The sequence below is a fragment of the Natator depressus genome, chromosome 2 (genome assembly GCF_965152275.1).
Source record: "Natator depressus isolate rNatDep1 chromosome 2, rNatDep2.hap1, whole genome shotgun sequence".
Lineage (NCBI taxonomy): Eukaryota > Metazoa > Chordata > Testudines > Cheloniidae > Natator > Natator depressus.
In genome coordinates, this window is record NC_134235.1 from 170,738,928 (window position 1) to 170,789,672 (window position 50,745).

At 43.2% G+C, this 50,745-nt stretch overlaps 1 protein-coding gene across 2 annotated transcripts; it reads left to right on the forward strand.

Moving 5' to 3' along the window:
- The first annotated feature begins 230 nt into the window (after positions 1 to 230).
- Positions 231 to 50,454, forward strand: LANCL2 (LanC like glutathione S-transferase 2). Of its 2 annotated transcripts, none has more exons than XM_074945281.1 (9): positions 231 to 1,536; positions 21,513 to 21,630; positions 25,197 to 25,404; positions 27,905 to 28,052; positions 29,880 to 30,026; positions 39,013 to 39,195; positions 41,210 to 41,386; positions 45,852 to 45,924; positions 49,750 to 50,454. In XM_074945281.1, exons 1-9 carry the CDS (start codon positions 1,318 to 1,320, stop codon positions 49,863 to 49,865), a joined length of 1,389 nt encoding a protein of 462 aa, XP_074801382.1. In that variant the 5' UTR covers positions 231 to 1,317; the 3' UTR covers positions 49,866 to 50,454. The 2 variants fall into 2 exon arrangements, with proteins under 2 accessions (XP_074801382.1, XP_074801384.1); XM_074945283.1 differs by lacking the exon at positions 231 to 1,536 and adding an exon at positions 4,577 to 4,755.
- Positions 50,455 to 50,745: the final 291 nt, after the last annotated feature.

Here is a 50,745-nt window from a genome sequence, read left to right on the forward strand (position 1 = left end):
CATCTGTTCATACATGTGTGAGTGTTTCACACATGTGTATATGTGTAGATGCTGTAGGTCCTTTTTTCCTTTTTGATTTGGGTGTGTGACAGCCTGGTGAAAGCTGGCAGCTCAACTGACCGTTAGAAATAGTTGAGTGTGCAGGCAGCCCTCCCCCCTGATCTTGTCATGCAAAATGTATTCCTCCTTCATCCAAGGCAAGGGGGACACACATTTCACAGGAAGAATAAACTGCAAGGAGGAAATTAGAAACTGAGGGGGAAGAAGATTAAAGGCTGCTTTTCCTCATCCCCCTCTGTCCAGGAGTTCTTTGTCATATTTATAAAATTGATTCCATAAGTGTGGATTTGTGACTATGGATTGGAGAAAGGCTGCTGCTGTCATCAGTTTGGTGGATGGGCTATGAATGAAAGCTGAATATCAATGCATTGAGTAAAGGAAGGGCAGAGCCTTTACCATTTATGTGCATGTTTTATGAGGGTCAGGGATTAGTTCTATAGGGTTTTTCTCATTCTCTCCGGATGGTTGCAGCAAGCTGGAGGGTTCGGATGACACTGATGAAGGAACTGATCATTTACTGCCTATACTTTGGATTTTCTTTCCCCTCGGTGGTTCTGATTATTATGTAAAATAATTTGGGAGAGGATTTCTCCCTATTGCAGAGAGACAGAGGCAGCAGGAAGGAGCTCAGTTTTGCAGTCTTGGGTGGTGTTCGCAGCAACAGCCTGATTTATTTTTCGGAAGGGTTGGGGAGCAGAGGGGGAGAAGATGAAGAACTCCGATGGGTTTTTTGGACGTGCGAGCAAGGCTCGGTGGATTTAAAGTGGCTCTCTCTCAGAAGAGCTTTCCTGGCAACGACTGATGGGCGGGAGGCTTTTTTACTGTGCCTGCCCTTGCTTCCTCTCGATCGTGCCGTCTTGTGCAAAAAGGGGAGGAAACTGTGCCCATCATGTCTTAATGTTCAGCGGGGCGGGGCGCGCCTCTTCTCCCAGCCCTGTTCTGTGGCAGGCGGCAGCAGCGGCAGCCTGCTTCCTTATTTTTAAAGTTGGTATTTTCTGCCTCTCAGAGGCGGGGGGCACAGCTACCCTGATACCTTCCCGCTGTGCCAGCAGCCGTGTTAAGTGCTAGGCAAGTCGCCCCCGCCCGCGCGTTATTATCAAGGCAAGGGCGCGTTTTCCCCGGCGCTAGTAGCGGCTTCTGCCCCAGCCCTTGGCGCGGCGCTGGCGCTGCAGCAGGGAGCGCGTTGCTGCTCTCGGGGCGGGCGCGCGTCCCCAGCGGCTCGCCGTGCAGCAGGGGGCGGGCCGGGGGCAGGCTGCCATGGGAGAGAGCATGTCCAAGCGACTCAAGCTGCAGCTGGGGGGCGAGGCGGAGATGGAGGAGCGGGCGTTCAGCAACCCCTACCCGGACTACCAGCTCCACGGAGCCGCCGCCGCCGCCGCCTCGAGCCCCAGCGAGGCCGCGGAGACCCAGCGGGGCCCCGCGCCGCCCCCAGTCGGGGAAGAGCCTGAGTCCCTCCCCTTCGGCCCGGACGGGAAGGTGAGCGAGCGAGCGCGCGCGCCCGTGCGCTGGGCCCGGGGGGGGCGCCTGCTTCCCTCCCTCCCAGCATTCGAGAACGCCCCGGCTGCCTTCCAGTGTTCTAGAACCCCGCCGGGCTCTGGAACGTTCAGCTGCCGCCCGCGCCTGGGGCCCGGCGGGGGGTGCTGCTGCTGGAGCTGCTCGTTGGCCCTGGTGGCCGGGCTGAGGGAGGGTGGGACGGGGCAGCGCCCGGAGGGGGCCGCGCTGGCAGGGAGGGAAGGCGCGTGGCCACGTGGGGAGGAGGGGGAGTTATTGACAAAGGTTCGTGTGGACCCCCCCCCCCCCGCCTACCAGCTACAGCGCTGGGCTTTCATCCGCCTGCCTTGCCAGGGCCTCCTCCCGCAGCGCTAGGGGCTCCCCTCCCTTTGGCTCCATTGCATGCCACTTCTGCGCCCCTCTGTACCCTGCACAACCGCACAGCCACCTGCCACCGTCCTCCAGCCCCACGCTTACCTCCTCTACCCCATCGTGCCTCCCTCCCGCCCTGCCACACTCACAGGGCACCAACTCCTCTCTCCGCCCCCACGCAGCACATTGCACCCGTCTGCTCCCTGCCCACTGGCATTGAGCTGTATTTCACAGCAGTGCCCGCAGCCCCCCATAGGCCCTCGCCCTTATACCCCCACCTTACCTGCATTAGCCATTTCCTACTAGGGTCGCCATTCACCCATCCCCAGAATACCGGACGTTCCAATACTTCCAGAAATGGTGCGAGCCCATCCCGCTGGTGTGACCCCACACGTATGTGCATGCGAGATCACACCGCACAGAGGATGCCATTTTTAAGAGAACGTTGCTCCGCTGCCCCCACCCCAACTGACAGACCTTGCGTGCGGCTCAGACTGGGGGTGGCGGGGCGGTGCATTTTTCAAAATGGTACCCTCTCCCTGTCCAGTGCTGGATAAAACCACATTCGCTTTTGTCTCAGTACCAGCCGGCGCACAAACCACCCAAAAGGAAGACTTTCAGGTTTCAAACTGGATGAATGACCTGCTTGTTTCTGACCACATGCCTTACACAGCGCTTCGCCCGACCTCACAGCCCATTCAGGCTATGTCAGTGCTTATAGTGGCATGTAGTGTGCATGTACTGCACCCCATCTAGCATAGCTACACATAGCAGTGTAGACAGTGAAGCACTGCTTAGGAGAGTAAAGATATATCAGAGCCTTAGGGTATATCCTACACTGCCCTCTACACAGCCAAGCAGTGTCTGCCCCATCTACACTGCTATTTTCAGCAGTGTAGTGTCCTGCTGCCTCCCCTGCTGCTGGATGCTTTCCGTGCCACAGGGAGCTGCCAGTTATTTTCTCCACCGCAGGAAAAGGCACTGCCAGAGCCTTTCCCCATTTCCTCCGCCATGCCGGAGCCTTTCCCTGCCATGTGTAGCTATACACCACAGTGTGGATGCAGTCTGCTTTTCACTGGCATTTCATGTACCCTATATCCCACCGCTAGTGTGGACAAAGCCTTGGATTCTAGTTTAAACCCACAAAAATAAGAATTTCACTGAAGAAAAAAAGGTGTACTCTTAACTCAAGGTAGGAACATACTTTTATTTGCAGTGAAGGCAAGGCCTCAGAGTAAGACTGAAAACACTAGCCTTATCTGCAACCCTCAATGTATGTACAGTAGAAGCTGTTTTATCTGGCACTTCACCATCTGGAAAGCTTTATAAACCGGCATTTCTGATCTTCGTTGAAATTCCGGTTTATAGTCCGGTCGGTGTGGGGCCAGTGGGGAGTTAGGTCGCAGGAGGGGGTGCGGAGCGCAGGCTCTGGGAACGAGTTTGGGTGCGGGAGGGGACTTGGGGTAGAGGTTGGGGTGCGGGAGGTGGTGCGGGGTACAAGATCTGGGGAGCGCTCACCTCGGGCAGCTCCCCGCAAGCAGCGACCTGTCCTGGCTTCTCCGAGGTGGAGGTGCAGCAGGCGGCTCTGTGCGCTGTCCCCGCCCCGAGCGCTAGCTCCACAGCTCCCATTGGCTGGGAAACACAGCCAGTGGGAGCTGTGGGGGCAGCACGTGCGGGTGGAGGCAGCGTGCAGAGCTGCCTGCCGTGACTCCGCCTAGGAGTAACCAGGGCAGGTCGCCGAGTGCGAGGAGCCGCCCAAGGTGAACACCCTGCAGATTGAGCACCCGGCATCCCCTTCCATGCCCCAATCCACTGCCCTGAGCCCCCTCCCTAAGCCCAAGCCCCGCACCCTTCCTGCACTCAAACTCCTTCTCTTGGTTAACCAGCATTTTTCACTTACCAGCACCCCCCATTTCCCCAACATGCTGGATAAAACAGCTTTTACTGTATATGTTACAGCTCAGAAATTATCAAAATTTCATTAATAAAGTTATGCAGAGAATGGAAGAGAGAGAGAGCCTCTGTTGGGTCACTTCCCTTCCAAATGCCCAGTTTTCCCCACAGTATTCTCAGGGCTTGTTTACATAGTGACTTACTATGCGGCAAGCTACAGTATGACTCTACAGTTCGCTAGCTTGCCGTGCAGTAACGTCCTCTATGAGCATTGCTATGGTGCAGTGGGACTTTCACTGTGCTGTGGCAGTGTCCCTGGTTTGCCGCACATTGACAGTGTAGCCAAGCCTTTAGTCTATGCTATTTTTAGAAAAGATGGATTTCTCTGTCTTTGATGGAGTTCGCACTCACTCTTTAGAAATTGCTGAGCCATTCCTTCCCCCTTTTAATCTATGGCTACTTCCATGTACACATGAAGGACAATTTCTTTTTGTAATTTTTTAATTGATTCTATGAGTCTCTTGCCTTGTGATTACATCAAATGATGCACTTTTGCCAAAATATTTAATCAGGAGAAGATCTCTAGGTACTGATATGGCCACCGTCACATTAGTATCTGAGCACCTCACAGTCTACTATGTATAAATCCCTCCAGCACCCCAGTGAGATAGGGAAGTACTAGTCTCATTTTTACAGAAGAAACAGAAAAGCTGAATGACTGTCCAGGATCACACAGGAAGTCTGTAGTGGGCAAAGAATTGAGCTTTTGAGGGAGTCCCAGGCTCCCACTCTAATCACTGAATACTTTCTTCTCAATACCACTGGATGGTTCTACCTCTGCTCTTACTGCGAATTACTGAATTTTAAAACTGGTAACAGCTCATGTAGGATGTAAGAGTAACAGCTTGCCGTTCTGAGAATCATGCAAGACCTGCGTGGGTGAGTAAAGGATAACATGGTGACTTACTCTGAATTTCTGTGATATTAAATAATCATCTTGACACTTTAATGTAGCTTTATTTTAAATATAGGATAGTGGTAGTGCTCCTATGGCTAGGATTCCTTCTTTAACCAAAAAAGAAACCTTTGGCATCAGAACACCTGCCAAAACAATTAAATGCTAATTGGCATCTGTGTTGGGCATCTTGTCAGCAATGAGAATGGACTCAGAGATTGGAGTACTCTCTTGTCTATAGAATAGTCCCTTCAGGTCGGGATTAAGACACAATGAAGACCTACTGAGAGGAAGTTTGCACTGTGGCTGCACATGCAGAATTTGTAGATAAATAGAACTCTCGATTCTTTAGTGTGTCATCTTTTTTTCAATCACTAGCACCAAAGTCAATTAGGTCCCGATTCTGCAAACTGCTCCTATATCACTGCATCCACAGTACCACTGTAGGGCTATGTGCATAGAGTGATTTGCAGGATCAGTGCCTTAACTTTAATGGCCAAATTCTGATCCTTCTCTGAGTCTCTACTGTGAGTGGAATTTGTGTGTGTATATTCAAAGGCATAATTTCTTCTTTGAAAAGAGAAGGAAAATGTGTCTTGGGGATGTAATGTTATTGAGATTAGAATTAAAACTGGATGTCCCCAGAGACTTTTGTAAATATAAATCAAAAATCTTCATAAAACCAGGGTTATAAATTCTAATTTATTTTATGAATTTTGCAGGTAGGACCACATACTAAATATATTCAATATGGGGGAGGGGGAAATTGGTTTATCTAAATATCTTTATTGCATTAGGGAAAACTTTCCAAGTGTTTCTGTGTTAAGTGGATCATCTGCAGGACAGGAGATCCATCTTTTCACACCAGCCCTACTTTAGATTCTACACATTCTGTCCAGGTTTTAGAGAAAATGTGCATTCATACCTGCTTATTCAGTTGAACAAGCTGAGAGCATCACAAAAGTGAGAACGTGACTTGGAAAATGTGATGAAGGAAGATTTTTGCTTCTGTTTTGTTTTAAAATAATTACATTTATAAAAAGAAAAGGAGTACTTGTGGCACCTTAGAGACTAACAAATTTATTTAAGCATAAGCTACAGCTCACTTCATCGGATCACTAAATTTGTTAGTCTCTAAGGTGCCACAAGTACTCCTTTTCTTTTTGCGAATACAGACTAACATGGCTGCTACTCTGAAACCTACATTTATAAAACGCATGTGGGAAGAAAATATTAACTGTATCATAGAACATTTCAAATTCTGATTCATTTGAGAATTTTATGAATCCTTAACTCAGTGAAATTCTCCCACTGCAGTTTCATGCTTCAGGAATTTCTAGCTCTAGATTTACGCTAGGAATTTGTTTCATTTTGCCAGTCTCGCTATAATGGAGCATGCTAAATTGCAGTGCCTGTGTATTTTTATCTGTCACACATGGCATTCACTGTTGATTAGCGAGACAGTTGGTAGCTAAGTGCGCAGCTTTATTTGTAAGTATTTTGAGTCACCTGTGTACCTTATTATTTACTACAAAGCAGGTGTTCCGTTTTTAAAGAATTAAAAGTCGAAAACTGTCTTATTTTCCTCCTTTGGAAAAAGACGGAGTCAGATTTGTAGTCCCATTAAATGGATTTAAGCTACTTTAAAGTCAATGGAGTTACTTTGCTTCCTCCCACCCCCCCACTCCCCGACTGTTTCTGTTTTTCATTCGTAAATTGGTTTTGTCAGAAGATTATGTGAGTATACTTTTCCTCATGAGATTTTGCTGTGTGTGTGTGAGTTTTAGGTTTTGGGGATGGAGGAAATCAATCTCTGACTTTATTGGGCCCTCCTGGAATATCATTTGGCCTCAGCATTATATCTGGGATCTCATGTCATTATTTTTGAGGGTGGAGGTAGTGATATAGGCATCTAGCCTGTAACATAGACAGACCCCACTTTGAAGACTGTGCGTCTTTAGAGAGGTTCAGGGGTCTGCTTATATAGAGTGACTTGCAGGATTACAGTAAAAATCAAAGGCTTGTAAAAAAATAAAAAAAACCAAGGCTTGTAAAAATCAAAATATATGAAGAAAACCTCAATGTTTTGCATGATCCCCATCTGTACAACACAAGTGGAATGGTGAGTAAGAACTTTGTGACTCACATAATGACAGCTGCAAATATATGGGGTACTTCAGTTGCCACAGAAGTCACTGTATTATCAAGCAATCCATTTGACTTCATAAATTGTCAAGTTAGCCATATAAAACTCATCCACTTTGGAGAAGGGCCAGCTCTTCAAACGGTCATGTTAAATGTGAGACAGTTAGGGCTAACTTCTGCATAAAAACTTTGTTTTATAAATCTACACATTGGTTAATTCTGAATTTGGGATGTGAAAACAAAGCTATTTCAAATTATCTGGTTAACTTAATCACTTAAACAGCTAACCTTTTCAAGGGTCATAGATTTATGCATCCGATGAAGTGAGCTGTAGCTCACGAAAGCTTATGCTCAAATAAATTTGTTAGTCTCTAAGGTGCCACAAGTACTCCTTTTCTTTTTATAGATTTATAGGTCAGTCATTTACATAGCTGAAGTGTTCTTTTTACATTGGAAGTGATTTGGATTTTAACTATATGTAAAAGTTTTAGAAAAGTGATGATAAACTTAATCTATGCTTGTATGGATTGTGGGGTGGAGAGTTAAGGTGGGTGTGTGTGTGTGATATATATATTAGAGCTGTCGAGCGATTAATAAAATTAATCGCACTGTTAAACGAATAGAATACCATTTGATTAAAATATTTTGGATATTGTCTACATTTTCAAGTATATTGATTTCAGTTACAACACAGAATACAAAGTGTACAGTGCTCACTTTATAGTTATTTTTTATTACAAATATTTGCACTGTAAAAAACAAAAGAAATAGTATATTTCAATTCACCTAATACAAGTACTGTAGTGCAATCTCTTTATAATGCAAGTTGAACTTACAAATGTAGACTTATGTACAAAAAATAACTGCATTCAAAAATAAAACAATGTAAAACTTTAGAACCTACAAGTCCACTCAGTCCTACTTCAGCCAATCGCTCAGACCAACAAGTTTGGTTACAATTTGCAGGAGATAATGCTGCCTGCGTCTTGTTTACAGTGTCACCTGAAAGTGAGAACATGCTTTTGCATGGCACTGGTGTAGCCGGCATCGCAAGATATTTATATGCCAAATACGCTAAAGATTCATATGTCCCTTCATGCTTTAACCACCATTCCAGAAGACGTGCGTCCATGCTGATGATGGGTTCTGCTCTATAACGGTCCAAAGCAGAGCGCATGTTCATTTTCATCATCTGAGTCAGATGCCACCAGCAGAAGGCTGATTTTCTTTTTTGGTGGTTCGGGTTCTGTAGTTTCTGCATCGGAGTGTTGCTCTTTTAAGACTTCTGAAAGCATGCTCCACACCTCGTCCCTCTCAGATTTTGGACAGCACTTCAGATTCTTAAACCTTGGGTCGAGTGCTGTACCTATCCTTAGAAATCTCACATCGGTACCAACTTTGCATTTTGTCAAATCTGCTTTGAAAGTATTCTTAAAATGAACATGTGCTGGGTCATCATCCGAGACTGCCATAACATGAAATATATGGCAGAATGCAGGTAAAACAGAACAGGAGACATACAATTCTCCCCCAAGGAGTTCAGTCACAAATTTAATTAACACATTATTTTTTTTAACGAGAATCATCAGCATGGAAGCATGTCCTTTGGAATGTGGCTGAAGCATGAAGGGGCATATGAATGTTTAGCATATCTGGCATGTAAATACCTTGCAATGCTGGCTACAAAAGTGCCATGTGAACGCCTGTTCTCACTTTCAGGTGACGTTGTAAATAAGAAGCAGTCAGCAGTATCTCCCGTAAATGTAAACAAACTGAAAAGTGCCAGTCTAGACAGCGCTTTACGGCTCCCGGCGATAAAGCTACCACCCCTCATTCGGGATGGTTATTTTTTATCACCGGGAGAGTTCTCCCCCAGCAATGAAGCGCGACTAACTGTCCACATCACAGCACTGCTTCCTTTGTTTAGTAAACCAGTTAGTTTTTAACTAACAGGTCGTCAAATCACTGCCATGTAATTATTGGAGGCAAAATAATTATTGTTAATTAGAAACCTGTTAGTTTTAAATGCAAAACTTGTTTTGATAAATTGTTTTTCTTGTGTACCCAGCACATGTATTTTTGTAGTAGTTTTATTTAATTAATACAAAAAAAAAATTAAATGCTGGGTTTTGTGCTTGTTTAATTGAATTTGAATTTCCATCCAAACAGAGCCTGGCCCAAACAGAAATAAAATTAATCTTCTAGTAAATAAGAAATACATCATTCACAATTTTCTAATAAAAATGTACGAACTAAGAATTTTAAGGCAGATTAAGCCATGTAATTGCTTGAACAAATAGAGATAGATATAGTGTATATCCTCCTGGTTAGCAAATAAAAGTACCAAATTTAGTCTGTAATGGCTATATTTGGTTGCAAACCAACATGCTTGAATGGCTACCAACAAATAAGAATCAACCTTTCTTTAACTAAAAGGTACATATGCAAAACTAGATTAAAACTGATTATTGTAAGTCAAGATTTCCTATTTGCTGACTTAAATCCATCCACCCTGCATAGGACTGGCTTAACATTCAAAGGAATTTACAGCTATTATTTCAACTATCAAAGGATCCAAAAATATTGGAAGTGGAAACCTGTTGGAAGTTACGAGGGGCACAGGGGAAGTGAATCAAAGGGCTACAGAGTCCAAACAAAGGGTCTTCTCTAATTCATAGCAAAATGCATCTGCTACTCCTGCTGGAATTCTGTGCCACTGTGCAATGCACAATTTGCACAGAATCAATGTTCCCTGCAGAATTTTATTTTTTTTCTTGCAGAATTTGTGACTTTCCCCCAGCACTCCTGCCTGCTGTCAGCCCTGGGCAGCTGGGTCTCACGGTGTCAGCAGGAGCCCTGGCCGCCAGGGCTATCAGGAGGAGCGTGACTATATTGTGGTGTTCTGACAAATAAAATATGCAGAATTTTGCAGAATTTTAAAATGTGCTCAGAATTCTTAATTTTTTGGTGCAGAATTCCCTCAGGAATAATCAGCCTGCAATATTTCAGAGACAAGGTGGGCAGGGTAATACATTTTATTGGACCAACTTCTTTTGGTGAGAGAGGAAAGCTTTCAGGCTTACACAGGGCTCTTCTTTAGTTCTGGGAAATGTCTAATAACCTGGGACCAACATGCAATATTCCATTCATTTAATTTTCATTCATTTCACTTAACTGTCTCTTTAGCAACAAAAGTGTTAGAAATTAAACTTGAAGGTTCCACATTTTTTTTTAGCTATAAATGTATATATATTTTTAGATTCACCTATTAACAGTTTTGCCTATATGTTAGTGATAGAAGAAGCACATTAAGACCTTGCCTCCATTTGCAGCAGTGTGTAGGGTAAACGTAGCTACATGCCACAGTGAAAGACTCTGGCAAAGAGAGGCAGTGGGGAAAGGCTACAGCAGCTCCCCACTTCCTGTGTCTTTCCCCGCTTCTGGAACCTTTCCCTGCTATCTCCCCTCTGACTGAGCCTTTCTCTGTGACAGGGAAAAGCTCTGGCAGCTCTCCCTCTCAAAGCCTTTCACTGCAGTGTGGAACAGCTGCCGCATTGGGGAGGTAGTGGGACACTACATGGGAAAAAATAGCAGTGTAGACTTGGAAGGCAATGCATGGGTGTGTAGGGAGCCACGTAGGGCTCATACATTGAGATTCAGATGTGTAGGGCACTCTATTCTGCGTGTCTAAGATGTGCCTCACGCTCTGCACTGCTGTTTATACCCATACTAGCAGGGCATGCACTGTCTGTACTCTGCATGCCACTAGACTTGTAGATCTACCCTATGGACAGAGTTCCAGTGCTCAGTGGTATCAATTCTTGTGCTCCGCTTCATCCTGCAATAAAATCCTTTTTTTAACTTCAGGTCATCACCATGTCTCCGTCCGCTCATGATTCCATGATGAAGTTTAAATAATATTGTGACAGTGCTGAACAAAAGTTATGACAAGTGACCAGTGAGCATATGCGGTAGCTGCTTTTTAAAATCCACTCAATAACTAAGAGTTGGTTTAGCTGATCTATGTCATTAGATTTAAAAATATCGTAATAAAATGTTGCATGTGTCCTCACAACCCATATACTAGACACCGTACTTAATTAGGATGACTTTTAAGTAGGACATTAATGATACTTAACTGCAAAGATTGCTGCTTAATGGGGATGTGACGTTTTAATGGGGACATCTTCATGTGATTTTTAGGGGCGTTTAGTTCCTTGGCTGTGTCTCTGTATAATGCTAGTTCTATTTGTTCCTTTAAATGGTTTTTCAATCCTTCCTTGACATGCAAAAAGTCTGTGAAGTGCATCACCATCATTGCCTGGCTGTTTACTCCTTCAGTGTCAGCTATGTTGGGCATCTCACAGCTCTGTCTTTTCGGGCAGCAGGCTCTGTCTTTTCCTAGGGCTCAATCCTACTCTCATTGAATCTAAATGGAATCTTACCACTGACTTCACTGGAGGCTCAGGCCTCTAGTGTACATGTGTGCGTCTTCCTAAATGTATGGGATGGTCCAGTGGTTTGATGGGATTGTAATAATATTGCTTAATCAGGACAAAAGGCCATTTCCTGGGCTGGCCTGGTTAAACATTTCTGTGATACTACATTCAAGCCCAGTGCTGCTTAATATAGTCAAGCAATGCAGAACATGTATTTGCTCCCTGTGGCTCTTCCAGATAATGTTAACTAAAAACAAAAAAATGTGACTAGAAAGCCCACTCAGGCTTAGAAAAACAACAGTTGTGTTCTTTTCTTCCTTGTCCATCATCACAAGTTAAGGCTTCCAATTCAGGAAAACATGTATGCATGTGTTTCCGTCTATCCTTATTCAGGAAAATATTTAAGCATATGGTTTGTCTCCTTTTTGGGACTTACACATGTGCTTAAAGACTGGCCCGCGTACCTGTCGTGGATGAAACCCTAAATTTTGATTTCAGAATGTTTTCTGGTAGTAATTGTTAAAGACAGAGCATGGCTTGATTTCTACCTGCTCTTCATCAGATCCCAGTTTGAATTCACAGAGCTGATAGTCAGAAAAATCTTGTTCTGACTGGTTGGTTAAACAAACTCAATTATATGAATTATTGGTGGTGAAAATAAATGGACTTCCAAGATGCAAGATATTTTGGGCTGTAAGAGAACTTTTTGGCTGTATGCATACTGTGTATATGTTTATGTTCACAGTGTTTGAAAAGAATTAGAGTGTAACCTCCAGTTATCTCAACCTCTGTTTTTAAAAACTTGGGGTTATGTCACCTAGAATCTAGTCATTACATTTATAATTCCCTCCATTATCTGTAAGCTTGAGTAAAAGTATTTGGATAATCTCGGTTTTATTCTAATAATACATGCCAACCAAAATATACTATGAGGCAAGTGGCCGTCTTGCATACCCAAGTACCTTAGATTTATTCTTCATACTCCAGTACTTCCTTTAGAAGTTGTTGGTGTTTTATACAGTTCTGAAAATATTGAGAATTTAAGTGAATAGTGACTTCTTGGTGCCCAACTTAAGGCACTTTAGAGGCCTGATTTACAGAAATTGCTGAGCACCCACTCTCTGAAAATCAGGTCCTTTTAAGGCATCTTGAGTTAGACACCCAAAGTAACTAAAAAAACAACAGGGAGTCCGGTGGCAGCTTAAAGACTAACAGATTATTTGAGCATCAGCTTTCTTGGGTAAAACCCCCACTTCTTCAGATGCATGGAGTGAAAATTACAGATGCAGACATAAATATACTGACACATGAAGAGAAGGGAGTTACCTCACAAGTGGAGAACCAGTGTTGACGGGGCCCTTTTTTTCTCCCCAAAGATAAGATTTATGAATGTAAGAACTTGTTCTAAAAATAGCATGTGGAGTTGTTTTTCTTATACCTATTGATGTTTACATAAGTTCTAACTATGCGGCTTGCATGAAAATGAATGTTAGATCAATGAAAACAGGATAAGGTGTTCTGTAGTCAGTGTTTCAGAATGTTCAATAAGGACTGCTTTTGCAGAACTGGAGTTTGTTTCCATAGGGATTGGAGTGAACTGCAGCAGGGTTGTTAGATCTCCCTTAAACTTCATTTGCTGTATGGTGACAATGCCAAATGTCTGTCTGCCCTTTTTTCTTCAGAAAAGCAGCTGTAGTCAAAGATGCAAAAATGAATAGTAAGTTAATACAAAAACAGAAAAAAGGGATTTTGCTAAATGATGAGTCACAGAGGTACCAGAACTCAGAAGAGATACATCACCTAGCTGGATTCCGCAGGTGCTGAGGCCTATTTGTGCTCTGAGGAAAGCGCTCCCTGCCTTCCAAGGCAGCGATGTGGCATGTATGGCCCTGTCTAGAGGAGAAAAACGAGGTGTGTTTACCAAATGTGTTAGCTGGTGTAACCCTTCTTCCAGGTGGTGTTGGCAGCAACAAAGGCCAGGTTCAGTGTCTGGGGAGGTTACTTTTAGCATTACAAAACAAAATGGCTCCAGCCCCACCCAGAAACCTGGGAAAACTGAATACAGCATGGGGCACCTCCAATAAGGCCGTATGCCCCCATTCGCAAGCACTGAGTTTGTGCATAACAAAAGGAGACTTTCGAGGGGAGAGGGAACTCCGCTTGATTTGGGGAAAAGGACAGCAACAGTGACTCAGAAGTATGGTAACAATAAGTAAAACACCCCACAATCTCTTGAGCAGTTTCTTTGCTGTAGTTTCCCAACGTGCAGTATGAAAATCCAAGGTCCATTTAACTCCCCCTTTCCCTCCACCACACCCCGCTTACAATTTCTTGTCTGAGGTCAGTCAATCCTGGGTGTCCAGAGGTTCGTTCATGTGGCTTACCTCCACTCACTGCGTGAGGGACAAATGATGCTACCACCACCACTGCTCTGCTGTGTCCTTAGTCTGATCCTACAGCACCATGACCAAAGTAATCACAATTCTAGGATTTGCTAGGTAGGGGGGTGACTTCGCTGCTGTTGCATCTCTTATCGCACAGCATTTAGCTGCAATTCCATTTAGTGTTTTCAGCTCTTAGTGATTGCTGCAAAGAAACAAGGACTCTCAATTGAGTTTTAATTAGCTCTCTCTGTAAACACTGGAGAGGGAGGGTCAAATGGCAGTTAGGACCTTGAAACAGGGTCATCATCCCCAGATAGAAACACCTATCCTCCCACCCCACCCTCTGTCCATCACTTGAATTTTGCTTGCTGTCCCATGCTTAGTGAATGAGAGTTACATTCACATTTAATATGCCCTGGATTAGGGCATATTAACTACAATTCTGCTGCCCTTTAATCATACAATAAGGATAACATTTCATTACGCCTGCATCCAAGGTTTAAGAGAATTTTAACCCAAAACTGGCAACGATTGCCTTGGCAAAGTAGGTCTGCTTCTGAGGCTTTTCCTCCAGTTAAAAACCTCTTGGCAACTATGATTGCGATCAACATTGCTAAGTGGTGTTATGCTAATTAGCACATGTTAGCAAACATCTCTCCCTTTCCTAGCCTAGACACTGCCTCATTCACAACTCACCTCTTCTCCATGTCCAGAAGCAGAGTTCAAGGGCTTATCCAAACACAAAAATTTCAAGGTGCTCAAACTGTGTGTAGACAAGCGCTCACTCTGCTCCACAAGTGTAGTGTTAGACATGGAAAGATTAGATTTTTTTGGGGGGGGGGGGGGGTAAGCATCAATTTCACTGTAGACATGCAAACCAATTTAAAAAAAATTTGCACCATTAATAATCAAAATTTACATATCGGCAAAGTAGGAAAAATGCTGTTTGAGAACTACAGTTTGCTAAGGATATTTACTTTATGTATTTTTAACATATGTAGTTGACAGTTTAACAGTAATAAAGCTTTATTTTTTGAATCTCAATGTCTACTATCATTAAATAATTATTGCCCTAAATGCAGATAACTTCCTGCAACTGTGAACTTGTAAAGTGATTAAAAATTGGAGAAAATATTAAAGATCAGCATCAATGTTCTCGGTCAAAATTATATTTAAAAAATACAATAAATTTGAATGCTGCCACGCCTGTATATTGTCTTCATTTAGACTGCTCACAGGAATGGAGATCCGCACAGACAGGGTAAACTAAGCAGACCTTTTATTTGAGGAGGTTTTTCCAGTACACACTCTACTATCAGCAGCACAGTTTAGTGCGCACACACACACAAAGCCTGTGTCTCAGGGTCACTTCCGGTGCCTGTCTTAAAGGGACAGCGTACCAGTTATCTAACTGTGCATGAATACAGTACAACAGGGATGCTGGGGGAGGCCGTGAGCATAGGACTTCTGTGAATGAGTGACTTATAACATGACTGTTGCAGCATAGTCCATTGAGACTGAACTTGGCTGACATTTCAAAACTGAAACTAATCCACCCAGGTGAGACAAGGGCCCACTGGGGCAAAGATATCGCCTTCTCTGCTGATTGCTGTGTTGGTATTGCAGGGAGCAGTGCTCCCCCTTAAGTCCTCCAGAACCCTTTGGGACCCTACTTCTGCTCCTGCAGGAGCTCCATGGAGGTGAGAAGAGGAGACTCCAAGAAGGCTGTATGGGGCTGAAAGAGGACCTGGGATCTCACGTGTTCAGATAACCATGGGGTCCTGAGCATAAAGTGTAAAATCCTGACCCCATAGAAGTCGGTGGCAAAACTCCCATTGACATCAGTGAGGCTAGAATTTCACCCAGAGTGTGTATGTTCTCTCTTCTTCCTTGCTAGCATTGCTCCCCTCCCATCCCCTCTCTTATTTTTCTACCCTTGCTTGCCTTTTGTCTCTAATCAGGTGCTTATTGGAAGTTCACTTTTCCAAAGTGGTCTGTTGCAGGATAGCCTGGCCCTAGCCATAGACAGTATGTGTGTTTAAAAAGAAGTCATCAACTTAAAAATCATACTTCTGACTGAAATCTTTTTATGTAAAATGACTGAGTGAGATGAGAAGGAAATACATGTTTCTGTTTGTTCACTTGACAGGACCTTGTGTATAGTCAGTTTCATTGTTTTCCCCTGTATAGTCAGTAAGTTTCTCCTTTTGTTTGTGAGGTTTTGCTTTTGTCACACATCATCAGGGGAGAGAAAAACCTGAAAGATGAAATGTGATTGTAAAACCACAAAACTTTGCAGAGAGCTTGAGGGGCTGATAATCCAAAGGAAAAGTGGTCCAGTGGTTAGAGAATTAGCTGGCAAATCTGGAGACCTGGGTTGAGTTCCCTGCTCTGCCTGTGTAACCTTGGGGAAGTCCATTTAGGGCCAAATATCTTTAGGTTAACAAAGATATTTAGGTGCCTAAACATGCAGATATACACCTAGTGGGGTTTTCAGAAGCACCTAGGCACTTGGTTTCTCAGTGGGAGTTAGGCGCCTAACAATGCAGATAGATGCCTAATGGGTTTTTCAAAAGCACCTAAATACCTTGCCCCTAGTCTCTCTCTGCCTCCATTTGCCATCTGTAAAATATAAAAATAAATAAATAGTACTTCACTTCCACAGAGGGTCATTGTCAAGATAAATATACTAAAGATTGAGGTGTTCACATGCTGTGGTGATGGGGCCAAATGAGCACCTTAAATAGACAGTGTGGCACATGAAGCTAACTTACTTGCTCCTTTAAATTTACTGGATTTTAAGTTGACAGTATTCCTTCAAACCATCAGACTTTCCAGTGGCTGTATTTATGACCTATGATATTTCAAGGAAAGGAGAAGTTGACTATTGCGTGATCCAGTCAGGTGGCTGGCTTGACATAAAAATCACAAATGCAAAATCAGCTACGGTTGCAATATGAGGATAATTCAGCAAGTATTGATCTATGTTACTGTAACCTCAGATAGCATAGCTGGACGTAGAATGCAGTGATGGATTAGCCCTCTTACTCTTGTATTGTTATACTAGATAATTTGCAATGGTTTGGGGGTTTTTTAAAACATAAAAAAAGCTGAAATTAATATGCAGGATTTGGTCCTGTACCAAGGAGTAAACTAATGAGTTGCCAGTAATATTGTACATAAAGTACAGGACGGAGCCAGTCCTACCTGTCGTTCAAAGAGTTTCCTGCTGTTTAGTTTGAATTCCATGAAATAACATCAAGCTCTTTTTTTCTTTTTCCTTTCTTTTATTTAAGCAAGAGGGAGACTCTTTCTTCCAGGCCATATGAAATTTTTAGACTCCAGCTCTACAAATATAAGAAAACTGAACAAATAATTGTATGACTGGTAACCTCCCATTCACTTTTTTTTTTAAACTGACCATACCTTAGTTTTTTTTTAATGAGATTTGTTGTTGAACTTGACCTTAGATTGACTTTGAAGTCTTTGGGCTAACAAAAGTAGGTGTGGAACATGTAGACATGAAAGGACATACAGGCTGTGGTTCTCATATATGCCAAAATTCAGTTAAATTGTATGTTGTTTACTGTCTACGGACCTGAGACTCACATTGACTTCAGAGAGTTTGGGTTAGGTCCTGTGTGCATGCACACTATACATTATTTATAGATACATACAAACGCGCAGACACAGGTCACCACCAGCAATGGAAAACTGATCAGGTTTATGAATCCATTGTGCAGCATTTAATCTGCAGAATTACGTATTTATGTTTCCTGGCCTTCTATTGTTTCAGGTTGAAAAGAGCTTTTTCAGTTCCCACATAATTGAAAGTAAAAATCACAGGTCATGGTGGATTTGAATTGTTTTTTCTATATATAGAGAACAGAGTAGCAGTTGGGAAGATAGATGGGTTTATTTCACCAGCAGCAGAGGAGGTGTAATACAGAAACTGTATTTCTGAAGAGAGCCGTTTCTGCTCTGATACTTTGCCATCCCCTTGTGCAGCACACTTCAGGGGAAACCAGGAATAAAGTTAATACCTTGCTATTAGAAGTTAGATTTCCCACCCCCCACTTGTGCATTCCATTACCAGAAATAGGCATGGTAGGAAGCCAGCATGAAAGGATGAACACCAGCTGGAATAATAGTCATAAAAATGAATATGTTGCTTATGCTATGTACAAAATAGTACACGTTCTTCTCAGCTGTAAATCTACCATGAGAATCTTTGGGGTTTTTTCACATTTTCTAAATGAAATGTATATAAAATCCATCTTTCCCCACACTTGCCCATCCCAGTATCTTTCATTAAGCGGATCAGTGCAAAAGTGAATGGGGTTAATCCAGCCACAGGTCTAGACCGCATGGCTCAGCTTGCAGGAGTGGCGCTTCTGAGTGTTTCTTCACGTTGGGTAGGTCTTTAAAGGCAGGCAAGTAAAACCGAGAATAGTTTTTTTTTTTTTTTTTTTTAAGCAGGATTGTTTCTAAACAAATTTAAATTTTTCTGCAGAAAATCCACGCACTTTTAAGTTCAGTAACATGCACCAAAATAAATGATTGGGATTGAAGGAATGGAATTCTTAAACGAATGTGTTCCTAAAACTTGGGGTAAAATATTATCAAACAAATAATGTACCTGCTCAGTTGTTAAACCTTCAGAGCAACCAAAAAAAGAAAAATGTAGTAAGTATTTGGGCAGGGCTTTGAATAGTACTAGCAGTTGATACTCATTCTGTTCTCACTTAGGCTGGTGTAAATCTGGAGTAGCTCCACGGGGGTCAATGGTGTAAACCCAGTTTAAGTGAAATCAGAGTAAAGCCCATAGTACCTTTCATCTTCGCTTCTCAAAGCATTTTATCAAGCTGTGTGGTAGGTATTATCCTCATTTTAGAGCCAGGGAAAATTTAAGCATAAAGAGGTTGAATTATTTACCCAGGTGAGAGGGTCCAGAACAGAACCTAGGTGTCCTTACTTCCTAGTCCCTCCTCTAAACAATTTGACCTCCATTGGAGGGACCTGCCATGCAAGACAGCATGATTTAGTAATATATGACTGGAATATTCTCATTTTTGTTGAAGTCATTGTGTTCCAGGGTATTAGAGAGACAAGGGAGCTCTGTGTAGCTTGAAGGCTTGTCTCTTTCATCAACAGAAGTTGGACCAATAAATGATATTACCTCACCCACCTTGTCTTGGAATGTGCTCAGTAATTTAAAGACCATTTAAATTCTCTTATTTTTATTTATTGTCCATTTAGCATTCAGTATTTTAATAGCCTTTGAGAGTGAAGTCCTCCATTTCACTCTGTTTATTCCACAGAAGAGGTATAGAGCATTGCATCAGTACCACCTTTCCTCGCTCTTCCCCCAGTATGCCTTGGTCCTTGGAGTGGCCACCTCAAGGGGAGAGAGAACAGTTTAGTCTCCTTATATCATTGTGAAAATGTTGGTTTTAATCCTTGCCCACCCTTTGTGTTGGGGCTGCACTACTGTTGTCTAATGGGAAATGGCTGTGACCACCAAACCTAGGTCACTGAACAGCTGTCAGTTGCGAATAGCTTTGGGTGACTACCAGCTTGGGCTGGTGGATTTGAACCCTCGCCCTGGAGATGTACATCTGAATGTCTAATAAGAAATTATTGGGGTCATCATATTTATCGTCAAAGGATTATCAGAAAAGAAAATGAAAGCCCCTTCTCAAATTTTTTTGAGTGACATACTGTCTGAACCATTGCAGTGAAGTACTGATCTACCAGATTGTCTGGTAAGAACCCAATAAAGACTTGTCGGTGAAATAAATTGTCCATAGTCAAAGATTGGAAGGATTATCAATTTCTTTCCCCCCCCTCGAAAGTGGACAATTGTACTTTATATTATTTAAAGATCCAAACCTATGTACTGTTTTTAACATTTGTGGGAGGGGGTTAATTTTCGATGATGAAAAAAATCGCCAAAAGAATTTGTATTATAAAAGTACATTTTTATAGGATGCTTAGTGTTCACCTTTTGAATGTGGAAACTATGAATAACTTTACTTACAGAAGTAGTCCCCATGGAAGTCAATAGGGCAGTACTTTATAGATAATTGATTATTCCATTAACTGTGAACTATTGCAGTACTCCATAATGTATCTTCTTGTATACCATTAGTGACAGAGTAAATGGTGGTGATAATGCAGGATCCCAGATTATACTGCATCACATCTGCACGTAGCTTCCCTAATCAAAAATAAAACCAGTCATGCACTAAGTGCCTGGAATGTTATGATAAAGCAATTGTAATGAACATACTACACAGGGATTCGTACAGAAGACTATACCCCTTGCAGGAAAACTACCACTCTACATGCTTTGTGCACACAAGATTTGGTCGTGCAAACATATGAGCAGCTGTACTCACCCGAGAAGTTGTATTACATTTAATGATTTGCAATCTGCCTAAAAATAAACTTCAGAAACCGAAAATCCTATCTATTGACCTTTCACTTAGCCATGATAGTGTAAGCTGAGTTGTAATGGCTGCTTTCACACAACTTCTTTGCTTTTTTTATTAATTTGTTTCAACCTTTTCATATTTTATTGAAGTTGCCTTTAACACCACCCTCATACATGATTGATATATATAAAATCAAATTTTGTTAAGGTAGGAGTGAAGAAAAATATGAATTGCATCTCCTACAGATTTCTCTTTCATGGAATAATCAGGATTTTAGACCAGGAGAGGAGGTTTTTTTAATTATTGTTGTGTGTGGGGTTTGTTATTAACAGGAATGGGAATGGGGACAATTTCTGAGCTATTTGAGCATTTCATTAAAATAGAACATTTAACTGAAGCCTTCACTCTCATCTCTTCCATTATGCACCTTTATTTTTCCCAGTCAACCATTTCTGGCACACTAGTTCAATCCATGAAGGCAGTATTAGCTAATGATTAGAGCAGGGACCTGGTAATCAGGGGTTCTGTTCATATCTGAGTTCACTCTGCTACACTAGCTGATGATGGGCACAGACCTGGAGCAGAGTACTGGCTTCTTGGGTGCTGGGGGCAAATTCTCTTAATCTCTGTTTGATTTTATTTACCCACTTTTAAATTGAATATACTTTTTACCTACCTCACAGGAGTAGTGTTAGGTTTGTTTAGTGCTTTAAGATCCTCAGGGCAGGTCTACGCTTAAAACACTGTAGCGGCACAGCCGCACCTCTTCAGTGAAGGTGCTACTATGCCAACAGCAGAGCTTCTCCTATTGGCATCGTTAATCCACCTCTGCGAGAGACCGTATCTATATGGATGAGAGAAACCCTCCTGTTGACATAGCGCTGTCTACACCAGGGGCTAGGTTGGTATAACTGCGTTGCTCAAGGGTGTGGCTTTTTCACACCCTGGAGCAATGTAGTTCTTCTGATGTAAGTTTATAGTGTAGACCTGGCCTCAGATGAAAGGCAGCATATAAGTTCATAGGGTTATTATTAAAAACAAATGCTATTAATACCATGGCATCCATATAATTCTTTACATTTACATGAAGGGCATCTGAAAGAACTTTATTTTAATATTTGTATGCAAGCGTGACTAGATAAAAATGTTTTTCCTCTTAGGCTAAGGCCTATAAACTGCATGAGGACACTAAGGACCAGCTCCCACTGCTTATGTGTTATGTACAGTCTAACTGGCTAAAGCATAAGAAAAATTTCGCCAGCAGCAGGCTTGATTTTTCCAAGTCAGTTTGAATTCTTTTCACCCCTCTCCTTAAATTTCTCTGTCCTGGTTTCAGATCCGTTCTCAGTTCACAAGACGGATCCAGAGTAAAATCAAAGACCTGCTGCAGCAAATGGAAGAGGGGCTAAAGACAGCAGACCCACATGACTGCTCTGCGTATACTGGCTGGACAGGTGAGAAGTCTGGGATCTGAATAGAACACTTCCAGTTAATTGACTTATTGGGGCCCCTGATGGTTTCCATTCCGGTGTGAGGGTTTTGTGTTCTGACAGAAATGACAATTGCATCATAATCTTATGGTAGGTCTGTGCAAGGCATATTCTATGAGGGTCTGGGTCCCGTGTCTGTCAATGTTAGTGGAAGGGTGCCCATTGAATTTAATGGCCGTTGGATCTGGCCCTAAGAGAAAAAATTGGTTTCTGTACTTGAAGAGTTTGACTGCAAACGCAGTGCATCTTCAAAGATGAGTTCACATTTTTTTGTTTTAAAAAACGTTTTACTGACACAGAATATTTTCACCTTCGTCCACTAAGTTGAATTGTGTTTCATGACTCAGCTAATGGCAAAACAACTCTAAAACCAGGAGGGTGAGAGAGTGGCGTGTTTTTGCACCCCGGACTCTGGAATTCTTGCTCTGTCTTCCACACTTTTCTGTGTGGAGCTGAACAAATGGCTGAATGAGTGTCATGGGGATTGATAAGTGAATGTTGTGAAGTGCTTTGAAAATGAAAAGTGCTATGCAAGTGCAAGGACCAAATGTGAATTAGCCAGCCTGATCCTCGTGGCAAAGAACGCAGTCATCAGGGTTGATTGTTCTAGTTAACCCAGATATAGCTCTTCTAGTTGCCAGAAGAGTTCTCCGTCTTGGCCTCTTTGGGTATGTCTGTATGGTGTTTTGGAGCGAGTGGGAGCAGGGCTCACGCTATTGCTCTAAAAATTGCCATGTAGACAGCTTTGAAGTCGCGGCTCAAGCTGGAGCTCAGGCTCTGCATTTACACCCCGCCCTAGGCTTCAGAGCCCCATCTCCAGCCTGAGCTGCAACTTCCAAGTGCTGTCTACGCAGCTAGTTTTAGAGCACTAGCGCAAGCCCTGCTAGCCCTCCCGTCGATCCCAGTTGGGAGGCTCAAGCCAAAATGCTGTGTAGACATACCCATAAGTGCAACCAGTTCTTTCTACAGTGGGATCACTCTTCGTGCCCTGCCCAGATCAATCTGCAGACAGTAATGCTTTTAGTACAGCATGTTTGCAGTTTTTCCTGTGAGGATTCATTCTGTTACCTTCATGTCATGTGGGTACATGAAAGGTTGGATTGGGAAAACCTCTCCAGTGGTAAATTTGGGAGAGGATTTGCCCGCATTCAGGACATGGAGGTGCAGCACTTTACTTTTCTTTCTTCCCTCTGGCGGTTCAATGACAAGACAGAACACAGCTTTTAGCAAGCAAGCAGGCTGGTCTCTGCTAACCGACTTCTGCCTGTCAGCTTTCCACCTTCCCCTTTATTCTCTCTCTCCCCCCGCGCATTACATTCTCCAACAGATAAAAGGAATACACTGGCTTTGTTTAACATTCTTATTTACCAATTTCTATCTACCGCATTCCTTGCTCTCGGGCCTTGAGCCCAGTCCTGAGAGGCTTCCCACGATACATATCATCTTGGCGAGATTCCAAGGTTGATGCCCTTGGATGGAGCAGTGTGTGCACTACTCCTACACAACACTCCAGGTGTGCCCTGAATGTTGCCAAGCGCATAAACCTTTATGAATCCTACACTTCCCGATGGTCCTAGGAGGGAAGCTGAATGTTCTGTACAGATGGTGCTGTGGGTGCATGTGTGGAGAAGTTGTAGACAACTGGCAGCTTGTATGAGTTTATTTTAAAGTCTAAAAATGGGAGTAATTTTGTGTCGCTTGAGTGAAAGCAGACAATTTTCACACTGACATTTTAAAAGAAATCTAGCAGAACAGTGTTCTGACATTCAGTGATTGACGAGAGAGGTGTTATGACTAAACAACTCAAGTGTAATAAAATGAGTCCTAGAATAAAAGAAACAAACTCCTCATGAGCTGGAATGACAAGATAGTTGGGTATTGCGATGTAATGGAAGGTATTTTTTGCCATTCTGAAAGGGCCTATCAACTGCGGTAACCCAAAATGTAGATTTAGTTATTTATTTATTTTAAGCTTTTACAAAATCTAATCTGAGAAGGAATGTATCCCATTACTTTGTTTTTAAATACTATAGCAAAAAGGATTTTTCCCAAACGTAACCATTTTCCTGCAGCATTGTGCCAGCGTATGAAAACCAGAAAGTGACACCAACACTGAAAATGACTATTCTGGTTTCTCTGCCCAAGCTGAGACAAGTGCCAAGAGTAAACAAATAGCATAAATGGTGAACAGTAAATGCACCTTGCAATATACTTCATAAAAGCTTGTTTAAAATCTTGTGATGAATAGGGTGTGATGTTGGTGCCTAATAACGAAGAGATGCAAGTAACATGAAACTCATGTAAGAGTTGGCAACGTATTAGGGCCAGATCCTGCACACCCTTGTTCCTGTGAGTTGTACTTAATTATTCACGTAATCTCAGTGAATCCATTGTAAGGGCTAATAAACAAGTAAGGGTTTGCAGACCTGGGACCTGTGATTTAAAATCCACTCCCTCTTCATAAAGCCCAAGTATTTGGGCTCTATGTATGAAGAGAAGAGTGGTTGATTGTAGAAATCCAATCAGTCCCCACAACACTGGGCCACAGTGCAGGGATGCAGTGCAGTGCCCCCCCACTCCCGATGCCACTATTCTAGCCCATGGACTGGGATTGTAGCCACAGGCCCTCTGCTCCAACTGCTTGGAGGTACTGGGGCCACTGAATCAGTGTAAATGTGGCTCTGAAGCCCACCCTCATTGTGGTCTTTTGTGCCAGCTTATTCAGGGATGTTACGGAGAACCTTTCCATGGTGGATAGGGGATGTGCAGGCACCCCTGCACAGCCATTCCACCGGTATCCCCCCAGTACAGCCTCTATATGGGGTTTAAGTGGGCCTTGCACTGAATTTCACCCATGGTCATATTTTTGCTCATATAAATGTTTTCTTTTCTAAGTTCAAACAGCAGTGCAGCCCAACAACGCCTTTATGTTGCTATTCCAGTAGAAGACTTCTTCGGAGCAGGATGAAAAAATCTGTAGTTACCTTTAAAGCACCTTAATGATAGTTCTTTTAATTTGTCTGACTGTGGAATATATGTAAGTCTTATACAGCATTGACAGCTGAACACTTGACATTTCATAACAGCCAAAGAGTGCATCAGAGGGCTCTCTTTAAAACAAATTACACATGCAGTGAAGGATTCATTTTATCATATAATGTGTGTACTGTATTTGTATATACACAGGTATATTGAGCCTAAATTCTTCAAAAGTGCTGATCATTCACTCTCTGGAAATTGGGTGACTAGTTGAGTTCTAGTCTTTTAAACAATAAATAAATTAATTTTAGGCCATTATAGTTATCCAAATTGAAACATCAGAACACCTTTTGCTCTCTCCCTGGGATCTGTAACAGATAATAGTGGTCAGAGCCTTGATTTTACATCTTGTTAACAGCACAGGTATCTGCTAGCATTTTGGGGAACTGATTCAGAGGGAAGGAGAAACAGGTAATTGAAAAATGCCATTTAAGTGGAAAGAAAAGGAAATATCTTCTTGTGCTGTTTTTGTTTGTCGATGGTTGTTCTAGGCATAGCCCTTTTATACCTACAACTATATCGCGTCACAAAAGACCAGAAGTTCTTGCAGCGATCCCTGGATTATGCGAAGAGAATACTTCGTAATCTGAATGGACGAAGGGTTACTTTTCTCTGTGGTGATGCTGGACCCTTGGCAGTCGGGGCAGTAGTGTACCACAAACTAAAGATTGACAGTGAGTCTAAGGAGTGCATCACAAAGTAAGTGTCTGGTGATAGTGGAAAAGGCTGTAAATTTACTAAGGATCCCTTTATATATGATCAAAGACCAGTATTTTAATAAGTGACTGCAAGAGGTTTCATATTTCAGTAGCGCCTTAAAATTTAAAAGGCTGGCTTGGGAAATGTGCTCTTGCTTTTCATCAAACAGATGTCTTACTTTTATACCTGTGTCCTGGGAAATTTTGATCCAGAGCCTTTTTGGAGGTTTTCCAATCTTTGATGTCCCACTGGGGATTATAAGAACCGGTGTGTGGTGCAATTTCCATTCTGCACCACAACTGCACCTGTTAGCATTCTGCCTGTATACCTTACTGTACTAGAGTTTGCAGATTAACTCTTGAGGACTGGCTCCACTTTGGTATTTCCAATACAGTTTTATATTTAGAAGTTTAATCCGTCTCTTTCTTATCCAGGATCCTAGCGAGATTAATCTCTGCTGCCACTTTGATATGAATATCCGTTTGCTTGTTTAAAACACAGCTCTTATGTTAGAGTAAATCTTATTGTCAGATACCCTTCTGGATGCAATTGTAGTAACGCTGTTTTCACAAAGCATGAAAATAAAGTCTCTGTGAAATAAGATTAAGAGCAGTAGCTTTTCTAATTAGCCTTTGCTTCAAAATTATCTTCAGGAGGAAACATGAAAATGTAATTAGTTTTAGGTGTTCCCTTTTTTTTAAGGGTGTGTGTTTATATACACTCAGATATCCAAGTGATTGGTATCGTATGAATAGTGCAACGATCTATGATTTTTGTTTTGCCTTTCATCTTCAGTTTTTTCCTTGCAGCTGGTCACGCGGTGGTGTGATATGAACACATTTTCATGCTCAAATTTAATATTTGCAATATTTCTTTTAAAAAGAAAACAGTTTAATATGAGTCTTAAGTCTGATATATCAATGATATGTCAAAGAGTGTTAATAATTAGCCCTTTTTTGCAAATGGATAGTTTGTAGTGTTCGTAGTGAGACCAAAGCAAGATCAAATCACTGGTTCACATCCAGCACAGGCTAATAGTTATCAAAGGTGGTTGTTGGCTATACGAATTGAGGTTTTGGTCTAAATCTGGGGACAGATGGTCCTATTCAAATTAAACACACGCACGCACAGTTTCAACTGAGCAATTCTACAGAGAAGACTGGATTGAGCTGGCACGGAAACTGATTGTCCCTCTCCCATTTCAGGGTTGAGGCATGGTGTGCTGCTGCTGTCTCCCCATCTTGTACCTTTTTTGTGGGTGGATTGAGGGTTTCGCTCCCCGGGGCTGTCAATCTGGCCCCATAAAAAAAAATCCCTCAAGTCAAACAAAGCACTTCCGTTAAATAGCAAGTCCTTGTCAAGCATTTGATGCTACATTTTTTTAACCTACAAATGATGGGCCAAATCCTGAGATTCTTATTCAGGCAAAATTCCCAGAGACTTTTTTTATTAGAATTTCACAGTTTGGGCCTTCAGTTGGTGGCTGTTTGAAATTTTAAGCAATCCTTTTGTAAATTATTTCAGTCATCAGGAACATTGAAGTTGGGATTTTAGAGTGTCAAAGGCCCAAGATGGTCTAGTTGTCTGATAACTGCAAATTTTATTCCCAACTCAGAGCCAGTAAAATCTCCTGGGTTGTATTCCGACCTCTGCCACTTATTTGCCATGTGACCTCTGGCAAGTTGCACTCAGAGCCTCAGTTTGCTATCTAGTACTTGCCTACCTCCCAAGGGTGCTGTAAGGTGAATTATTCTTTGTCAAGAGTTTCGAGATCCATTGCTGAAAGGGTTGTCGAAATGCAATGTTTTTGTACTGTATGAAACTTTTTAAAGTGCAGGTTTCAGAGTAACAGCCGTGTTAGTCTGTATTCGCAAAAAGAAAAGGAGTACTTGTGGCACCTTAGAGACTAACCAATTTATTTGAGCATGAGCTTTCGTGAGCCAAAGTATGTATCTGATGAAGTGAGCTGTAGCTCACGAAAGCTCATGCTCAAATAAATTGGTTAGTCTCTAAGGTGCCACAAGTACTCCTTTTCTTTTTTTAAAGTGCAGCAGCTCGGTAAACTGCAGATGATTTTAGGGGCCACCTAGGGCTAGTGCATTGAGCACAAAGCTGAAAGTCTGGAGATTTTGTGTTCTGTTTCTGAACCTGCCACTGTCTTGTGTTGTGACCTTGGGCAAGTCATTTAATGGTTCTGAGCCTCAGTTTCCCCATCTGAAATGGGGATATAATACTTCCCCCACCTTCAGTTTGGGACCTGCAGATGAAAAATGCTATGATTGCACAAAGCATTATTAAGTAATCAAAAACTACCATAGGAGAAAGGTTTAAAAAAACCTGATTACATTCCCTGAGCCAAAAACAAAATGTGTGAGGCATTTTTAGCAAGCTCTCATTACCTCTTGATTGGATTGGGTAGCATACTGTACACAGAAGGAGAACTCTAGTATATCATAAGGAGAAGGTACAGTTTTTCTTTTCTTTTTGTTTTTTGACCCAGGCTTTTGCAGCTCCAGAGAACGGTCATAAGCACAGACTCTGAACTTCCAGATGAGCTTCTTTATGGCAGAGCAGGTTACCTATATGCTTTGCTCTATTTGAATACAGAAATTGGTCCAGACACTGTACCTCAGTCTGTTATCAAAGAGGTAGGAAACTTCATATTGCCAGGTACTATGGTATCTTTGAGGCAGAATCATATCTGTGTCTTCACTTCAAATATAGGAAAAAAAATATGAAGTAAACTTCCACCTAACCTGCAAAATAGAGTTCACAGAGTAGTTTAGTGAGGAGAAACACTTGGGACCTGATTATAACTTCAGTAAAGTTACTCCTAACTTGTACCAACATGAGGTCAGAAACAGGTCCTCTCTGTTTAGCTCTTACCCAAGAAGGACTTCACTTGTCAGTCTAACTTGTTTCTTTAGTAATCCATGTAAACAGCAGTAAAACTAGATGCAATGAAAGGAAAGAGGATACAGAATTTGTGAATTCTTCTACAGCAAAAGCAATACTTAAGTATACAACTCAACTTTTAAAATTTTATACTTTTAAACGAAACCTTAATTGTAAGGTTAATTCTTTGAAAAGCTCTAGTGCTTCCATGCTTTGGAGCAGGGACTTGAAATTTGGCAGGTGGAGTGGCCTTTGTTTCAGGGATGTGCCTTTTGTAGTCCCTGTGAAAATTTGGGGCCCAGTATATGTTGGGGAGAGACTGAGATTGGGGAGGAGCTGGGACTGAGAACCAGTGGGAAAGAAAGGGCGGGTGGAGGGAAGACGTGCTGAGGAACTGGGGTGTGGGGGGAGAACTAGGACTAGCTGGCGATGACCTGGGTGGAGATGCTGAGACACTGAGATTGGGTGAAGAGCCCAGTGGGAGCAGGCGGGGGGACTAGAGGCCACAGTGAGGGGGAGAGACTGATCAGATAAGGAAACAGGAGGGGGGAACTGGGACTCACTGGCGAGAAATCTGGGACTGAATAAGGAGCCAGGGTGGGACTGGTTGGAGGGGACTGAGCAGAAGGGGACATGCTGGGGTCAGGGTGGGGAATTACCAGAAAAGTTTGTGCCTACTACAGAACATACCCCTCCAAAGTCTGGAATGGAACTGAGTATTCTTGAGTCTCCCCATTCCTTTGTTGTCAGGAAATGTGTCTGAAACCCACTGGCAAAAGAGTCTTATCCCTCACATCTGCTGCTGCTATCAGTTACTCCCTTCGCTCAAGTGGCGGAGGTCTATGTGTTGGCTCTAAAGATTCCAACCCTGTTGATGAACCACGTGGGTATCAGTATGATGCCACATGATGGAATCCCCTCCCTACCCCCAGTTTTATTTAAAAAACAAAAAAAGCCTAGGAAATTACACACGCAAAAGCTATGTTAAAAGAACATCATCGCGGTTTCAAATTCAGGCACTCAAAAGTTAGGAAATGCCAGAATTAAGGTTGTCTGTCTTAGTTAAGGGCTAGAAGACAATTCTTCAGGACTGCACTCAACTGTCTTAATCTTGAGCCCATCCTTTCTGATCCTGCATCCCCTGCCTCATTCACTACACACCTTCCAACTTCGGCAACCAGTGAGGCAGGTGACCTACACACAACAGCCTCCTTCATTACACAACCCTGTTGATCTCAGCGCAGGTTTGTCCTGTGCACCAAATGAGGCAGGGATCCTTTGGCAAAAATAGTATGTGACTGTGTAATTAAAGACTGTATTATAATACACATGCACAAGGGAGGGAGCGCAAATTAAGGTTAGAGCTTTTTATTGTACAGAAAAATTGCAGTTTTCCTGACCCTTAAGTCTTGATGGGATAAGGAAATAGGATATTTTGTAGTGCAGAGGTAGACCTGTATAATGCCTCATATTCTTGAATACATTTCTCTAGTGTTGTCTTACAATTCTTTGTAAAATACTCCTCTCTGTATAAATGAAAGCGATATTAATGGCAAGTGTGTGTTCTATTTCAACGTTAGGTGGTAGATGCCATTATTGAGTCGGGTAAAAACTTTTCAAAGGAGGAACGTAAGACTGAACGCTGCCCTCTGTTGTACCAATGGCACAGGAAGCAGTACATTGGAGCAGCCCATGGCGTGGCTGGGATCTATTACATGCTAATGCAGGTAGGTAAACTAGTGTTTCAAGGTAAGGTTCTTTTGTATGAAAAAAGTGGTTAGTTTCATTCACTTAACGTAATGGCCCCTAAAACTTAGTAAAGTCTGAACCTTATTGAGGGTTTCATTGTGCGTGTTAAAGGACCCTCTTGACCATCACTCTTCCAACTTGTCTCTTGGCTCTTAATCTTCAGTTATCATTTCTCTCACCTGCTTTCCTGTTCACAGCATTGATCTTGCCATCAGAAATGGCTCCGTTCCCCTTTCCCTGATCTCGCCTACACCAGCCACCACTTTGAGTGTATTTTCCACCATCTCCCAACTCCAGAAAACTACATTGTCTCAAGCACCTTCGTCCTGTTGATGTCTAGCCTGGTTTATTCTGATGTTCCCCACTCCCTTGGGTTGTTGCCCACAACTCTGCCCTGCCTGTTGTTCTTAACCAACTTGCAGTCCTCTGTACTTTCACCGCTTTCCTGCACCTCAAATGCCATCCCTCCCAGGTCCCACAGTGACTGTCAAAGGCGAAGCTGACATTTGAAGATAAGCAGCATATGCCTCATCTTCATATTAGTGATGAGATCTGGAAATAATTTCAGCAAATGTCATTGTACAACATTGTGGCTGTTGGGCTGCAAAGTCTAATGTATCCCCCACGTTCTACTTTCCAAAGGTGCTGGCAGTCTTTGTTCTGCCTCGGGTAATATCAAGTTTCTTATCTGCTCATGAAGAGCACCCTTTTCCCCGCCAAGTGCAAGGAATTTGCTGCCTTTCAGTCTGAGTGCCATAATTTACTGTGCCCTCTCCTTGACCTCCCACTTTTCCTCCTCGAGAATCCTCATCTTTTCTTGCTCCCCTTTTCTTCCCCTGTCCCCCATTGACCCTCCTGATAACATCCCCTCCCTTAGGAAAATCACTACCTCTTTCCAATCCTTTCCTCTTTCTTTGCTGTTTCAGGTGGCTAATTAACAGAAATAATTCTGTCAAATACTGCTGGTTATAAGTGGCAACCACTCTGATCATAAATCTAGGCAGAATTGTAATTCTTCCTCTGAAAGATTGCTGCTTTTGACAATGACCACAAAACTTACTTATACATTATTAGGTTTATGCCTTTTCATTGTCCACTAAACGTCGTGACTGACTCAGAGTTGAGTTATTTCCTGCAGCGGGAACAAGATATGTGGGCTTTTGCCAATACTAGGAAAACTTTTTGGCAAAGAACTTAGGAGTTTTTTATTTCTTTAATTATAATCCTACTTTGTACATACTGCCTGTGATCTGAAGATCTCTAGCCCTTACAAACTGTTCCTTGCAACACCACTGTGAGGTTAGTAAGTATTATTATACCTCCTTATAGCTGGATGAACCAAGGCACAGCAGTGTTAAGTAACAGTGAGCCGGGGCAGATCTGAGCCAGGAATCTCAAGGCCAAGTCTCCTCCTCTAATCATTTAAATAAACCTGTTTCTCTCCATCTAACAGTTCTTAGCTAATTTGTAAGTTTGTGTCTTTAATAACTACTCTATTTGTTATTTGTATTGACCCATTTTGCTTGGTCCTGTCCAAATACAGAACAAAAAGACAATCCCTCTACCAAAGAGCTTATGATCTCAGGCCGGGTCTATACTACAAAGTTCTGTCAGCATAGCTGTGTCGTTTAGAGGCCTGGAAAGACAATGCCCTGTAGCCAACATTGCTGTGCCAGTGAAGCCCCCAGTACAGACACAACTGTGCCAACAGAAGAGTGCTTCAGTTGGAATAGCAAATGTTGTTTGGTGAGGTGGTGTTACTATGCCAACAGGGAAACTCCTGTCGGCATATGTTGTGTGTACCATAGAGGGCTCTGCTGGTACATTTTTTAGTTCCTGCTGTATCTGTACTAAAGGACAGTAATTCTTTCCAGTTATTAGCTTGCTGCCGTTATTGTGGTCTGAGTGAAACAACATTCAATAGAAACACATGTCCCTATCACTGGCTCATAACTTTAAAAGAAAGGTCAACTTAAATTAAAGGACTTGATTTTGCACAGACCTAAATGGGAGCACAAGCAAGGAAAGAAAGGTGTAAAAAGTCTCACTCCGCAGGTGTATCCCTGTATGAGGACTGAATACAATTGCACTCAGGTGGCACAAGGACTACACACTGCTGGCACAATCAAAAGGTGGTCCAGTGGCTACACTCCTGTGCACAGCTTGAGACTGTGTGTCTAAGGCCATGTCTGTACTAGCAACTTACAGCCACTGCAGTAAGCACATCGCTTGTGCATGTGCATGGTTGGCTCCTTGTGTCAGCGTGCTGTGTACTCACCAAGAGAGCTTGTATCTATGCAGAGTGCAGTGCACCATGAGTATCCCAGTGTGTAACTCTTCACCATACAGTGCACTGTCTTTTGGGAAGCTTTCGCAATGCATGATTGGGCTGAAACAAGTTGTGCCAGGGTGACTGGGAGCATGGGGTCAACTTCCCAGTTTGCAACTGTCTCCATCCCATAACGTCATCTGTATCGCCATATTTTTCGCACTTTTTTTGTTTGTTTTTTTTTCCAAAATCCCACAAATCGGCATGGCTGTCCTCGATGTCCATCATCTCTGACAAAAACATGGAGCCTGCACAGCTCTGCAGTATTGTCATGAGCGTTGCAAGCACAGGGCGCACGATCCTGCAGTATTTGCAGAACCGTGGGGAACATGACGATTCCTTGGAGGACATATTGCTATGGGAAATGGCAAGAACCAATTCCAGGTTGTTGGTGGGATTCACGGTGGAACACCGCTTCTGGGCCTGAGAAACAAGCACTGGCTAGTGGAATCACATCATAATACAGGTTTGGGATGATGAGCAGAGACACAGAACTTTCGGATAAGCAAGGCCATATTCCTGGATGTGTGTACAGAGTTTGCCTCCCCCCGGCCCCTGCCCTCCAGCTCAGCAACACCAAAATGAGAGCTGCACTGAGAGTGGAGAAACGGGTGGTGATTGCACAGTGGAAACTTAGAACGCCAGATTGCTATTGGTCAGTTGGGAATCAATTTGGAGTTGGGAAATCCATCATGGAGGCCGTGGTCCTGCAGGTGTGCAGGGCTCTTAATTGTCTGCTGCTACTCAGGACTGTGACTCTTGGCAGTGTGCAGGACATAGTGGATGGATTTGCAGCGGTGGGGTTCTCGAACTGCGATAGAGCGATAAACAGAATACATATCACTATTTTGACACCAGACCACCTTGCCACAGAGTACATCAACAGAAAGGGCTACTTTTCTATTGTTATGCAATTGCTGGTGGGTCACCAGGGATGCTTCTCTGGCTGGTCAGGGAAGGTGCACAATGCTCGCAGTGTTAGGAATACAGCACTGTTCAGAAAGCTACCCCCCCCCCCCCCATGACAGCTGAATGTGCCTTTGGTTGTTTGAAGGGACACTGGCATTATTTACTCACAAGATGGAACCTCCAATGAGAAAAATATTCCAATGGTTACAGCTGCCTGCTGTGTCCTGCATCAGATCTGTGAAGGAAAGGGGGAAAGTTTCCACAGGGGTGGAGGGCAGAGGTGGAGCAGCTCTCTGCTGAATTTGAACAGCCAGATACAAGGGCTATTAGAAGAGCTCAATGTTGAGCTTATACGGCTCAGGGAGGCTTTGAAAGACCATTTTAATAGTGAGCCAGAGTGGTGTGTGTGGTGGTAGTGTGCTGTACCTGGCCCTGCTCTTTTTTGGCGCGGTATGTATTGTGTGGTGATAGTGTACATGTAGAGATATAACATTATCCGTGCACCTATTAGTTTTTGTGTGTGAATGATCTTATGCGTTAAGTGACACTGTGCAGTAACAGGTAACTGGTTGCTTTCAGAACTGATGAGCACCATCCAGCATATGTTGTGACCTAATAAAGATGAATTATGTTCTAAATAATAGAATTATTCTGTAACAAAATCAGTGCAAAAACATCCCAGGCAATTTAAAAACAAATATATTAAAAACATAGTAAAACTTAATAAATTTAGAGAACAGAACTTATGAAGGGGAAATAACATTCACATCCATTCCAGCTACACATATACCAACCATGGCTTTCTCAGGTCAGCGTATGTGAAGCTGTGATTCTTCTAATGTTCTCCAGGGTGGAGTGGTAAGGGTAGTGCTGAGACCTGTAAGGCCACATAGCATGTCGGGGGGTTTTAGGGAGGTCCTGATACTGAGTTCTCAATGGGCTGCAGAGGAGGCGAGCACGGGATTGTTGAACATGCAGATCCACCAGAGTTTACAGTAGTGGTCTCCAACCTTTTTACGCCCAAGGTCACTTTTTGAATTTAAGGGCAACCCAGGATCTATCCTGCCCCTTCCCCAAGGCTCCACCCCCCTCACTCCATCCCCCCCCCATCTCCATTGCTTGCTCACCCTCACTCACCAGGCTGGGGCAGGGGGTTGGGGTTCGGGATGGGGAGTGGGCTCTGGGTTGAGGCCCGAGGGGTTCACAGTGTGGGAGGGGGCTCTGGGCTGAGCCTGGGGCAGGGGATGCAAGCTCTGGGAGGGAGTTTGGGTGCAGGAGGGGGCTCCAGGCTGGGGCAGAGTGTTGGGGTGCAGGAGGGGGTATGGGGTGCTGGCTCTGGGAGGGGACTCAGGGCTGGGGCAGGGGCTTGGGTGTAGGAGGTGGTATGGGGGTGCTGGCTCCAGGAGGCTGCAGGTTGGGTGGTGGAAGAGAAATGCTGGGCCAGCATAACTGGGCCTGCTGTACTCATGCTATACCTGGCCTTAATGTTGCAGAGCCATTCAGAACCTGCCCACTGAAGGGGGTGGCACTTACCTCGGGCGGCCCCAGCCCCATGCCGCTCCTGGAAGGGACCAATGTGGCTCTGCGCGCTACACCTCTCTGCAGGCACCGTCCCCGCAGCTCCCATTGGCCACAGTTCCCTATTCCCGCCCAATAGGAGCTGTGGGGGCAGTGTTTGAAGGCAGGAGCAGTGCACGGAGACCCCTTCCTCCCCCTCTGGGGGGCTGTGCTGGCCGCTTCTGGGAGTGGCGTGGCGCCGGGGTAGGCAGAGAGTCTGCCTTAGCAGCAGCTTCGCTGCACCACCGGAGATCGTGATCAACGGGGAGAGTCTCCAGGATCGACCAGTTAATCGCGATCGACCGGTCGGTGACCACGGGTCTACAGCATCTGTATTTTGCTGCTTGAGATATCCCATTATTTCCTGGTGCATCTCCCTCTCCTTTTCCTGTGCCTTTCTCCTCTCTACCCTGTCCTCCTTGAGGCTGTCCGCAGTGTTCACCCTCCAGGCCCTGTGTTTGCTGTCTGATGTAACACTGGCCTGTGGAATCTCATTGAACATGCCACCTCGAGTCCTCTCCTTTCTCCCTTATCTGGCCCAGGCATTCTGTGGAGGGGGAGACCCTGAAAGGTCCAAAGATGTGTCCTGCTACTTTGGGGGTGCCCTCCCTGTAACTGAATATCTACACGCTTCCCAAGGTTCCTTCCTCTGCTTCGGGTCCATCCACGCTCGACTGGCTGGGCTGAGGTGAAGTCAAAAACAGGTCCTGGCTTGCTGCACAGCTGGATCCCCCCAGCTTGCCTGTCCCCCATACTCTCTCCTCCTCTTCTTCATCCGCCACCATCTCCTCTTCCTCGCTGTTCACAGCAGGGGCTTGTGACTCTGGCTCATTGGCGGTATCCACAGTGCTGTTGTGGGTGGTGGGGTCTCTGCTGAGTATGACCATGCAGCTCTTTGTAAATGCAGCAGATCTGTGAGTTGGCCTCAGATCGATGGTTGGTCTCCCTGGCCTTCTGGCATGCCTGCCACAGTTCTTTGGCTTTCATGCGGCACTGCTGCTGTTAGACCCCTTCTCCTGCATTCCCCCATGCAACCTGCTTGTAGATGTTGACATTTCTGCACCTGGTTTGGAACTGCCTGCACAGCCTCCTCACCCCACAGGCCCAGGAGATCCAGTATCTCCTGTCTGCTCCAGCCAGGTGTGTGTAGCCAGCATGGTCAGCTGGGCAGTTGCATATAACAACGGAGAGCTGCTAGGTGTGCTTGCCAAGCTGGGCAATCACAAAAAGGAATTTCAAAAATTCATAGGGCTTTAAAGGGGAAGGAATGCGTTTCCGTTCTCAGTGACCCCAACAGCAGACACACACTGGTGACCAGAGAGGGCAGTGTGGGGCATTGTGGGAAAGCTGTGGGAGGATAGTTAGGGTTGCCTTAAGTAAGTTGGTGTCTACACTCAGACTGTATTGACCTAAGTACATTGACTGTGGCTCTATGCTACTCAGGGAGATGGTGGTCTTAAGTTGGCGTGCAAGGGCACTTACATCCGTGGGAACCTAATTTAAGTGTAGACACAGGCACAGCTAGGTTGATGTAACCTGCCTTGCATCGATCTAACTGTGTAGTATAGACTGTGCCGAAGGCACACTAGCTACCAGAACTCCTGCCTTCTATCACAGGCACTGATTAGCCCTAAGATTCTTGACTGGAGAGTCATTTCTGTGACACTGCAGCACCATCTAGATCTAGGTGTGAATCACCACTCACTCTAAAGTTTCTTTTCTCTCCAGGAATTCATCATGGAATCCTGGTCATTTGAAGAGTTTAAAGAACAGGTTAGAGAGACATCTGTCAGGCATGATCTAGAGCATTGGTTCTTAACCGGTTTACCATTGTGGGCTGCATATGCAGGTCTCTGTGTTATGTGGGTTGCATCGACACAATATATATATATGTACACTACCTCTACAGCTACAAAAAATTAGGTTTAGTATTTGTTATCTGACAGCACTATGATTCAAATTGATACAGTGCCTTTCATTTCAACACTGGCAACTGTCTACTAAGAGCATTTTAAATTAGCAAAAGAAGTCAAAACATTAACTGTTAAAATTAATTAATGTACTGTAAGGTTGGCATGGCTGGGTGTATTGCCCCCCTCACTTCTGCGCTGCTGCTGAGCTGAGCACCCGGAGAGCACAGCTGTGGAACCTGCCTGTAAAGATGGGGAGCCTTGTGTGGTGTGGAGTGCCTCCCCAGTATCTAGACCCCCCCCAACAGCGTGCTGGCACACATGCCTGCTCTGCAGAGACCGGGTGCCCTGTTGGGGCAGAACAGCTTGTCTAGGGACTGTCTTCTCCAGCACCCAGCCCCGCACCCAGGGACTGCCTCCCATGCACCTAGCTCCCCACCTAGGACTATGCCTTACTATCTAGCCCCCCATCCAGGGACTTCCCCCAGCCACCAGTCCCCTATGCATCAGCTGCAACCCCCTCCTGCAGTCCTAGCCCCTGACCTCCCCCCACATGCCCACTACCTTACCTCCACTGCAGGAAGCTCAGCTGTGCTGCCCGCCCTGCCCACCTGCTGTTGTGGTCCGAGTGTGGGGCCCGTGTTTGCACCCCCTCGATGGCTTAGTGCCCGGGGTAGGTGCCCCTCACATCCGACCATAGTTACAGCCCTGAGGATATTGCAGGGGCCACAGCTGTGTGCTGATTAGGCCACAAGTTGAGATCCACTGGTCTAGAGATATTTAATCCTGCCTCAGTGCAGGGGGCTGGTCTAGATGACCTCTCGAGGTCCCTTCCAGCCCTACATTTCTGTGCTTGTATGGAGAGCTGATGGATTTATCCTGTGATTACCGGTGAAACAATAATGCCCCCCACTGATAGCATAGTAGCTGACTTTGGTACTTATAACTAACTAGGCCAGCAAAGTAAACATTCCTTGTCTGACATAAGAAAAAAACAAAGTAAATAGATATTGCAGTTTCAAGGTGAACATATTTGAAAGCTGTAGATGTTTAAAGTCTTCTCCTTTGGCTCTAGGAGTGTGAATTGCAGCAGGGTCCTATTAAATGCAGATCTGCAGAAGCACTGTAATAAAATTGAGCACAGTGGGCAATAATTTAAAAAGAATGATGAGGTCCCTGTCACTGACTCAATTACTGGGTCCCTGCTACTCCCAAGGCTTTCAGGAATTTCAGAGATCATGTGGGCTTGGAAAAGAGTGGAGCCTTATTGTGAAAAATCCCATAAAGCAGGTGGGAGGGGAGGGGAATGTTAATTAGGAACACCTGCAAACCCCACAATGTACTGTACTTACTAATTAAGTATAAAGGTACTGGTATCAGCACTTCACCTAGAAGTGGGCATTCAACTCAGTGGGTTTGTTCTCCTCTATGGCAAGAATGTAAATCCTATTAACATTAATGCAAAGTCATGGGGAGTATCTAGGGGAAGAATAGCATACTTCGGGCCAGATTTATCAAAGATATTTAGGTGCCTAAAGATTTGCAAATGCACCTACTAGGATTTTCAAAAGCACTTACCTGCAACGCTGGGCACCTAAATAAATATTGAAAATCTGGTCCTTGATGTCTGTTTTGTGGATGTGATTCTTCCCAACCGACTGTTGAGCTGACTGTGTTACATCCTGCCACTCAGTTTGTTTACTTTCTTCAGCTGTCCATAGGTTTAGGAAGCTTTATTTATGATGAAAATACTTCACCTTCATAAACATTTAGAAAGATAGGTCATTGGCCACAACAGTACTCTGACAGCTGCCTTATGAAGGACACCTCACCTCGGGGAAGCATGTATTGCATGTAGTTAGGCCATTGTTTTAAAATCACACTGGGCTTATATATCTTTTGTCTTTAAAGTGTGTGTGTTATAAATAACCAAACCGCCTTCCTCCTTAAGTGCTCTCTTTTGATGTTAAGGCATTGATAGAGGTCTAGGAGTCTTGAAACTTGTGTTCTATTCGAGTTCTGCCACAGTCATTCTGGGTCCCCTTGATGTAAGTCACCCAACGTGCCTCAATTCATCCATCTGTAGAAAGGGGATAATATTGCTTCTCGTAAGGGTATTGTGAGGGTGAATTAATGAAATGCTTATAAAAAGCTTTGAGATTTGTACATGGAAGTTTCTGCGTGTGAGTGTTTGTGTATGCAAAATCGAATGGACAGAGTAAAGAACTGCATTTTAATGAGTGATTATTTTGTTCTTAGCCAGTTTCAAACGTGGATCAGGAGACCCTGACGGAGCTGGTGAAACCGAGCATTGACTATGTACGTCATAAAAAATTCAGATCTGGGAACTATCCATCATCATTAAGCAATGAAACTGATAGACTAGTCCACTGGTGCCATGGTGCCCCGGGAGTCATCCATATGCTAATGCAAGCTTATAAGGTAAGTCTTTCTCTTATACATGTGTGCACACATCCTCACGCATCCGTATGTCTACAGAGGTGATTCTTGATCTTTAGGCTCCTAGTTTTGAAATCTTGGTCTGTAATCTTTGAGTCTTTATTCGGAATGTTAAAGGTGCCTTTGATTTTAAAAATCAATATCTCTAAACCAGCTTTTACTTTAGGATTGTAGTATTATTAAGATTATTAAGACATCAGCACTTACTGCTGATGTCAGATTACAAAGATCCCAGATGCCTGACAAATATAACACGTATCCTATCACATTAATTTAGCACTAGCATAGTCTTTGTTCCTATGTATCCTCACTGGTTCTGCTGTTGTTTTCAGGTTCCGGAGCTCTGAGTCACAGAACATTAGTAAGCGACCAGTTTAATTAAATTTATGCAAATTGATTCCTGTTTTTGACAAGCTGCCTTGGCAGGTTCTCTGCTTGGTCTCTGAGTGGGCTGATGAAAAGCATTCATGGTTATCTGTATAATTACATGCACTGCTACCTGAAATTTGAACTGTAAACCTCTTAAAGTGTTGCTGAATGCAACAGAAGCCACAGGAGCACATGCTCTGGAGTGTGAGAGGCACAATGACTGGACACTGCAGAAATCCATTTTTCCCTTCCCGATGTGATGCTTTCTCAGCCCAAAATGCTGTATATCTTGAGGAGATGAGAGGATCAGGAATGTTTTTGGTTGGCAGACACTTCTTTGGCCCTAACCTTGTCTTGTTCAGGTCACATAATCAGCTTCTTTTTACTTCTCAGTCTCCTTTCTTAAAGAGCAATATAAAAAGTAATTGAAGAGAGAGTCAACAGATCGTACTCCATACTGTAAAGTAAGAGGGATTTAGGTAATGGACAGTAGCTCCTTGGAAATTAGAACCAGTCACCCAACCTTCAAGTTAAGTCATGTATCTGGACTGTCCTTGTGTGGTAATAGAACAGCTGTTCAGATAGTGAGATGTTTTCTCTGCCTTGCTGGTCGTATTTTACAAAGCTCCCTGAAACTATTTAAAAAAAAAAAAACAACAAAAAACCAAACACCTCATATTGATGGTACTATGCACTTGCTTTATGACAGCCACTGACAGATCAAAGCTTTTTAAAACTCTAAGTGTGTCAACCATCCCTTTTTTGTGTTGCTGCTGATCTGAGTGAGACCAGATAGAGAAGGAGCAGAAACTGGCTGCTTAAGACTACAGGTCTCTGGTGTCTCAGTGAAAACCATCTGTTTCAATCCCTGCTTTCCTGATGGACTACATAACCTAACTTCAGGTGGAGTTTTGGGTGTGAGTAAAGTCTGCAAGGGTGGATTCTTGGTGTCTGAAACACAAGTGAAGGTCAGGCTGGGAGGACTGCTTGTATGGTCCCGAGCACAATGGGGCTAGTGCCTCGCAGAGCTACTACGGTGCAAACAGTAATCTCCAGTCAAGGCAATTTACTGCTCTTTGGTGTGCTTCTGGTAAAGAGGCAAATGCCATACTGGGTAATATGAAATGTAAAGCATTTCTTTGACCCAGTTTCAATGTAGAAACAGGGAGGACCTGCCCTTGGCCAGCAGTTCCCATGACACCAACCAGAAGGGTTGGGGCTGAAACCCCTTGTGCCCCCATCTGTTACACGAATCTAATTAGAATAACCCTTTTGTATTTCAAGTTTAAATCAAATGCAGTCACAACTTGAAGGGGGGGGGAGTAGTAAAAAAAAGAGAGTGAGAACTCTTGAGATGGTCCACATTCATCATCTATAGAGAGAATCTAGAACTGAAGATCCCGATCTTGTGTTTTCTGTTGGTCATGCTTTCAGATTCATAAAGTCCTCTTCATTTTCTTTTATCCTGCACAGGAGGGGAAGCAGTCTGGTAAGAGAGAGGAAAATTATTGCCGTGATGGGTGGATTATAAATAGCTAGAGAATGGATGAAACGTGCCCCATTCTCCACTCCCTTTCTCTGTTGGTGGGTAGGTTGGTTGAAATTGAGTGTTTTTCTTATTCCATAGACCTTTAAAGAGGATAAATATTTGAAGGATGCCATGGACTGCAGTGACGTCATCTGGCAGAGAGGTTTGCTGAGAAAAGGGTATGGAATCTGCCATGGGACCGCTGGCAATGGCTACTCCTTCTTATCTCTCTATCACCTAACTGAGGACAAAAAGTATCTCTACCGGGCTTGCAAGGTGGGATTTACTGCATCGCTGCTTCTCTGCTGGCTACAGTCATGTATGAATTTCTGTGTGATTAATTGCAAACGTCACATCCCCTAATAGAATAAAAAGGAATAATATTTCTGTGCTACCTGTAACTTTTATTTAATTCTCAAAATGTAGGGAGTGTTTAGAATCAGAAATAGGAGTGGCCTGAAAAGATGATACCTGCTCTAAATAAAGCTAACCAGTGTTCTATTGTGGTATTAAAAATATGCTATAGGTATTCCCTTGTGATATCCGCTACAGGAGACGTCTGATCTAGCAGTGACTGTTCAGTGGTCTGTAATGATTATACTTTGGTTCATTGACTTTCACACTAGTTGTTACCTTGGGGTTCTAGAACTCTGAATTGCGTGGATTAGATTTCAGTGTATATAAAACGAGTTGATTATTTTTTTGCTGGGTTTGAGAGCCCCATGGTGTAAATACTGCTCTGAGAGCTGCTGAGTTCTAATCCCTGCTCTGACATATTGCTTCCCTTTGTGATCTTGGGAAAGTCATCTGAGCTCTGTGCCTCTGTTTTCTTATCTCACAAGGATGTTATGAGCCTTAACTCACTGAAGTTAATTAGACAGTCTGAATCTGTTTAAAATACTTCAAGAGGAAACTTGAAAAATAGTCTCCCAACTGTCTTCAAATCAGCAGTGGCCATCTGTACAGAGGCTGTGTGTAGATTCCAATTAATTTCATTGTGGAACAGTTGGAAGTTTTAAAACTATTGGTGCTCTGTTTGCTTGTATCCTCTGATATTTACTGTAACGCCCAGCAAGCCAGAGGCCTAGCTGGTATCAGACCTCAGGATTTCCTGTCTTCCGGCTCTGGATTCGTCCCAGGAGGCAGCATGGTTTGAAGGGCAGTGGCATTAGAGATGTAGATCTAAACTATTTTATAAATCACTAGCAGTCACGTAGAATGTGTAATGTCTGTAGGTCAATCTGTCTTGACCAGAATGACCATATTGGGTCAGATCAATGGTCCATCTAGCCCAGTATCCTGATTTCCAGCCGTGGCCAGAGCCTGATGCTTCCGAGGGAGTGAACAGAACAGGGCAATTATTGAGTGATCCATTCCCCTGTCATCCAGTCCCAATTTCTGGCAGTCACTGGCTTAGAGACACTCAGAGCGTGGGGTTGCATCCCTGACCATCTAGGCTAATAGCCATTGGTGGACCCTATCCTCCATGAACTTACCTAATTCTTTTTTGAGCCCAGTTATAGTTTTGGCCTTCACAACATCCCCTGGCAATGAATTCCACAGGTTGATTGAGCATTGTGTAAAGAACTTCCTTATGTTTATTTTAAACCTGCTGCCTGTTGATTTCACTGGGTGACCTCTGGTTCTTGTGTTACATAAAGGGGTAAATAACGCTTCCTTATTCACTTTCTCTACACCAGTGGCCTTCAGCCTTTCCAGACTTCTATTACTGTACCCCTTTCAGTAGTCTGATTTGTCTTACGTACCCCCAAGCTTCACCTCACTTAAAATCTACTTTCTTACAAAATCAGACAGAAAAACACAAGTGTCACAGCACACTATTACTGAACAATTGCTTACTTTCTCATTTTTACGATATAATTATAAAATAAATCAATTGACTATATTGTACTTGCATTTCAGTGTATAGTATATAGAGCAGTATAAACAAGTCATTGTCTGTATGAAATGTTAGTTACTGACTTCTTTAGTGCTTTTTATGTTGCCTGTTGTAAAGCTAGGCAAATATCTAGATGAATTGTTGTACCCCCAGGAAGACCACTGCATGCCCCCAGGGGTACACGTACCCCTGGTTGAGAACCAGTGCTCTTCCTCATTCACGATTTTATAGATTTAAGATGAATAGTCCCAGTCTTTTTAATCTCTCCTCATATGCAAATTGTTCCATACCCTTAATCATTTGTGTTGCCCTTTTCTGTGCTGTTTTGAATTCTAATTTATCTTTATCCTCACAACACACCTGTGAGTTAGGGAAGTGCTATTAATCCCATGTTACAGATGGGGAACTGAGGCACAGGGACACTGACTTGCCAAAGGCTATACAAGATGTCAAACCCAAGTTCTTCCACTCCCAGGCTAGTGCCCTTACCCCTGGACCATCCTCCTCCTCTTCTAATCAGGTTAAGTTTTGTCGTATGCCCTTTGTGGGAGGACAGAAGGATTGTAATGTCTGGTAATATATTACAGCCACTTTGTGTCCTGGAGTCTCCAAGGATCTGCAGCAGTCTTAAACATTTAAGGGATAGACTTTCAAAAGTGCTAAGGCAGTTTGTAAAATCTCTCCTGTATGCAGCAGTGTGCAACAAGATGTCCAGTCACACTGGTTACCTACAGCCATCTATTTAAATAATTGTATGGCTTCTGTCACCACAGTATCTGATCACACTGAAAGCATGAGGTTGAAGATAGAGAATCCACCCAAGAATCTGATAACTGCACAGTTGCTTGTTGGCTATTTTGTGCACCAATAAGAGGGACTTGGAAGACAGCAGGGGGTTACTGAGTCAGAGAGAGATCACTTGCCTGAATGCTTCAATCTTTCAATAACACAGTTAGTTATTTAATGTGTTTTTTGTTGGGCTTGCAACAGATTGTCCCATTAGTTGAATAAACTTGTCTGCTAGTGGCTGTAGGTACCTCTGATCTTCTGGGCCTTGTATATCTGGGATTGTTGAAATTTTTTTTCTGGTTAATAACATTGTAACAATATAAAATGGAAAGACTAAGTAGTGATCAGAGGTAGATCCTCCATCTCTTCAGTCACCTAATTAGCAGCGTGAAACAGAATCTCAGTGAAGGTAAAAGCATTTTTAACACAAACGGGACTTTTGAGGTCAGAAAGGAATTTCTTTAGAACAGTCCATCTGGGTAGATGGCAGCCTAAGATGCTTTCTTGATTAACATGCCTGTCTGGCTTTCTCTCTCCTCGCCCTCTTCCTTCTCTCTCCTCCCCCCCCCCCGTCCCCGACTTGGAGCTAGGAACTTTTGAATTATAATACAGCTCTGATACCAATTCCCCTCAGAGGCTTTCAGAAAGTCACTTATCCTCTACTTCCATTCCCAGAATAATAATGATACTTTACCTTTCATGGATGCCATGAGAAGTCATTAAGGGTAGAAACACTTTGCAGACAAAAGTCCAGTTCTGCTGTCCATTACAGGGGGAGTAATTTATAGATTTCAATGGGAGTCACACCTGCATAACTGAGGGCAGAAATGGGTCTAAAAATTATTTGAGATGAGTATTAATACTTAGTCTTTTCTAAAAGCATCACCCGCCTCTCATTAAATGAAGGAGTTATTTTTCAGGAATATGTGGGAGGAATAGGGGTGAGACTTTCCTTTTGCTTCTGATTAATTGATTCTTGGTCTAGTCTCGTGACTGTTGTTGTTGAGTGCAGTAGACCCAAATGACAAAAAAAGTATCCTATAGCTAGACTCTCGTACAAATGGAGCAATGGTGACCTCTGCTGTGAAGGAAAAGCTATTCTCTGCAAGCCTGTTCAAATTACAGGGGAAATTTGTTTAAAAAGATAGGTGCTCTGCAGGACTGGTCCAGTAATAGAGGACTCGGAGCTGAAACATTTTAGAAAAGCACAGTGCATGGAGACATCAGGGGGATAGGCGGGATCCACATATTGCTTCTGAGAGGCCCATAAAAGCTTTTAAACTGACATTGCTGTTAAAATTGTTCCAAATGCAATTTGCAAGTAATTAATGTTAGCCCAGTACTTTTAGCATTCCCTGTACAAAGTATACCAACTACTGTTAAGCATATGGGAAAACGATACAATTTTCATTGGCACCCTCTGCCCAGTGGTGGCAGAAAATGGAAAGTTCTTGAAAACAAAAGATTGACAATCTTAATGATCCAACTGTATTTATAACGATTTACCATAATGCTCAGGGTGGACAAAATAAGGTTCGTAATGTAATAGCAGTTGAATATTAAATATTCTAAATTGAAGTGTGAGCAGCGTAAGGACACAGAAATGTGATTAATGGACATTACTCATGACCACAAGGATACATTAGCAGGGAGAGGGAGAAATTGGTGCCATTATGGTGCATCCTCTGCTTGCCCTTGAAATTGACATACAAATATATTCTTGCAGCATTTTTCTTTCCTCCTTCCGCCCCGCCCCGCCCCCAAGTTGTTCAGTGAAAAGGGTAAGTAAAATCTGCCCCACTAATTAAACTGTATCACCATGTAGTGGATTTCAGTTAATCTGCATTTTCAGTTTCCTGAAAACTAACTGAAGTCCTATCCTGGTTGAGGCAGGACAATTTAATCTTGGATAATGATTCCAGTTTGTTTCTCTGCTTGAGCCTCATTGCGTTTTCTGTATATTAAAAGTTGTCTTTATGTGCTGCTGTCCAAGCTTGCAGCTGTACACATATACACTTAAGCCACTCTGTTTTCTTTTTCCCTCTCTCCCAGTTTGCAGAGTGGTGTTTAGAGTACGGTGCACATGGATGTCGGATTCCTGACCGACCCTACTCTCTGTTTGAAGGTAAAGTATTGTTGTTGCAGGCTGGGTTGTATTAGGAAGAAGCACTATCTTGTGGTAAGGCACGTGACTGGGAGTCAGAAAAGCTGAGACGTTTTCCTTTATTGGGGAGAAACCTTTTAAAAGCTGCATTCTACAAATTTTTAGTATAAAACTGGCGCCACTGGGTATTTGATGGGGCACTGGTTTATTCATTAACCTCTCCTGTGTTTGGAACCCTCTTGGGTCATAAGCAAGCATGAGTCTGGGCAGTTGGGTAGTTGTTGTGCATCACAGAACTACCCTGTAAATCATAATTACTGAGCGAGCAGCAGACCCCAGTAACAGTGTTGCAGATTAGTAGTTTGTTTCTTTGACAGAGGCATGTAAGAAAACTTGTCTGTTAGGCTTGCCTAGGGCCAGACTTAGTTCTGTTAGTCCTTTCTTGAGCACCAATATTAACCAAATTCATCCACACGGCTAAAGAAAAGAAATGCCGTGTTTTGATTAAAGGTCTTCTTGGTGTCACTTAAATATATCTAGAACGAACAAGTAAAAAAGTAGAGATTATATTTTTCTGACGCTCTCTTGTAAATCCCTTATCTTCTGTAAACTCAGAACAATAATCTTCGCCCTTAAAAATCTTTGCCTTTGAAAGTGAACCTAATGCACCACCTATCACAAGTATGGGGAATTACAGAGGATTTAATGGGATGTATTTTAGAATAGTAATGCAAGCTAAGGGCTTTTGTGTGAGCAGCAGTTGCATGCACCTCTTCCAAATGCAGTTGGGGTAAAGAATATGATTATAGTGTTTGTATTTCTGATATGGTGCCCTGAATTAACTGCTGCTTTCTGCAGCAATCGTGACTGTGTCTATGTGTGGTGGAAGCAAAGTCACCCTTGGAGTTATTTGTAGAATAGAAGCTTAGAAACTCACTGAAAACGTGATGCAGAAAGAAAGCCACTCAGGGCTGTCTAGAGGTTAATGTGACCCACAGCTACAAAAAAATTGTTACAATTTGAAGGAATTTTGCAATTTTTCTTTTTTATTTTTCTCTCTAACCCAGTTTTTTCAAGTCTGAGTCAAATTGCCCCTCCTGTGCGTACGTGCGTGCTCTCTCGCGCTCTCTCTCTCTCACACATGAGCAATTTCTGCTAAAGTCACTAGGAGTTGCATGTTCACATTGTAGGATGATAATTGGGCCTAGTAGGAAGAGAAGAGTTTTTAATATATTATTTTTGTATTGAGCATCCGAGACTCTGAATCAGGAAAACTTTCCTATTCAGGGGAACATTTAAGCATGTCTTTAAGCATATGCTAAAGTTCCACTGAGGCCTGGAACTGGGTGGTTAGTGTTAGATGTTGGAACCATGTGTGGAGATGCTGACTGATTCCTTCTTGGGGGGAACGAGGAGAAAAGCTATAGAATTTTTGGGGGTGGTTTTTTAAAAATTGTCTAATACCTACATGCCCATTATGTTTCTTGTTGGGCATTCAGATTGAATCATAGACTGTGTTCCACATTAGGAGATACTTCAATAAAGAACTACCGTACAGTAACTGAAGATTATATAGGCTGATGCTATGACAATAAATAAGCATATACTCCATATGTATAAACTCCTCTGACAGCCATAGGCTTTCTGATCCATTGTAGCACACTTTGAGCGACTTACCTCTTACATCCTTTGAGCTCCTTCCTTGTTAGAACTCTGCAGCAGCCTCTAATGTATCATTTTTTTCTGGAAAAGGTAAAGAAACAGTTTCAAGTTTAAAAAAATCGAAATGCAACAGGTTTGAATTCAGAATTCTTTTTGTTTTGTTTTTACGGTGGTCATTTAAAAATTGTTTTAAGAAGTGGTTAAGCTGTAACATTAACAAGATTACATACCATACATCAATAATGGCAGAACTCCATTTAGAAAACATTGCACATGTCTTTGTAGAATAGCAGTAGTCACTCTAAAATGCTGAGATTCTTTTATCATTCATGGAATCCAAATTTTACTTATATTAATATCCTGTATTTGTGTGGCACCTTGCACAATTGGGCTGTGAGGTTGATTAGGGCCTCTGGGCACTTCCTTCCTGCTAACAATAAATATATTAATACTTTGCTTATCCAGTGGCACGGAATTGGTGACATTATGATAAACAAGGCTTCAGAAAAGAAGAGTGACTTTTTTATTTTTTTAATTTTAATCAAGAATTTCCCCTTTGGAGACACTGTGACAGGTTCCCCCGGGGGTGCCACCTGGAACTGGGGTACCGCTGAGCCCTCTGACCTACCAGCCTATCACATTGTGCTGCTGTGACAAGCTGCACACACGCTCCCGGTCTTACACTTTCACCAGCATACACATAGGTAGGGACACACCCAGCTGCAGTTGCATGCAGGCTTTCTGACCAGCCACTGCATGTACCAGCAGTAGAAAGGCTAAAGCCAGCGTAACTCTCAGCTCCCCGGGCACACACCCCCCTCTGGGGCATAAACCCCAAATTATACCGTCTCGCGCTGCACATGGAACTGTGCAGCACGAGCTCATAGTGTTCCCCCCACCCTACACACACACAATGTGGAGAGGAATATGCAACAGCCCCTCTGTGCTAAGGTATCCACACACTTCACTCCAAACTCACTGTTTAGATTAAAACATAAAATAAATTGATTAACTACAAAAGGATAGATTTTGAGTGATTGTAAGTGATAGCAAATAGATCAAAGCAGATTACCTAGCAAATAAAAATGCAACTTAAGCTTAATATACTAGACAGATTGGATATGGATAGCAGATTCTCACCTTAAGTGATGGTGCAGGAAGACTTGTAGATTCTTAAGGCATAAGCTGCATTAGCTTCACAGCTTGGAATTCTCAGGTCTTCTTACACAGGCTAGAAATCCCTTTCGCCTGGGTCCAGCACTTCCCTGAGTTCAGTCTTTTTCTTGGGGTGTTTCCAGGAAACTTCTTGTGTGGGGAGGGAAGAACCACAGATGAGGTCACTCCCTGCGTTATATAGCTTTTGCATATGGCAGGAACCCTTTGTTTTAAAACTTGGTTCCCGGACCGGTTTGTGGAGAAATACTGACATCCCAAGATAGAGTCCAGAATCATGTGGCCTGGTCACATGTTCTTGCAGAGTCCTAGCAGCCATTACTTACAGGCTGTGTTCTCAGGAAGGCTTACCAGGTGAGAGAGAAGCTTCTCCTAGGGCCTGTTGTTTTCCCTAATGGCTCATTGCCCTGAATAGGCCTCCCAACAGCTATCTAGACTGGAAGCATCTTGTCTAGTGGGCATTACCCAGATGTAAGTATATTTGAAGCACAGATACATAGTCAATATTTATAACTTCAGATACAAAAATGATACATGCATACAAATAGGATAATCATACTCAGCAAATCATAACTTTTCCAATGACACCTTACAAGTCCCATCTTGCATAAAATACATCATTATGATATAATCGTATAATAGCACCATGAAGAATATGAGGTGCAGTATCACAGACACAATCTAAATTAGGAGAATAGGCTCTTTGATTATTGTTATAGGTTGAGGTGGTGTCCAAAATGTGCCAGACTCTTTGCTGATTCAGAGTGCCCTATAGTGTGCATAATTTAAGGCCTCAGTCCTGCAATTGGATCCATAAAGGTGAAAACTTGCACCCTTGCAAAATCCCAGTGGCTTTGGGTCTCCATGTGGACATAAGGATTCTCCCTGCTCAGAGCAGACTGCTGGATGGAGGTTTTAAAATGGGTTCTCATATATCTGGTTTGAACTCTGACTGACTGACTTTTTAAATTCTTAAGCTATTGTAATAAGAAATCAGTTTGTATGTTTCAGGCATGGCGGGAGCTATTCATTTCCTATCGGACATATTGGTACCAGAGACTTCCCAGTTTCCAGCATTTGAACTTGGACCTCAGAGGAGAGAAAACAAAGTGGAACAGGACAGCTAAGAGGTCTGTTGCAATGGAAACTCGATGTCAAGACTGACAAGACTGTCTAGTGCCTCTGATACCGAACCAACTTTAAAGCCTAAACAAGGGACAAGGAAATCCCTCTTCACACCTCTTTCTCCAAAGGACCACAAGTCATTAAAGCATGAGTCAGAAGCCATGCCCAGGTTTTATTTAAGTGATGCCTTCGGTGGTGGGAAAAGAGAGATTAAGTTTTGAACTCTTTTTTTGCAGTTGTTCTCTTCAGGTCTTTCATCAAGTGTTTGCATGTTTCTTGGTGTTGTCCATAGATGTGAGTATTTTGTTGTAAGCCAAAAGCTGTTTTCTTGTGTGAGTCCCAGTCTTGTAGCTTTTGTGCATGAGTAACAGCAAGAGCATCGCTATTTCTGCAGTGTGACTATGGATAAGGTTCCACTTGACCTGACAAATGAGAGAGTCCGGTGTAGTATAGTGACCAGGTTAATACATAGTTATATCTTAAATGAGCTGATAATTTTCAAACAAAACATAAAGCTTTTCTGTGCTGTACTTCTCTGTTTCTTCATAAGAAACATTTTTCTCCCCATCCTCTAGAACAGTGGTGGGCAACCTGTGGCCCATTAGTGCATCAGGGTAATCTGATTGCAGGCCACGAAACATTTTGCTGATGGTGACCATCTGCAGGCACAGGCCCCCGGAGCTCCCAGTGGCTGCGGTTCGCCGTTCCCAGCCAATGGGAGCTGCAGGAAGCAGCAGCCAGCATATCCCTGCAGCCCGCTGCTTCCCTCAGCTCCCATCGACGGAGAATGGTGAACCACGGCCACTGGGAGCTGTGGGGGCCCATGCCTGCGGACGGTCAAAGTTGGCAAAATGTGTTACGGCCCCCAGTCAGATTACCCTG

Coding starts and splice junctions, on each gene's coding strand:
- LANCL2 (XM_074945281.1), top strand. CDS start 1,318: ATGGGAGAGAGCATGTCCAAGCGACTCAAGCTGCAGCTGGGGGGCGAG. Junction 25,405..27,904: donor TCTAAGGAGTGCATCACAAA/GTAAGTGTCTGG, acceptor TTTTTGACCCAG/GCTTTTGCAGCTCCAGAGAA. Junction 41,387..45,851: donor ATCTCTACCGGGCTTGCAAG/GTGGGATTTACT, acceptor CCTCTCTCCCAG/TTTGCAGAGTGGTGTTTAGA.